This window comes from Schistocerca gregaria, chromosome 5 (assembly GCF_023897955.1).
Source record: "Schistocerca gregaria isolate iqSchGreg1 chromosome 5, iqSchGreg1.2, whole genome shotgun sequence".
Taxonomy (NCBI): Eukaryota; Metazoa; Arthropoda; class Insecta; order Orthoptera; family Acrididae; genus Schistocerca; species Schistocerca gregaria.
In genome coordinates, this window is record NC_064924.1 from 266,499,461 (window position 1) to 266,571,549 (window position 72,089).

Genomic DNA, 72,089 nt, shown 5'->3' on the forward strand with positions numbered 1-72,089 from the left:
TTCAGCTTCTCCTGGATGCTGAGTGGCAACAGAAGCTAGTAATCAATACTGCATTCAGTCTTCAGCAGTACAACATCTGCCATTTGGAGTGTCTGTCGCCCCAGCCATCTTCCAAAGATATCGTGATCATTTAATTCGTGAAGTGCTATATACAGAAAACTACCTAGATGACATACTCATAGCAGGCAAAACTGCTTAGGATTTGGCGAACAGTTTTCAGTATTCCAGAAAGCAAATCATAAGAGCAATAAGGATAAGCATGGCTACTTTGTAGCACTCGTTGAATAATTGGGACATGTCTTCAGTGCTACAGGCATTCGTTCCACACCTCTACAGTCTGGATGCAGTCCAGAAATGGCCCATACCAAAAGTAATTGGCCAATTCAAGTCAGTCATGGGACAACTGATGACTGTAAATTCATACCACAGGCAATAGAGATAGCAGTTACCGATCATCTTCATAACTTCTCAGAAAAACGTAAATTGGCACTGGACGACAGCATGTGGCAGGACTTTCAGAGAATTTAAGCAGGCACTTCTCCACCTCAATTTTCTTACCACCTGCGATCCATCGCAGCCGCTTTTCATAACAGTGGCTGCTTCTATGGAGTGGGAGCAGTCATCTTCCACATCTTCCGCATTATCAATGGGGTGTACCGAAGCACCGCATTCGCGGTGACCCACTCGACGAAACAATAGCTAAATTGAAGGCGCTGACTGAACATCATTGGCCTCAAAAAGTTCATGATTACGTTCGTGGAGGAAAATTCACATTGCTAACTGATTATAAGACTTTGTTACCCCTTTTTAAGGACTCCACATCCACATCCTCCATGATAGTTCGCTCTCTACGGCGTTGGGCACTATTTGTATCTGCATATAATTATAACAACCAAATCCGTTCGACCATAAATCATGCTTATGCCCATCTCCTGTCCTGGTTACCAGTTGTTCAAGACCCAGACTTTGGTGAGCACCCAGAAGTGTGTTTCCACTTAGACGCTGAGGCTGAAGAAACAGTACACAGTCTCCCGTCTTAGAATGAGACGAGCTGCTTAACTTACTACCTGAATTAACTAAGAAGTTCCTTTGTCACAGCTTGAGTTTTTTCGAGGCGATGATTAAAGTCTTAGACTTAGTCTCATGATCATTTTGTAAGCCAAAAGCAGGTGGGCTACATAATACACTACTGGCCATTAAAATTGCTACACCAAGAAGAAATGTAGATGATAAACGGATATTCAATGGACAAATATATTATACTAGAGCTGACATGTGATTACACTTTCATGCAATTTAGGGTGCATAGATCCTAAGAAATCAGTACCCAGAACAACCGCCTCTGACCATAATAGCGGCCTTGATACGCGTCATGGGCATTGAGTCAAGCAAAGCTTGGATGGCGTGTACAGGTACAGCTGCCCATGCAGCTTCAAAACGATACCATAGTTAATCAAGAGTAGCATTTTCTTCCTGACGGTTAAATTTCGCGTCTGTAGCGCGTCATCTTCGTGGTGTAGCAGTTGTAATGGCCAGTAGTGTATAGTACTGGATAACATCCAAATTGTTGTGGCTTTCATTTATAATTATGATTTTGTAGTACCAGGCAGCGACGGAAGAATCAATTTACATGAAAAGACTCGCCTTTGTTCATGGGGTATGATTAATTGATTATTTCATCAAAGTATTTCAGTAGTGATCCAACAATGATTAATTGATTACTTCTTGTGTTCCAAGGCTGGATTATTTTCCATAAAGCAGAATCTGTCGCTTTTTAACTGTATTGCCATAATAACGGTAATTACGCGGGATCAGTATCGGGTACGGGTGAAAATAATTGGAAAGTTAATGGGAAGTCAGGACTCAGCCTCGGGCGACGACAGCGCGGGTATCGGAAAGCCGTCGGCAGAACGCGTGGCGGCGAGCGGTGGGCGCGAGTCGTGCAGAGCGGTGCTGTGCGGTGCAGGCCGCTGTGGGCGCCGGGGCCTGGCTCACCCTGCCTCAAGAGTGCGGCCCGCCACAAAGGCCTTTCTGCCCGCGGCGAAATGTGGTTGCTACTGCATTAAGTGGAAATTAATTAGCAATTCCGAGCGGCTGCTATTGGCGGGTCTTTTAGCGCGCGCCGTTGTTTACGCTGCCGACGGAAACTCCCGGTTCCGGTTAGCCCGGTCGCCTCTCGCGCTGTTTCTCCCCGAAAACAGCTGGCTCTGCGCACCACGTCCTACAGCTTCAGCCCCGCGCGTTGTACAGAATGCGGCCGCGGACCTTCCCGATTTGAATTAGATTGACGTGAATGGAGACGTGGTTGGCCGATGGGCGGGGGGTGGAAGCAGAGTGTCGGGAAGTTTGTTTACCATTTGCAGATCTGCGACAATGTATTGGCCGAAAGGGCAAACCGTGTTTCTAGTAGAGCACCGTTTCTAGAACTGAGTTTCGCAGAACACTGGGGCACAGAGGCAATCACTGAAGGGTGACGCGAAAGCTACGCACCTTTTCTCGTTCATTAAAGGCAGTAACTTACGAAACCAATACTAGAAATTAGCTGCTTCATGAAATTAAAAAAAAGAATAACACACAACCCTGGATTAATATGGATAGTGTGCACGAATGTGACATCAGCAAAAAACAATAAGGCTTTATTCATCAGTAACCAGGCGGCTACCAGCAGACGGCAAACTCAACAAAGAAGGAACGACTGCACTAGGTGAAACTGCACCGGGCCAACCATCCCGCAAACATAGTCCGTCTCAGCGTGCACCCCAATCAACATCAGTCCGTATCACTCTGTCGCCCACCATCCCTATTTTCCAAATGAGCAGCACATTAAAAATTATTTCTCCAGCATTTATTGTCAGTTAACGACCATCGACCACTTTCGCCGTATAACGCGAAACTTGTATTCGTTTTGCATCTCATTCGTCATTGCAAAAACCTTGAAATTAATGCTTTTGCCGCAATTCTAATGCAGTTTCAAAGACGAAAATCCTCAGTTGTCGAATTATTCCGTGTTGAAAATTTTACCGTTTGCAACTGCACTGAAAAGCTAAAGAAACTGGTACAGCTTCCTAATACCATGTTGCCCCCCACCCACACCCCCGAGCACTCTGAAGTGCCGCAACACGACGTGGCATGGACTCGACTAATGCCGAGTGTATGAAAATGGTATCTGTTCTTTCGGACGAATGTGACATCAGCAAAAAAAAAGGGTGTATTCATCAGAAACCAGGCGGCTACCTGCAGACATGTCCGAAAGAACAGATACCATCTTCATATAGTTAAAGCTAACCCGCCATTGACCTTCTTCTTCTGTGCGGATGCACACTCATTGCCTGAACTCTTACGAGACTCGGTCAGATTGTCTGCCGCGAGTAACAGGTGTAGTGGGCAGGGGCACTACGAATGTAGTGTGTGGACATTAAGTTGGGAATGTGGGTCTCAGGGGGAGCGTGCAAGGGACACGTCCCTGTGCCCCCGTTGGCTCAGATGAATAGAGCGTCTACCATGCAAGTAGGAGATCCCGGGTTCGAGTCCCGGTCGAGGCACACAGTTTCAGCCATCCCTGTTTATGAATATCAACGCCTGTCGACAGCTTAAGGTAATGATTTTATTATCATTAATGTCTGAAGTGCTGCTGCAGGGAACTGATACCTTGAATCCTGCTGGGCTGTCCATAAATACGTAAGAGTACGCCAGATTAGAGATCTCTTCTAAACTGCACATTGAAGGGGATCCCAGACATGCTCGATAATGTTCATGTCTTGGCTGTTTGGTGACCAGATGAAATGTTTAAACTCAGAAGAGTGAACCTGGAGCCACTCTGTAGCAATTCTGGACGAGTGGGTGTCTCACTGTCCTGCTGGAATCAGTCGGAATAGACAATGAATGGATGCAGGTAATTAGAAAGGATGCTTACGTACGTGTCACCTGTCATAGTCGTATGTGGACGAATCAGAGGTCCAGGATCACTCAACTGCACACGCCCCACACCATTACAGGGCCTCCACCAGCTTGAACACTTCCCTGCATACAGGGTCCATGGATTCATGACGTTGTCCGCTTACCCGTACACGTCCCTCCGCTCGATACGATTTGAAACAAGACTCGTCCGAGCAAGCAACATGTTTCCTGTCATCAACAGTCCAATGTCAGTGTTGACGGGTCCAGACGCAGCGAAAAGCTTTGTGTCGTGCAGTCATGAAGGGTACACGATTGGGCCTTCGCCTCCGAAAGCCCGTATCAATGATGTTTCGTTGAATAGTTCGCACGCTGACACTTGTTGATGGCCCAGCATTTGCGGAAGGGGTGCACTTCTGTCACGTTGAACGAACCTTTTCAGTCTTCGTTGGTCCCGTTGTTGCAGGATCTTTTTACAGGCGAAACGATGTCGGAGATTTGGTGCTTTATCGGATTCCTGATATTCACGGCACACTCGTGAAATGGACGCACGGAAAAATCCCCATTTCATCGCTACCTCGGAGATGCTGTGTCCCATTGCTCGTGCGCCGTCTATAACACCACGCTCAAGCTGAGTTAAATCTTAATAACCTGCCATTTTAGCAGCAGTAACCGACCATCAGCTGCACCAGATGTTTGTTGTCTTATATAGGCCTAGCCAATCGGACTGAAGTATTCTGCCTGTTTACACATCTCTGTTTACGCATGCATGCCTGTACCAGTTTATTTGGCGTTTAGTGGATATAGACGTGTGTGTGTGTGTGTGTGTGTGTGTGTGTGTGTGTGTGTGTGTGTGTGTGTGTGCGTAAAATGGTTGTCATCTTAGGTGTTGACAAAACAGAAAACACTATCGAATCAAAAATATCTGGACACCTACTAGTGAATATTAATGTGGCGTGTGTCCATCCTTGGTCATTATGACACCTAAAATTGTGCTGGAAATACTTTCAAAGAGCAGTGCTTCTTACAAAACAAATCCTTGAGCACACAAGACGAGCGGGTGCAATGCTTGTCCTTTCCTATGCATTCTTAATGTAACCGTTGAGTTTGGTCATTTTGAATAACGATGACGTTGTCCCAGTGAAATAAGCTTAGGTATTGACTAATTTGTATTTATTATTACGGTATATTGAAAATTTTTACTTATGGACCGTCTGACAGCAACTGAATAAAACACAATTTTAGTGCCATACGCATTTTGCCTTTATTTTCTGCAAAGCATCGTCAGTGGCCGGGAATACGTACATATGTTTCCTATTTAAATTACATTTTTTTCACTGTACCTATATGTTATAAATGGTTCTGATGGTTGGTATTTCCTATTAAGTAGTAATGTTTTGAACTGTACTTACAGGTTGCGTGGAAAATTTCTTACATATTAAACTCCTGTTGCATTTTTGTTCTTCTTCTTCTTATGAATGCCAATTTGCGGTTTTTTTCGACATTCCACAGCACTATGTACTGAACGCTTGTTTCAGTGTAATGTTTTTGTTTCTGTTACCGACTGTCAAATGTTTTTGTCAAAGATCGAGTGTAATTATGGAAGTAGCTGTGATCTATATGTGTATGCATTTGTGTGTGTGTGTGTGTGTGTGTGTGTGTGTGTGTTTTGGTCTGATATAATTTTTTTGTGCTGTAAGTGTGTGTGTGTTATGGTGTGGTATATATTTTTTTGTGGGCTCTGCTTATGTGTGTGTGTGTGTGTGTGTGTGTGTGTGTGTGTGTGTGTGTGTGTGTGGTACTCTTCCCCCTTCACCATCTGGACACACACACACACAAACGCACGCGCACACACACACACACACACACACACACACACACACACACACACATAAATGCATACACGAGTAGATCACAGACACTTCAATAATTACACTCGAAAGTTTGGCAATAACATTCGATCTTTGGCAAAAACATTTGACACTCGGCAACAGAAACCAAAACATTTCACTGAAACAAGAGTTCTGTTCATTGTGCTGTGGAATGTGGAAAAAAACCGCAAATTGGCATTCTTAAAAAGAACAACACCAAAAATGCAACAGGAGCGTAATATGTAAGAAATTGTCCACACAACCTATAAGTGCAGTTCAAAACATTACTACTTAATAGGAAATACAAACCAGCAGAACTGTTTATAACCTATAGGTACAGTGACAAAAATGTAAATTAAATAGCAAACATATATACATATTCCGGGGCACTGATGATCCCTTGCCGAAAATAAAGGCGAAACGTATATGGCACTAAAATTGTGTTTTATTGAGTTGCTCTCAGACGGTCCATAAGTATAAGTTATCAGTATACCGTAATATTACATGCAACTGAGGAAGAGAGGACTACAAAAGTTGAAGATGTATTTCTTATTAGTGGATGGCCCAACGATGGAAGAGTTGTATGACAATGTACAGGAACTGGAAATGTAATTGAAGACTGTGATTAACATACATTTATTTGCTCTAATGACTGTCAAAAAGAGGTAAACCAATAAAAATTAACAGAGAAAAATGTTATCTAAAACTCAACGTAAGAAATCGCACTAACACTTCGGGAAAGAAAAAAACATCACAGAGGATTGTGTGGAAAAAGTGCAACAAGATATTCTCATAGGGGCTGCTCGCAAAATCAAATTGAAGGATACTATAAGATACCACAAACTTAAACAAATAAAGCAAACGTTGCATGGCAACGTAAGCAAGTAACAAGCTGACCAATATACGAATAGCGCTACTACAATTACAAAATGAGTATGTCCCCCCAAATCCGAAAATTATGTGCCATCAGCACTCAACAACGGCTACTAGACGAGTAATCCTCATGTTAGGTGGCGATCGATTGACCACGAAAAAAAGTCCCTGTATGGAATGGACGACACAATGTTGTTTGGAAAGTGTATACTGCTCTGCTTCCCGGCGACCGTCGCCCTTCATAATGAGATTCGGCTACTGCCTCCAGGAAACAAAGAGGACCCAGACACTAGACCAGAAGAACACCTTCCCAGTGTTAAAAACACATTCTCCCTATCAAATGCGCCCTGAACATACTAAATAAAGTTGACCTCTATATGGTTTCATTAATAAATTAATCGCGTAGTATGACAGTAACGTCACAAAGATAAATGAACCCATTCTACCTCATTACCCGAAACCAGAGAAGGTAATGATGGTGAATGCAGGGGTCCGTAGAGAAGGCGATCCCATCCCATACGTGTAAGTTTCAGAGGAGTTTCCGAAATGAATCTCTACTTTACACGGGACATAATGCTGTAAAATGTGTCCATCCGCTTTTTGCAATTTTTTTAAGTACGACTTGGGTACCGCATCCTAACCACGACAGAAGCCCTCATATCGTGACACCATCTCTACTTTACACGGGACATAATGCTGTAAAATGTGTCCATCCGCGTTTTGCAATTTTTTTAAGTACGACATGGGTACCGCATACTAACCACGACAGACACCCTCATATCGTAACACCATCTCTTCTGCACTTAACGGTTGGCACTGCACATGATGCCTGGTAATTTTTCCAGAATTCAACAAACCCAAACCCTTATTGTGGATTACCACAGGTATATCATGATTCGTCACTCAAAATCACTCCTTTCCATCCATCCACTCTCCGAAGGCGTTGCTCTTTATTTCATATCAAACGCCAGCTAGCTTAATTATATTGTGAGGCTTATGAGGAGCTCACTTTGCTTTTAATTTGACCGAAGGTTGTTTTGACTTTTCTGTACGCTGAGTCAGTCCTGCCCACAATGATTTCTTTTTCGATTTCTTCACATTTTACACTAGCCTCCACGTATTAGCTTTCCTACACTACCAATTTACTTGATATCTAAGTGACTTGTGTTACTATATTCCTGAGTTCCCCTGAACCTTTTTGTACTTCCTTCTGTCGTCTATCAACCGAAGCATTCCTTTTTTGTACCCAAGGTTTCCTCGCAGTTATCTTCCTTGTACTTACACTTCTCTCTCCATCTTCTGTGACGGCCCTTTTCAGAGGTGTCTATTCCTCTTCAACTGAATATCTTACTGAGCTATTCGTTGAAATCTCAGCAGACGCCTCAGGATGCAACAACTTAACGGGCGGGAGGAAGGAGCATGTTTAGTTTACTGAAGGCCATTTGTTGCTTTACAGTGGTTGGTAATCCTTTATTCGATCAGATATACTTAGAAGCTACATCATACTCGTATAAGTCACATAGATTTCAGGACGGTGAACCCAAAGGAGCAAACTTACAATATCTTTTTTCCTTTTCTTACGATAAGACATAAATCTTTTAAATAACTAGTTCAACATTCATAAAAATGTAGCTGGAAAGCCAGAGAGATCACCACAATGCCTCGAAGCAGCAAGACAACTATTTTTACGACCTTTTAGGCACTCGCTACGCAGACATGAGCTGCTCTTCGATTTTCTCAGGCGAATCCTTCGTGAAGAGCTCCGTTTCCACTCATACAAAGTGGCTATGTTGTATAAACACTGTGAAAGTGATTTTGTTGTATGTCTTGTCTTGGCGTCGCACGCTTCTCTGGGTGTGTGAATAAACGAAACACGAGCTGTAGTGCTGTTTATGAGGGAAAATGTAATCTTTGTGCGTTAAAGAGAGAAGGAATCACCAGTCCATAAGAAAGGATACCTACGTGATAACCTTTTTCGCTCACTTTTGAACCATTTCTAGTTGCGGATGTGTGGCTTTAGCTAGTCGACTCCCATCTTCAATGCAAGTTTTACGGGAAACGTTCTGCGGATGCATAATTTTATTGTGACCGGCGCACTAGGTAGATTGGCCCCTCTCTTAATAAGGGATATCTACAACTCGCTCTTTGCGCCAGGTGTTGAAGGAGCCTTGTACAATCAAAGAAGAATTCTCCAATCAATAGCCCACATATGCATCGGTTTACTCGAAAGAGTCGACTGGAACTTCTAAAATCGATTAAGAAAGTGCAGTGGCAGTATGTGGCACCAGATGCTGCGTATCTCATAAATGCCATTAATTCTTTTTTTCAAGTCACAAAAAAACGCAAGCTAAAGAAACTTCCATATACTGTTTGGAAAGGGCTGCTGTTTCCGAAGATGTTTGCTGGGAAAATGTATTTAAGTACACATATATTTGTGAACAAGGATATTTTTGGTAAAAGAACAACAAGATTAAATTTAGACCTCTTGGTGATCTCTGACTGACATTAACTTGCTTGCTGTGATGAGAATCTCAGTAAGCAATTTCAGTGTTTGTCTCGAAAATAATTGTAAAAATGGGCGATAGGATATACTCGTCGTATTAAATTGATTATAAAATTAAATTTACATTCAACTATAGATGCTATGGAACTAACACAATAAATAAATTATTTATGCTACCACTACTTTATAGAATTTAGAGATATTGATTTTATGGCAAAATTTGTAATCTTTCGCAAATACAATGTTGATAAATGAATGTTGTCATCTAAGAAGGTTCGACTAACCACTATCCTCTACTTTCTCAGTGTGGAAGTTGCCCGAATTGTAGGGATGGCTAATTATTTCCTCAGATTTGTTCCAAACTTTGCACAACTTGCAGCTGTTTTAAATTTGTTACGCATAAATAATGAGAAATTCGGTTGGGCTGAAATTCAGCAGGCACCTTTGAAGGACATAAAACTGTGATTGCTAAACCACCGGCTTTCGCCGTACCTGACTTCAAGAAAAGATTTGTGGTCCAGACTGATGCTTACAATACTGGTGTGGCGGCAGTTCTTTTGCAGGAAGATCAAGATATCAGGCGGCTGTTAGCATTTGCTTCCCGACGTCTGGTGGGGCCTGAGCTCAATTACTCTGTATATGAGTGCGAAGCGTTTGCTGTGCTATTTGCCTTGGAAAAAGTTCGGTTCTATCTTGAACATCGTAAATTTGGCCTGGAGACGGATAATGAGGCCCTTACTTCGGTCCTAGCTCTTCCTAGGAAGACAGGACGTATCGCGAGATAGGCGATCCGCATTTCGGCTTTTGTCTTAAAGTTTGGCACTTTAAGGGATCTGATAATCAGGTTGCTGGCGCTCTTAGCAGGATGTTTCAACAGCACGAGCTTGAATGTATGATCCTTACCGAGGTACCCCAACTGTTTAGAAAACTGAACAACAACAAGACCCATTTCGGGGGCGGGTGGGTGTGGGGGGGGGGGGGGGTGAGGGGGGCGGGGGCGGCCGGGCGGCTCATGAAGCAAACACTAGATGGACAAAAATCCAGTGACTATTTTCTGAAGAACGGCATTCTGTGTGGCCGAAGGGGTAGGCCTGGAGAAGGTAGAATTTGTCTCCCACGTACTTAGTTATATGACTCTCCAGGAGGAGGGCATTTAGGTCTTTATAAAACCTTAGAGAGGGTCAAGGAGCAGCTGACCTGGTCGACACTTAATAAAGATCAGAGGTTTAGTCAAAGAATGCCGAGATTGGAAGAAGGGAAAACCAAGTAACTCCCTGGCGAGGGCATTGCTGCAGTTGGAACGGGAAGAGCATCCGTTTGACAAATTGTTTGTTGATTATATGGGCCCATTTCACCGGACGAAAAAGGGCAATTCGTATCTTCTCGCAGTCACGGACGCCTTCCTGAGGTTCGTTTGTTTGATACCTAGCCGGGGTGTGACCGCTCATATCACAATCTCTTATCCAACTAATATATTTAGATTGTTCTGGCCATCACAGGCTTTGGTTGTGGATAACGCTCCTGGATTTCTGTCAAGGTCATTTAGGCAATTGTGTTTTGACAGTGGGGTGAAACATGTTACAACCACACCTTATTATCCTCAGGCTTCCTTTGTTGAAATAATTAACCGCAATTAGAAGTTAGCATTGATTATTTACCACCATAAATCGCCCAAGAAGTGGGATACCATCTTGCCCTTGTTTAACTTTGCGTTTAACTCCGGGCAGCATGTAGCATCTCAGGCTACCGCAGCAAGCCTAATGCTCGTATATCTCATGAATTCCAAGCTCTCCAATTTATGGGAGATAAATGATCTTTTACCTCCATCTATCACTTCAGAAGTTCTTAGGAAAAAATGGGGGCGAGCTCCGGTAAATATTAGGAAGACTAACTACCCTATAATAAAGTGTCCCTTTCAAGGGAAAATAGGGGATCTTGTCTAAATCAGGAGCGCTCCTGGCGGACTTCCCGGGATAAGCGCTTAGGGAAAATTACCCCACGTTTCCTAGGTCCATCAAAATTATAAGCCCGGTCAATCTTAGGCTCAGGGTCCCGGAAAAGGTGAGTCTCATACAGGATCATCTCAGTCAGATTAAACATTCCAGCAGAGTGAGGGGTTCTTAGCCCAGAGGAGGCCTGTTCCGGTTTGAGAGGGGGACGTTGAGCCGTGGCGCCGTTGAGTTAGTACAGTGTTCTCTCTGGCGCCACTGGTTCAGGTGTAGTTTCCCTCTTGCTGCCCCATTCCGAATACCTGTAAGGAAGAGTTTTTGGGTTGTGCTCTAAGTAGGTCTCTGCTTGCCGATATATATACGAGGTTCGCCGGCCCGAGAGGGAAGCACAAAGTTTGGGGATTGGCGGCAGCTTCGTGACATGAGGTGGTCACGAAGTGCGAACGGCCGAAACCATGAGCTACGCAAGGAGGGCCCGCGCAGAGCGAAGATAGCGGAGTCGGTCAGTGTCGACTTCAAGCAGCAGGCCAACATCCCTTCGGTTGGTTGGCAACATTCATGTCGGACGACCGCTCGTGGCCCGGCTGCCCTCTTCTACCTGGCTTTCATCGGCACCACTCAGTATCCGCTGCAACGCACGGTGGACCCATGGAACCGCTTGCCGATAAAGGGAAGTAACATTATGTAATACTCGTAGTGATTTGTTTCATTGTCTACCTGCCGTCCTTATTATTTACAGATTTGCACCCGCCCCTCAGAACTTTACTCAGTCGGCTCTTTGATCGTAAATATAGGCAGTAGTATGTGGTTGATGTTTGAAAATTTGTCCCTGTATTGCATTGCCTTTCCTTTCGGGTTCGTACCCGTTCATTAATGTTCTAATTAATCAGCTCTTGGTCGTAAATACAGCCGGAACAGTTGTACTAAGTCACAGATTGCCGTTCTCATATTGTTTGCTAATCTGTTTAATCTTTAAGCACAGGTGGCCATCTTAACCCCGAATGTTCTTACATACAGCTTTCACATTAAAAATTAAGTATCTGTTATGAGTAATTCAATCACTCTTGCCATCGGTGGTGCTTATATAGTTTTCATGTATTGCAGAAGGCCATTTAATACTACAGACTGTGTCCAGCGGGGTAGTAAACACCGCTGTGCCACCTCGTACCGGGAGGGTTTCAAGTCCAGCCGTCTTGTAACCATTGTCATATTGTTTGATGTTTGGCAATACAGCACTTCAGATTTCTTTTGCGAAGATAAAAAGCTTATTCTACTTATGGTTTAAGGTCAAAAGCATGTTGCAAATTTGTTCAGTTCGTCAAAGAAAATTTTATGGTTAAATGCTTCAACTATCTGTGAAACACAGTTTATATATTGTTAACTAAACAGGTTGTGTGACGAGAAAGTTATATTGGTTGATCTTCCCTTCCATATTTTCCTTAATTCCAGGAAGTACCACGTATCACTGAGGGCAGCTTACTTACTCACCGTCTCTAATCGTAACAAAATTACCGACATACAGGCACAGCCACAGTGAACAACTAGTAACGAATAAGACAATAGGATTGCAGGTAAGTTTTTACGAACAGCATGGTAAAGGCACTAATAGACCACAGTGGTTCAAGTTTATAAGCGTATTAGCTCTGCAGATGATTATGAGTTTGAAAGAATGTATGACGAGGTGAAACAAATTATTCAAGTACTTAAGGAAGACGAAAGTTAAAGTGTGATGAAGAACTGAGATTCGGTAGTAGGATAAGACAAGACGGAAAAATAGTAAAATAACACGAACTGCAGGAGAGGAATAAAAGCGATAGCCACCCAAACGAATTATATACCGCGCACAGTTTAATTGTTTCTAATACTTGGTTTGAAAATGACGATGGAAGCTGTATACGTGGAACCGTCCTGGAAGTACTGGGAAGATTTATGTTACATAACGATAACATAAATTCCGAAATGAGATTTTAAACTGCAAATTATTTTGCAGGTGCAAGTGTGGACTCTGACCATTATTTATTTGTTCTGAATAGGAGATTAAAAATAGCAGATTAAAACCATGGAAACAGCAAAAAGATAAGTATTTAGGGAAACGGATTCGAGATATGTAGACAGAACCAAAGGTTGAGAGTTTTAAGGGGACCTTTAGGCAACAATTGAAATACATGGGGTAAGAGAGAGAGAAAAAAGAAAAAAAAAACGAATGGGTAGTACTGAAAGATGAAATAGAAAAGGCAACAGATGATCAAATAGACAAAAAGACAAAGACAAATATAAATCCCTCGAGGTACTGAATCTAACTGAGGAAACGAGAAAATTTAAGAGTGCAGCAGCTGAAATATCCGGACTGATAGAGGGGAAGAGAAAGGCTGCAGAAGCATACATCACTACGTAGGAGACAGATACAACCTACAACAAAATTCAGGAGAGCTTTGGAGAAAAGTGAGGCAGGTGTATGAATATCAAGAGATTAGATGGCAAAGTACTACCAAGCAAAGAAGAGAAGGAGAAATCCCCAAGGATTATGTAGGCTGGCTATACAACGGAAGAGGCACAGTTACAGAATACTTTCGTTGCACTTTTCATTCTCTACTCCAAGGCGTAGAGCGGTCTGTTTGAGATCCAGCCATTAATCAAAGAATCGCTTTTCTTTTCAGAGATGTCCCAGAAGGCTCAGACTGCGACAGAGACAATCGCAACTGGGAACGGAGTAGAGTAATTAAATGAAATATGAACTCACCTGAAGAGTACGACAGAACACTGAAAGCAATTACTCGGAGCAAGTCCCCTGGTGTTTAGAACAATCCCTCAGAATTATTCAGGCATTTGAGAGAGTCAGGCACGAAAATACTGTTGCACTCGATATGCGAGATACAGAGAAATACACACTACAAGAGGAATGTTAGAATTACTGTTCCGAAGAAGGTCTGCGTTGTCTAGTGAATATATTAACGAAGCAATAGCTTAAGTCATGGTTGCAAAGTTGGGAGATAGAATTCAAAAACCGGCAGAAAATAACATCAGAGAATATGGGTTTGGGTTGCAGAGAAATGTCGGAACACGCTAGGCAATACGGACCCTATGACTTAAAATACATGTTCAAGAAAGACAAACCTACACTTATGTAATTTTTAGATTAAAGAACTTTTGACAATGTTGGCTCGAGAATATTTTTTGAAATTCTGAAGGTAGTAGAGAAAAGGCACTAAAGAGGAAATTCCGACGTTGCGATTGATAAAGGAAGCAAGAGCAAAGAAAACTCAACACCCGTTCACAGGATTTGTCGACCTAGAAAAAGCGTTCGACAATGTAAAATAGTGTAAGATATTCGACATTCTGAGAAAAATTGGGATACGCGATAGGGGGAGAAGGGTAATATACGATATGTACAAGAACCAAAAACGAAATAAGAGTGGACGACCAAGAACGAAATGCTCGCATTAAAAACGGTGTAAGACAGGGGTGTAGTCTTTCGTCCCTACTACTCAATCTGTACATCGAAGAAGCAATGATGGAAATAAAAGAAAGTTTCATGAGTGGAGTTAAAATTCAAGGCGAAAGGGTATCAATGATACAATTCGCTGATGTCATTTCTATCCTGAGTAAAGTGAAGAAGAATTATATGATCTGCTGAATAAAACGGATAGTCTAATGAGTAAAGAATATGGATTGATAGTAAATCAAACGAAGACAAAAGTAATGAGAAGTATTAGAAATGAGAACAGCGAGAAACTTATCAGGATTGGTGGTCACGAAGTAGACGAAGCCAAGAAATTCTGCTACCTAGGCAGCAAAGTAACCAATGACGGACGGAGCAAGGAGGACATCGAGAGCATACTAACACTGGTGAAAAGGGTTCTCATGGCGAAGAGAAGTCTACTAGTATCAAACATAGACCTTAATATGAAGAAGAAATTTCTGAGAATACTCGATTGGAGCACAGCATTCTATGGTAGTGAAACATGGACTGTGGGAAAACTAGAAGAGAATGTAAGCATTTGAGATGTGATGCTACAGACGAATGTTGAAAATTAGGTGGACTGATAAAGTAAGGATTGAGGATGTTCTGCGCAGAATCGGAGAGGAAAGGAATATGGAATAATCAAGCAAAATAGACAGAATGATAGGACATCTGTTAGGACATCAGGGACTGACTTCCATGCTACTAGAGGGAGTTGTAGAGGGCAAAACTATAGAGGAAGACAGAGATTGCAATACATCCAGCAGATAATTGAGGACGTAGACTCCAAGTGCTACTCTGCGATGAAGAGTTTGGCACAGGAGAGAAATTCGTGAAGGGCCGCATCAAGCCAGTCAGAAGACTGAAAATTCTAAAGAGTAAAAAAAAGGAAGGTAGACGGCAGTTATAAAGTGGAAAGGAACGTAAAGGAAGCAGTATTTGAGTAGGGAGCGAGACTAGGTTGTAGGTGATTCCCTTTGTTAAGGTTATCAACTGAGTAAACCGTAAAGAAAACCAAAGATATAATCGAAAAGGGTCTGAATTTCAGGGAGAAAAAATGGAAATTTAATGGTCTGGTAAAGTCACTGTAACTCTCTGATTTGATAGAGCAGTTTAAAGGAAGTGACAGTGTCCTGTAAAGAGGTCACATGATGACTATCAACAAAAATAAAACAAAGGTAATAGAATATAGTAGAATTAAAATGAGGCGACGATAATAGAATTAGATTAGGATATGAAATATCTGACAATTACCGACGTAAGCGGGTACAAGATGAAGACCGACAAGAGAAATAAAAGTGTCATGAACATGAAAAATTTGTAAGCACCAAAAATAAATTTAAGTGTTTTTTGGAAACATTTGTATGGAGAGTAACCTTTTACGGAAGTGAAATGTGGACGATCAGTAGATCAGACAGGTAGAGCTTTTGCTATAGATGAATGTTGAAAAGTAAATGGCTTCAGCTTATAACTAATGAGGAAGTACTGAATGTAGATAGTCAAAAATAAATTTGTGTCACAATGTAGCGATTTAAGGGGCACCAAATTTGTTACAAAAGTCAGTAAATTACTCAAGTAACAGTATTTTTCAGTACAGGTATTTCCTTTATTCCACGCAAGTGTCGATTCGTGACGTCATCGTCCAGACACGAGTTGACTGTAATCTGATTCCGTTTTCGCATACTAATAATTTCTCTTAGCGATAAAATTTTATTTGTTATGAAATACGAGTTCTTGAAGTTTATACAGAATCGGAAATGTTTAATTAGTAATTACATGCCATAATTTAATTGTTTAATATAAAGGTGTGAATTATCTGTGCGGCTCTGACTCTGAGACGAGTTATCACTTAGAGTGCTAAAGGTGCGCGTGTACAGTTCGCTGACCTATGTGGTGAATTTTATTTTGTGATCTTGACCCAAATGGAGAGTAAATCCAGTTTCATATAAACTTCACGTGAGATAGGCATCACGTTGTTAATAAGAGTCGTTTAGGCCATTAGGGGAAACAGACGTGCGCGCTCGATTTGAAATACGTTACACGCCAGTGCACGATCGAACTGTCCAGTAAATAGCGTACAACAGTTGCAAATGCGTTTGGACTTAATGCGCGAAGTTGGAAATTAATTTTGAGACAAGTGCTGATTTTGACGAAAGATGAACCGGAAGTTTATTCAAAATATCGAGGTCCTGTTTTAATTGAGACACGTATTACCTTGTTGATTACGTTGCCTAGCAACACTGTAAAGCAGCTTAATTAATTCATTAGAACGATTTGCGACGTAGTAAGGCCCATTACACATACAACATTTAATACGAAGTTTGTTAACTGCATGAGAGTATGAGAGTGTTTTTCTTTCCATAAATGTCAATAATGCGGCAGTTTCAAAAGTTAAATTATTAACGGTTGTGTAACTTCATTGATTGTCCTACACCACTAAGGAACTTGTTGCACCGTGTCTCTTCACAAGAGATCTCAAGAAGCCGGGATAAACAAGAAGAATAAAAAGAGTAAAGAAGAGGCATTGGTATAACAAGTTGCTTAAAAGAAGAGATGGGTTAGTGAACACATCCTGAGGAGTGAAGAAACCGTCGTTTCGTTATGGAAGGACGTATGATGGTTAAAACAGCAGAGTGAGACAGAGGCTTTGACACACACTGACGGAGAAAAATCACAGCTCAAAGAAGGAGTTGTGCGATATAACTAGTACATATACACTCCCGGAAATTGAAATAAAAACACCGTGAATTCATTGTCCCAGGAAGGGGAAACTTTATTGACACATTCCTGGGGTCAGATACATCACATGATCACACTGACAGAACCACAGGCACATAGACACAGGCAACAGAGCATGCACAATGTCGGCGCTAGTACAGTGTATATCCAACTTTCGCAGCAATGCAGGCTGCTATTCTCCCATGGAGACGATCGTAGAGATGCTGGATGTAGTCCTGTGAAACGGCTTGCCATGCCATTTCCACCTGGCGCCTCACTTGGACCAGCGTTCGTGCTGGACGTGCAGACCGCGTGAGACGACGCTTCATCCAGTCCCAAACATGCTCAATGAGGGACAGATCCGGAGATCTTGCTGGCCAGGGTAGTTGACTTACACCTTCTAGAGCACGTTGGGTGGCACGGGATACATGCGGACGTGCATTGTCCTGTTGGAACAGCAAGTTCCCTTGCCGGTCTAGGAATGGTAGAACAATGGGTTCGATGACGGTTTCGATGTACCGTGTCCCCTCGACGATCAGCAGAGGTTTACGGCCAGTGTAGGAGATCGCTCCCCACACCATGATGCCCGGTGTTGGCCCTGTGTGCCTCGGTCGTATGCAGTCCTGATTGTGGCGAAACACGCATACGACCATCATTGGCACCAAGGCAGAAGCGACTCTCATCGCTGAAGACGACACGTCTCCATTCGTCCCTCCATTCACGCCTGTCGCGACACCACTGGAGGCGGGCTGCACGATGTTGGGGCGTGAGCGGAAGACGGCGTAACGGTGTGCGGGACCGTAGCCCAGCTTCATGGAGACGGTTGCGAATGGTCCTCGCCGATACCTCAGGAGCAATAGTGTCCCTAATTTGCTGGGAAGTGGCGGTGCGGTCCCCTACGGCACTGCGTAGGATCCTACGGTCTTGGCGTGCATCCGTGCGTCGCTGCGGTCCGGTCCCAGGTCGACAGGCACGTGCACCTTCCGCCAACCACTGGCGACAACATCGATGTACTGTGGAGACCTCACGCCCCACGTGTTGAGCAATTCGGCGGTACGTCCACCCGGCCTCCCGCATGCCCACTATAAGCCCTCGCTCAAAGTCCGTCAACTGCACATACGGTTCACGTCCACGCTGTCGCGGCATGCTACCAGTGTTAAAGACTGCGATGGAGCTCCGTATGCCACGGCAAACTGGCTGACACTGACGGTGGCGTTGCACAAATACTGCGCAGCTAGCGCCATTCGACGGCCAACACCGCGGTTCCTGGCGTGTCCGCTGTGCAGTGCGTGTGATCATTTTCTTGTACAGCCCTCTCGCAGTGTCCGGAGCAAGTATGGTGGGTCTGACACACCGGTGTTAACGTGTTCTTTTTTCCATTTCCAGGAGTGTATTTCTATATCCGATATATGTTTAAATTTTGCTCCAGCCGCATAACAATGGTGCAACTAGCGCCACTATGAAGAAGCAAATAAGGTTTGCTTCAAATACACGCCGTAACGGTCATGAGCGTTGGCGTTAGTCAAGAATGTCTTTAAGTCGATAAAGACGGCATTATCACCACCTAACTAAGCTTGAATGAGGGCTAAGAGGGGCAGGACTTTCCCTTGCCGATGCTGTCATCGTGTTCGGCGTATGGCTCTGTAGAATCGTATGGCATCTGCTGCAGCAACTTGAAAAGCAATTGGCACCACAGTGACACAACGAACCGTTGCGGATCGGTTAAGGGTGGAGGACTGTTGTGTTTTCTGGTGAAAGCTGGTTCTGAACCGGTGCTAGTAATGGCCGTGTGTTGTTCACGTGAGGGCCAGTTGACGAACTGCTCCCAACGTGTCTGCGTGCTGCACACGCTGGAACTACACGTGGAGTTACGGTCAGGGGTGCGATTTCGCACGACAACATGAGCACGCCCACCGTTACCCTACATACGCTGAACGTAAAATTGTTCATTATTCTGATGATTTAACTTGTTGTGCTGGCATTCATGAACAGCATTCCAAATGGTGTTTTGCAACAGGATATCGCTCGGCCATATACCGCCACTGTAACCAACATGTTTTCCTGACTGTCGACATGTGGCCTTGGCTTGCTCGATCACCAGATCTGTCTCAAGTGTGACATTATCGTACGGAAACTCCAGCGTCATGCACAAACAGCATTAACTTTTTCTGTATTAACCAACGAAGTGCAACAGGCGTGGATCTCCTTCCTAGAAACTGGCATCCGGCCAGTGTACAACAGAATGCGTGAACGATTGCCTGCTTCCAATCAACATTCTGGTGGCTACAACCCTTATTAATGTACCAGTATTTCAAATTTGTAGTGGCATACATCGCGTTTACATTAACCTGCAATCTTACTATGTTAATCACTTAAACATGTTACATAGACAGATATAACCACAAAATTTCATTATTCCACATTACTTATTTTTTGGTGTTTTGGTTTTAGTTTCCATCAGCGAACATATTAATGAGGTTCAAATAAATGTGGGTTGCAATAGCTACGTAAAGGTGGAGAATCTTACGCTCAATAGAGTAACGTAGAGAGCTGCATCAGACACGACCTCGAATTGGGGACAACAAGAACAAACATGCCAGGTTCCATGTTCCTCAGTTAACTTTCAAAAAATCAACAAAAATTCTCGAAAATGACTACGCTTATAAACTTTCCTATTTGTGGCTTGATAGCTAGCCCACAAATACGGTCTCGCGGCCTAATCAACTATGGAAAACATTTCATTGAGTAATAGGATGACTGTACCTGATGTTGTTGTGGTTGGCAGGAGAGCCAACCGTGTTCCTAAAGGAGGCCGAAATGCACGCGTTTTAGCTCACACAGGCTGGCGGGATGTCTGGAACATGACAAGGGAATTAGAATTGAGGAAAACGGACGTAGCTGGTGGGATACTTAACTTTAATCCATTAATGATGAACGTCGCTCTTGACGATACATGGTTTACAATATCAATGGTACTGATAATGGCGCCTTGCTAGGTCGTAGCAAATAACGTAGCTGAAGGCTATGCTAACTATCGTCTCGGCAAATGAGAGCGTAGAAGTCAGTGAACCATCGCTAGCAAAGTCGGCTGTACAACTGGGGCGAGTGCTAGGAAGTCTCTCTAGACCTGCGTGTGGCGGCGCTGGGTCTGTAATCACTGATAGTGGCGACACGCGGGTCCGACGTATACTACCGGACCGCGGACGATTTAAAGCCTACCACCTAGTAAATGTGGTGTCTGGCGGCGACACCAGAGATGTGAACAACAAATTACAAATGGATCGTGATCCCACACACAGAAAAGCAAATCACGTGAAGTTCCGTAACTTGGGACAGAAAGAAAAAGAATATTTAAGAAAGCGGAGATAGCTCATGGCGTGTAGGTGAGGCTGTTTGTTATAGATCTCTCCATACTAAGTTTCAGTGCAAACCTACATAGCGACCGATGAACGGACGCTGTAAAAGTATTTGTACACTGTATCATGTCTGATCACATGTACATGTGAGTAGCTTTCGATAATTTTACTATGTGATATTCCAAATCATTTGCACCTCCTCTCTGATTTCTAATATGGTATTTAATCTTTGATTATCGTTTGACGAATTTCGTGTTTTAAAAGCTTATAAGTCCTTATGCATAGGTTCAAAATGACCATGCTGTCGAAACTGGTCGTAGTAGAAAATAAAATGCAGTCCACATTTGCAGCCTCTGCGACCGACGAATTCCTTTAATTTATTTTCATACTCCTTTCCAATTCAGCTTTGTTTCATGTTCATTTTATTTCCAATTGATTTCAGAGCCTTTTATGGTTTCATCCTCAGGCACTTAGTGACATTTATCAAAATGAAATGTACACATAGCTGCAACCTAATGTTGTACCGCAGCATCCTGTAATGAAGTAATATTTCCTGTATTAGACAATGCTGTAAAACAGCAGCAAATTATACTTATATCTGTATGTCATTAGTCCGCAGCTTGTGGTCGTGCGGTAGCGTTCTCGCTTCCCACGCCCGGGTTCCTGGGTTCGATTCCCGGTGGGGTCAGGGATTTCTCTGCCTCGTGATGACTGGGTGTTGTGTGATGTCCTTAGGTTAGTTAGGTTTAAGTAGTTCTAAGCTCTAGGGGACTGATGATCATAGATGTTTTGTCCCATAGTGCTCAGAGCCATTTGAACCATTTTTTGCATGCCATTTCGATAACTGTGACTAAATATATGAAGAAAACTCATAAAAGATTTCGAAACCGACAGTAACTACAAACAAAGATAAATGGAAAATAGTTACGAAAATAGTCTGTTTGCTGCAAAATAAAACACTGGATGGTTTGTAGCTCACGCTTCAAACACACTACATATAATACCAAGCTTTATCATGAAGGGAGCTCACGAAAATATGAGGTAGCTGCTACAAGGCGATTAAGAGTCTCAAAACAATAATTTTTGAAAGAAAAAAGCCCAGACCCGTCAGAAATACGTAACTGGTAGTGGAAAAAACATGAAATCACGGGAGACTACTGCTGCTCATTCAGCTGTGCTCACGAACGAGGATCTGATCAAAAAATACAAGCATTGAACGTATATCAATCAATGTTCTAGAAGAAAGCACCAAATGTAAAATCGTAAGATAGTAATTTTGCTTTTTGCAATCCATGGTGGTGTGATACAGCAGCTAGTGGTAACAATGTGAAATAACGCACAGTCTTAGTTGCAAACTAAATGATTTATTTTACTTATATTCCAATGACGTGTTTCGCCTTATACAAGTAATCTTCTGATCGACCTGCAAAAATATGATGTTAAACACGTACGAATGGTTCAAATGGTTCAAATGGCTCTGAGCACTATGGGACTTAACGTCGGAGGTCATCAGTCCCCTAGAACTGAGAACTACTTAAACCTAACTAACCTAAGGACATCACACACATCCATGTCCGAGGCAGGATTCGAACCTGCGTGTGATCGCGCGGTTCCAGACTGAAGCTCCTAGAACCGCTACATGCGAATGTCCCAGCAGGAAGCCGCCATGGTCAGAATTTTAAAAAGCATTGTGCAGCGTCTGACTTAGATGTTAAATTTACGCGAAACCACAGCTGAAACACATAGTGCCCCAGGTGGTGGTTGCTTATGTCAATTTCTTTTAGAGGCCTCGCGCGGTGTCCTTGTCAGATATGCGGCGCCGTGCACATCCCCCATCCACTAAAACGGAATCAAGCCTATAAAGATGCATCACACACAGGAGATGCAATTGCTCATACTCCAGTCTGTGCCATCATCATTTATGCTATGTGTAAAACACTACGAACTTTTTTATTGTGAATTGTAAATCGCTATGAAATACCATTATTGCTGTTTAATAATGAAGCCACGTGCACTTCTGACCTTAACAGTGATGGTAACACACAACACTTGTCTGACTATAACTTGCATGCCATTAAGGAGACAAATCTTCAAGAAAGTTTCTTTGTAAGTGTGTGGTGGGGTATGATGAACGATCAGTTGACTGTGCTATTTCCGGTCTTTACGGGATCCATGGATATTCTAGTCGTCCGATGACGACTAAACCAACATTCCTTGGAACATGGGGCAGCAGAAATGGTCATGCTGCTAGGTCACCAAGGTCTGTGGACATGACCACTTTAAATATTTGCCTTTGGGGTTGGTTGAAATACAAAGTCTACGAAGAAAATCGGAATAGAGGAATCTGTCATACATATTATTAACTGCTCACATAAAAGAAAGCCAAGACGACCTCAAAAGAGCTACACGTGGTATTGTCAAAATAATACGAACGTACATTAAAGTCGGAGGTGAAATTTATGAAAAACTAAATTGATGATTTCCCTTCGATTAACACCTTGTGCGAGCACTTGTTTGGGTTACGTTCTGACAGTTGCGTTTCTATAATAAATAAAAGTTGGTACATGTTTCACTGAAATGAGTGTATACTATCACCTCCTAAAACATTTATTATTGCTCTTAATATACCCAGTACTGCAATTACCTTTCCAAGCAGTTTTACTCATGATTTTTGGGGCACTTTCTTTGTAAGACCCGTAAGCAAAAGACAGTCGTAGCACATGAAAAATACCTCTGATGTTCACTATCTTTGACGAATTCTGTAGTATCCGTGTGGGCAATGTCGTAAGTTCTCCACGATGTTCCAGCAAATAGATTTGTTGCCATGTTCTGATGCTTCCTGATAGAGGCTCAGCTTTTGTCAATGTCTTATATAACTTGGCCGTTACGCTCTCCATCACTTCACTAGTGCCGCTGTCCATGCAGCTGCCATAGCAGTGGATGGTGCACGTTGGGGTGGCGGTGGGAACGTGTTTCTTTTTCTTTACTCAATGAAGGCTTCCGTGCCTCACTCAATCATAGGCCGCTATCCACTTTAATCACATAATAAGAGAAGGAGGAAGACATCCAGGATCGCAATTTAGTTGTAATCTGTTGTATCGCCAGTGGTCGGAGATCTCTCATTTGGTGATCTGGCGTAATTCAAATTGGCGTGTATGTTCAGGGCACCTCTATTTTAGCGTATGTACATATTAACCAATACATACGTTCCTGCATTGTCAGGGGGTTTTGTGGACCCATAGACGGACCTGACAGTGGAGACCACAGTTAGCAGACGGGCATCACCCCCACCCCCCCCACCCCCCCTCCTGCATACCCACCTGGCGGCTGCACGGCCAGCGTACATAAGACGCAAGGAAGAGCAGAGCAGTTGTGATCGGGAATCACCTACAGATGACAACGATACTGTTTGCCGAAAACGACGTGACCGAGCAGTCACCCGTGAATTCCTACAGTTGGAAGCATATCGGGATAAATCAGATCACATATAAATATACGCCTCATAAGCAACTACAAATGGGAGGAAAAGAGAACTTCATACCAGTATTAGTCACTCACTGAACTCTTACGTTTGATTCATTTCTGAGGGAAAATCTATTGTGTATGTGCCATCTTCTGAACCCTAATCTCTATTAACTTATTCCCAACACCGCTAAGCGAAGTGAAAGCGAGAGAGCTGTTGTGCCGTCTACCGCAAACATCAGTTCTATAAAACTACGTAAGAATGTTTCACAAGACCAAAGTTTACTCCCTTCCATAGATTTCCATTACTGTCCAAATATTTGAATCAGTGCTTCTCTGCATAGTAACTGGGAACGCCTCAGTAGGCAGTTCAGTTGAATGAACGTCAACATCTCTAAAATGTGTAATCACAGAAGGTGGAAACACCATTGTACACTCCTGGAAATGGAAAAAAGAACACATTGACACCGGTGTGTCAGACCCACCATAATTGCTCCCGACACTGCGAGAGGGCTGTACAAGCAATGATCACACGCACGGCACAGCAGACACACCAGGAACCGCGGTGTTGGCCGTCGAATGGCGCTAGCTGCGCAGCATTTGTGCACCGCCGCCGTCAGCGTCAGCCATTTTGCCGTGGCATACGGAGCTCCATCGCAGTCTTTAACACTGGTAGCATGCCGCGACAGCGTGGACGTGAACCGTATGTGCAGTTGACGGACTTTGAGCGAGGGCGTATAGTGGGCATGCGGGAGGCCAGGTGGATGTACCGCCGAATTCCTCAACACGTGAGGTCTCCACAGTACATCGATGTTGTCGCCAGTGGTCGGCGGAAGGTGCACGTGCCCGTCGACCTGGGACCGGACCGCAGCGACGCACGGATGCACGCCAAGACCGTAGGATCCTACGCAGTGCCGTAGGGGACCGCACCGCCACTTCCCAGCAAATTAGGGACACTGTTGCTCCTGAGGTATCGGCGAGGACCATTCGCAACCGTCTCCATGAAGCTGGGCTACGGTCCCGCACACCGTTAGGCCGTCTTCCGCTCACGCCCCAACATCGTGCAGCCCGCCTCCAGTGGTGTCGCGACAGGCGTGAATGGAGGGACGAATGGAGACGTGTCGTCTTCAGCGATGAGAGTCGCTTCTGCCTTGGTGCCAATGATGGTCGTATGCGTGTTTGGCGCCGTGCAGGTGAGCGCCACAATCAGGACTGCATACGACCGAGGCACACAGGGCCAACACCCGGCATCATGGTGTGGGGAGCGATCTCCTACACTGGCCGTACACCTCTGGTGATCGTCGAGGGGACACGGTACATCGAAACCGTCATCGAACCCATTGTTCTACCATTCCTAGACCGGCAAGGGAACTTGCTGTTCCAACAGGACAATGCACGTCCGCATGTATCCCGTGCCACCCAACGTGCTCTAGAAGGTGTAAGTCAACTACCCTGGCCAGCAAGATCTCCGGATCTGTCCCCCATTGAGCATGTTTGGGAGTGGATGAAGCGTCGTGTCACGCGGTCTGCACGTCCAGCACGAACGCTGGTCCAACTGAGGTGCCAGGTGGAAATGGCATGGCAAGCCGTTGCACAGGACTACATCCAGCATCTCTACGATCGTCTCCATGGGAGAATAGCAGCCTGCATTGCTGCGACAGGTGGATATACACTGTACTAGTGCCGACATTGTGCATGTTCTGTTGCCTGTGTCTATGTGCCTGTGGTTCTGTCAGTGTGATCATGTGAATGTGTCAATAAAGTTTCCCCTTCCTGGGACAATGAATTCACGGTGTTCTTATTTCAATTTCCAGGAGTGTTGGTAAAAAGAAGGTAATTGTGAAGAAACCATGGGTAACAGACGAAACACGTTTGTTGACAGAAGAAAGAAGTGTGGGAATTGGCATTCACGTTAGTGTGCAGGATGTTTGACTCTAGCAATATCCCATCAAACTTATGGAAAAACATCATCCACACAGTTCCGAAGCTTGCAAGAGCCGACAACCGTCAGAATTATCGCACAATCAGCTTAACGGCTCATGCATTAAAGTTGCTGACAATAATAAGGTACAGAGGAATTTAAAAGAAAATTTGCAGTGAGTTAGATGACGATCAGATGGACTCCGGAAGGGTAAAGGCATTGGCCAGGCAGTTCTGACTTTGTAGTTGGTAATGGAAGCATGACTAAAGAGAAAAAGAGACACGTTCATAGCATTTGTCATCCTAGGAAAAGCGTTCGACAATGTAGAATGGGACACAATCTTGGAATTCAGAGGAACATAGGGGTTAGCTATGGGGAAAGACCGGTACATACTATGTCTACAGCAACCAGGTAGGAACAATAAGAGTGAGAGATCAAGAACGAAGTAGTCGGATTAAAAAGGATGTAAGACATGGAAGTAGTATTTTGCCCCTACTGTTGACTATATACAACGCTCATCGAATGATGGAAATGAAAGTAATGTTCAAGAAAGGAATTAAAATTCAGTATAAAGCACCTCAATGATAAGATTAGCTAATGACATTGCTATCCTCAGTGAAACTGAAGCGCCGGCCGATGTGGCCGAGCGGTTCTAGACGCTGCAGTCTGGAACCTCGCGACCACTACGGTCGCAGTTTCGAATCCTGAATCGGGCATGGATGTGTGTGATGTCCTTAGGTTAGTTAGGTTTAAGTAGTTCTAAGTTCTAGGGGACTGATGACCTCAGATGTTAAGTCCCATAGTGCTTAGAGCCATTTGAACCATTTTTTGAAAGTGAAGAAGAATTACAGGATCTGGTGAATGGAATGAACAGTATCTTGAGTACAGAATGTGAATTGAGAGTAAATAGAAGAAAGACGAAAGTATGATAAGTAGCAGAAATGAGAACAGCGAGATACTTGACATTAGGATTAGTGACCACGAAGTAGTAAAATAATCCATGACGGACGGAGTAAGGTGGGCATAGAAAGGAGACTAGCACTGGTGAAATTAGCTTTGGTCGCCAAGAGAAGGCTATCAGTATCAATCATAAGCCTCAATTTGAAGAACTTATTGAGGGTTTACGTTGTGTGTACAGCATTGTATGAAAATGAATCATGGAGAACGGGAAGAGAACTGAACCGTTTGAGATGTAGCAAAAAAGAAGAATGTTCAAAATTAGATGGACTGGTCAGATAAGAAATGCGGTTGTTCTCCGCAGAGCTGGCGAGGTGAGGAACATGTGGAAAAGATTTTCGATTATGTTTTAAAAAGTAGGTGATAGGTTACTTAAAACGTAGTTTCTTTTGCCTGTGTTACCACTGTGCTTATCTTTACCAGTTTTTTTTTTTGTTCTCTACGTTCAGGCTTCTCCTGTCTTATATTTCTTGGTTATAGAGCGAAGAGGTATTGTGATTATTACGCTGGTTTTGTATTCCGGAGAAGATTGGATCAGATCACTGTTTAGTCATACGGATGTACTTAGCTTTCCAAAATTACTAACATCATAACTTTTTTTTTTAATTACAACATTTCCAATTTCCTTCCACATCATTGCACATCTTAGGACGTGATACTCCTACGAGAGCTTGCTGAATAGTAATGACTCTGAATTTTTAATGTGGAAAGTCATAGAGCTTTTTAAATAACATGGACTTTTCTAACATTCTGCACCTTAATTTTTTTATGTCTACATGAAAAAATCACAACCTCAAAAATCATTAATATACAGTAAAAAAGTTTTGGCATACTTTTGTCTAAGTCACATATTTAAGTGACTAACATTGCAAGATTACAAGTTAATGTAAGCCACTGTAAATGTGAAACAGTGGTACAATGATAATCGGTGCGACCACGAGACTGTTGACGGCAAGTAGGCAAACGTGTATGCATTGTGTTGCGCACCTGCCGGATATCGGTTTGTGGAATGGCGCTTCGTGCCTGTTGCACTTAGTCGGTCAGCTGCCCGATGACGACACTGGAGCTGTCGTCAGTTGTTGAACCATACGTGCTCGATTGGAGACAGATGTGGTAATGGAGACAGGCCAAGGCAACACGCCGGCAATCTGTAAGGCACGGGTTACAACAGCGGTTCGAGGGCGAGCGTAATCCGAAAGCACACCCTAGAATGTTGTCCGCAAGTGGCAGCAGTGAAGTTGCAAATGCTGGTGGTTTGGTGACGGCGGAGGACACTTTAAAGGACTTTTGGTTCGGGGCTGTCATCGAATTAACCGATTTGTAACAGTTTGTTGTCTCGCTGTGGTACCAACTGCAGCTTGAATTGCTGCTGCTGGTGCAGTTACAATGCAACACAGCCATATACCAAACAAGTTGGTCTTCCCTTTCGGTAGTGGCACATAGCTGTCCGGAGCCCGGACTTCTTGCGCCCGTATATTCTCGGACGACTGTGGCAGAACAATCATTTACAGTGGCTACATACCTGTCAAGTCCTTCTGCAGTACCGGAAAAGGAACAACCGGCTTCTCGCAGTCCTATTACACGATCTCGCTCAAGCTAAGTGAGACGCTGATAATGGCATCTTCGGTGCCTTAAAGGCATTCTTGAGTAACGTCAACTACCCAAGTGCAATCTCAAAGCAACGGACGCTCACGATCGTTACCATTTGTATTTACAACAAACTGATTTGCATCCTCATCGTGGCACTACTAGCACCACTGTTATGTGCCTGGCGCGAAATTTGAATAGACATCGTTCAGATGTACGGGTGCGTTAAAAAAGTCTCTCCGCAGTGCCGTATGATTGTTCGCCTGCCTCGGTTAGTCCCCTTCAAGTGGACTCTCCCAACATTCCACTGTTTCTTTTATCTCAGCCAGCGGCAGTAGTATCGTTGGTGTGTGTCGCTACGTGTTGGCGTAAACGTTTCAATTTAGTTCCTTTGTTCATTTGTTTCGTTTTCGTCACTGTTAAAATGCCAACCATTGAAGAACGTGTGTTTTTAGTCGAACATGTGTTCAAAGTTGGCGGTAAATATACAGTTTCAGTTAGTCAAACATTTAATACAGTTTTCCCGAAGACAATTCTCCCACATCGCGATAGTGTGCGAGATCTGATTAACAAATTTCAAAGTACGGGTTCAGTGACAGATGCACCGAGAAGTGGTCGTCCTAGCGAACATGTCAACAAGAAAACTCGCCCAGGAAGTCGATGGTAGGGTCGGAACGGTCCACACAGCTGTAAGGAAAAAATTAGAACTTTCTCCATAAAAAGTGACAGTCGTCCAAGAACTGAAAAATACTGATCATGGCAAGAGACTGCATTATTGTCAACTCTTCAAAAATTTCGTTCAACAAAATGGAAGGGATAGTCTTAATGAAAAGTTTTTCAACGATGTGGCGTGGTTTCATTTATATGGGTACATGAACTCGCATAATTCTCGCATGTGCAGCACTGCAAAACCATTGTGTATTCATGAGGAACCACTTCATTCTGTGTATTCAACAACATGGGGACACTTGCAACATTTAATGTGAAAATTTTTAAGTAAAAATGGATATTCAGTAAATTAATAACTTATATTTCACTGAGTTTCATTTCGGTATATTCACTGCGGCATACGGCACGAGCGGCTGTCATATGGCACTGAGGAGAGACTTTTTGAACACCTCGTAGAAAGACAACTACTAACTTCCGTTGTGTCGCACAGTTCTTTTTTGGTGTGACGACTTTCTTTCCCTCAGTACATCTGCTTCCATCTGTCGCTAGATGACTCCGAATTCTAGCGTGAAACATACTGGTGTGAAACGTAACTACGTCGCTGCTTGAACGAGTTTAGGATTCGAAGAGTTCTTCCACACATGGACCACCTTCTCCACCATGACAATATCAGAACACACTCCACTGCTGTCAACATCTGCAACTATCCGACGCGTTGGGTTCACTGTCATTGATCATCCTCAGAGTCGCGATTTGGTCCCATCGATTTGCATCCGTTTCCAGTACTTAAAGAACATCATCAAGAACTTCACTTTGTTAACGATTAAACGGCGCTAGCGGAGGTGAAGTTTTGGTTCCGTCAACAATGTCAAACAATCTACAGTAACGGTATGAACACACTTATTTGTCGCCAGGATGCCTATGTGGAGAAGAAAAAAAGTTATCGAATGTTAATATAGTCTGATTTATTAAAAAGCGTTTTCACACAAATATTCGGAGCCATCGCTTTTCATCACGTCCTCGTGTAACAACTGATCTATCAATTACGTACTCTAATATGTGGAAACGGTGCACAGGGGAAGGTTCTTCATCCGCAGAGTGTCTGCTGGAGACCATCTCAACGTCAGAAGTCAGATTAATAAGTCTAGAGCATCCTTTGTTTGCGAGCACGAGTTACTCTTCCAGGCAGAAGGCCTTTATTTTAAAGTAAAAGGGGTTCAGCTCACCCTTAACCTTTACACGTCACCTACCTTCCGGCGGTCTTTCAGGGGAACATTACTGTGCCAGAGGTGATTCGAAGGGAGAAGTCGCTATGCATTTCTGGTGTTACATGTTGCGGTTGACTGTTGAGAAATGTTTGTTCGTCGAAAGTGGGGAGTTGCCGCTGGCGTAAAACTAGATGCAGATAAAATTTGCTTTTATAAATTTTCCTCCGGCAAAACGCTTTTGATACCTAAGGAATGTTTCAGAAACTGTAGTATTACTATGAACTTATTTCAATAACTATTCCGTAAACAGCAGAGCTTCTAAAAGATTAATTATATCATGCGGTGGTAGATGTAGAAAAATATCTAGATGGCCTGAACAAAGAAAAACGCGTTCTGAAGAAACACGTTCATAAAACCAAAATTCATTTTCCTAACATGTATAGAAAAGAGCTTCAGCATTAATCTGGATAGTGTAATGATCATGAAGGATATGTTTCTCCTGTTACTTCATAATAACTAGATTAATGTATGTGATAACATATGTAAGAGTAAAAGGTTTCTCTGTAACTTCTTCGCGTTCGTCTAATAAAAGAGACTCGTTACATACTTTGGTACTTATAACTGTTACCTACTTTTGCCTGTACTACATTACGTATCTTTTATGTCTGTCACAGGTTGCCCTACGCAGTTCAGCTGAAGAAAGTCACCGACGAAAATCAGGAGACCATAAAATTTATTTGACAGGAGACATAAAATAATGATTGCCGTGGAAACAGTAGATGTGAAAAAATTATACACTGTAATTTGGAAATTAGTAAGAAAGATGTTTATGGAGACAGAAAGATACTTCAAATTGGAATCCAGGAATGCTGAGCAAAAGTAAAAGCCGATGAAGCTGTTGAGGAAATGTGGTCCTTCAAATTCTGAATATAAATATGTATATGAATTTAGTAATAACGTCATAGCAATAATAAAACCAACACAAAAAGACTGTGCTGTCGAATCAATGGTGCTGAACATGCTTCGACTGAAGCTGCGATTCATTTGCGTTAAGGTTAATATGCGTAACAAAGACTAATGATGGAATGTGGATTGATCATATACGTTCCGTTGAAAGTAAAGAAAATGTCATTCACTTGAAAGGGAGGGGAAAATATGTCTTCTGTAAGGAAATACTTTCCAAAACCTTATTTTGAGGATAACTTGTTTCCTGTGCATTTAGCTGACATATGACTTCGGTAATTCCAGATGACTGCGTATAATAATTTCAATTAGTGTCTCTCTACTTCTCAATGCATTTTTGACACACAGTCACAGACACCTGTTGCCGGTAGCGATGGATGCCTTTTTGTCACAACCTACCTGTCCTTTCAATATAGAGTCTTATTATATCTGAAACGGGGAGCATCCTAACCACAGCTGCGGTGTGTGGTGATCATGACAGGACATCATCTATCAGCAAATATATGTCTCTGCGGTATTCAACATCTACTAGACTCGTTTTGAATAATCAGGCAAAAGCAATAACTTCCATTCTTAAGCAACTGATTTACGTTCTACTCCAAACTGTCAAATAGCTAAATGTATCCTGGCGCAGTCTGAATTTAGTTATTAAATTTGAGAAATGCTAAACGTATGTAGTTAAGAATCCGAAAATTGTTTTCGCCCAGGACATACATTTAACATATAAATCATAGACAGATGTACTTAAAACTGACTGAAATTATTAAAATCGAGGACAGGAATTTATAGTTGGTATCAGATTCAGTTTGAAGGAACATGCCATAGAATTGCAGTAAAGCTTAAACAAATCCGTTGTTAGCAATGTGCAGATAGTCAGACATGGAAAAAAAGAAATTCTGCTTTCTTTCATTCTGTAATCTCGCATGATATGCTTAGAGATAACTTCCGCAACCTAGCCAAGGGTTTGCCTGTTCCAAAAACACGTACTATGATTCTTTGTCGCATAAATTCAAAACATTAATTCACAGTCCGCAGCTCGTGGTCGTGCGGTAGTGATCTCACTTCCCACGCCCGGGTTCCCGGGTTCGATTCTCGGCGGGGTCAGGGATTTTCTCTGCCTCGTGATGACTGGGTGTTGTTTGCTGTCCTTAGGTTAGTTAAGTTTAAGTAGTTCTACGTTAAAGGGATGTATCCATGGTCTAGGGGTGCCCTCTGTAATAAAAAAAAAACTGAGTGAATGGATCAGTAACGTACTTCAATGGGCGTCAGGTGACGTCCGCCACGAACAATTGAAACGAACAGTAACGAACAAAATGAGATTACAAAAAAAAGGTAGCGTCTTTGATTCATAATCAAAATGTCTTCGGTCCCGGGTTCGATCCCCGCCATTGCTTAAATTTTGATAAATAATCAGCATTGGCGGCCGAAGACTTCCGGCATAAGAAGTCAGCCTCATTCTGCCAACGGCCTTGTCAAAGAGAGCGGAGGAGCGGATAGAGTTTCAGGGCACTCTCTTGTCCTAGGGGTGGGAAATTGCCCCCAAAGCCGGAAGAATCAGCAATGATCAACGACACGAGGATGCAGAAGGCAATGGAAACCACTGCATTAAAAACACGTAACGTGTATCCACAGGAAATGTGGCCTGTAGTTGAAGAAGTGTCATGATGATCTCTCCATTGGCAAAAGATTCCGGAATAGTCCCCCATTCGGATCTCCGGGAGGGAACTGCCAAGGGGGAGGTTATCATGAGAAAAAGATTGAATAATCAACGAAAGGATAATGTTCTACGAGACGGGGCGTGGAATGTCAGACGCTTGAACGTGGTAGGGAAACTAGAAAATCTGAAAAGGGAAATGCAAAGGCTCAATCTAGATATAGTAGGGGTCAGTGAAGTGAAGTGGAAAGAAGACAAGGATTTCTGGTCAGATGAGTATCGGGTAATATCAACAGCAGCAGAAAATGGTATAACAGGTGTAGGATTCGTTATCAATAGGAAGGTAGGGCAGAGGGTGTGTTACTGTGAACAGTTCAGTGACCGGGTTGTTCTAAGCAGAATCGACAGCAGACCAACACCGACAACGATAGTTCAGGTATACATGACGACGTCGCAAGCTGAAGACGAACAGACAGAGAAAGTGTATGAGGATATTGAAAGGGTAATGCAGTATGTAAAGGGGGACGAAAATCTAATAGTCATGGGCGACTGGAATGCAGTTGTGGGGGAAGGAGTAGAGGAAAAGGTTACAGGAGAATATGGGCTTGGGACAAGGAATGAAAGAGGAGAAAGACTAATCGAGTTCTGTAACAAGTTTCAGCTAGTAATAGCGAATACCCTTTTCAAGAATCACAAGAGTGGAGGTATACTGAGAAAAGGCCGGGAGATACGGGAAGATTTCAATTAGATTACATCATGGTCAGACAGAGATTCCGAAATCAGATACCGGATTGCAAGGCGTACCCAGGAGCAGATATAGACTCAGATCACAATATAGTAGTGATGAAGAGTAGGCTGAAGTTCAAGACATTAGTCAGGAAGAATCAATACGCAAACAAGTGGGATACGGAAGTTCTAAGGAATGACGAGATACCTTTGAAGTCCTCTAACGCTATAGATACAGCAATAAGGAATAGCGCAGTAGGCAACACAGTTGAAGAGGAATGGACATCTCTAAAAAGGGCCATCACAGAAGTTGCGGGAGGAAAACATAGGTACAAAGAAGGTAGCTGCGAAGAAACCATGGGTAACAGAAGAAATACTTCAGTTGATTGATGAAAGGAGGAAGCACAAACATGTTCCGGGAAAATCAGGAATACAGAAATACAAGTCGCAGAGGAATGAAATAAATAGGAAGTGCTGGGAAGCTAAGACGAAATGGCTGCAGGAAAAATGTGAAGACATCGAAAAAGATATGATTGTCGGAAGGACAGACTCAGCATACAGGAAAGTCAAAACAACCTTTGGTGGCATTAAAAGCAACGGTGGTAACATTAAGAGTGCAGCGGGAATTCCACTGTTAAATGCAGAGGAGAGAGCAGATAGGTGGAAAGAATACATTGAAAGCCTCTATGAGGGTGAAGATTTGTCTGATGTGATAGAAGAAGAAACAGGAGTCGATTTAGAAGAGATAGGGGATCCAGTATTAGAATCGGAATTTAAAAGAGCTTTGGAGGACTTACAGTCAAATAAGGCGGAAGGGATAGATAACATTCCATCAGAATTTCTAAAATCATTAGGGGAAGTGGCAACAAAACGACTATTCACGTTGGTGTGTAGAATATATGAGTCTGGCGACATACCATCTGACTTTCGGAAAAGCATCATCCACACAATTCTGAAGACGGCAAGAGCTGACAAGTGCGAGAATTATCGCACAATCAGCTTAACATCTCATGCATCGAAGCTGCTTACAAGAATAATATACAGAAGAATGAAAAAGAAAATTGAGAATGCGCTAGGTGAATATCAGTTTGGCTATAGGAAAAGTAAAGGCACGAGAGAGGCAATTCTGAATGTTACGGCTAGTAATGGAAGCAAGGCTAAAGAAAAATCAAGACACGTTCATAGGATTTGTCGACCTGGAAAAAGCGTTCGACATTATAAAATGGTGCAAGCTGTTCGAGATTCTGAAAAAAGTAGGGGTAAGCTATAGGGAGAGACGGGTCATATACAATATGTACAACAACTAAGAGGGAATAATAAGAGTGGGGGATCAAGAACGAAGTGCTCGTATTAAGAAGGGTGTAAGACAAGGCTGTAGCCTTTCGCCCCTACTCTTCAATCTGTACATCGAGGAATCAATGATGGAAATAAAAGAAAGGTTCAGGAGTGGAATTAAAATACAAGGTGAAAGGATATCAATGATACGATTCGCTGATGACATTGCTATTCTGAGTGAAAGTGAAGAAGAATTAAGTGATCTGCTGAACGGAATGAACAGTCTAATGAATACACAGTATGGTTTGAGAGTAAATCGGAGAAAGGCGAAAGTAATGAAAAGTAGTAGAAATGAGAACAGCGAGAAAACATCAGGATTGATGGTCACGAAGTCAATGAAGCTAAGGAATTCTGCTACCTAGGCAGTAAAATAACCAATGACTGACCGAGCAAGGAGGACATCAAAAGCAGACTCGCTATGGCCAAAAAGGCATTTCTGGCCAAGAGAAGTCTACTACTATCAAATACCGGCCTTAATTTGAGGAAGAAATTTCTGAGGATGTACGTCTGGAGTATATCATTGTATGGTAGTGAAATATGGACTGTGGGAAAACCGGAACAGAAGAGAATCGAAGCATTTGAGATGTGGTGCTATAGACGAATGTTGAAAATTAGGTGGACTGATAAGGTAAGGAATGAGGAGATTCTACGCAGAATCGGCAAGGAAAGGAATATGTGGAAAACATTGATAAGGAGAAGGGATAGGATGATAGGACATCTGCTAAGACATGAGGGAATGACTTCCATGGTACTAGAGGGAGCTGTAGAGGGCAAAAGCTGTAGAGGAAGAGAGAGATTGGAATACGTCAAGCAAATAATAGAGGACGTAGGTTGCAAGTGCTACCCTGAGATGAAGAGGTTGGCACAGGAAAGGAATTCGTGGCGGGCCGCATCAAACCAGTCAGTAGACTGATGAGCAAAAAGTAAAGTCGCTGAGTTTGTTGGAGACCTCTTATTTTGAATAACTTGCATCAATCAAAAACAATTAAATAGCAGATAAAATAAAGTTTGCGCATAGCCTGAAGAGAACTGTTAGTAACCAGCGTCTCGCATTCTATCGACTATTGCTTTAGTAGAACTGATGTTCAGAATAAGTCAATAATAATATGATAAAATGTGTGATGCATGTAAAATTTCGCGTCTAAATGTCTAACATGGAGCGTATCATGCCTATAAGTTAAGTTTGATTACCCTTGGGAAAACATATCTACTATTTCACGTACTTAAACACGGTGAAGAAAGTGACATTGACTGGGACACAGACCCTAAATTTGCAGTGCTTTCACCGAATGAGCTATCCAAGCAAGACTCGCGACGCCCCTTGCAGCTTCAATTTTAACATTACTTATCTTCTATTTTCTCAGGATGCATTACCCGGGCGCAGTCTTCCACACAGAATATATCAGGAAGTTTCAAAAGCAGCTTCCAATTAATACAGAGTGAGAACGTTGATTGTGAATCGAAAATGGGCCTAACCTTTTTTTTTTTGTACTTATCCTAGTTAAATGAAAATGTCATCTAAACAAATAAATATTTTGTAAAATATGTTTGATTTTGATCCATATCCACGACTAAGTCCGCGCCATGAATCTACGGCACAAACCTTGTACCTAATGTATTGACATTTAATATACTCGGCTCCTCGGTCCACCTGTGCTGGCTACAGAATTGGTGATTGCTAGTATCAACTGCAGGGTAAATCGTGTGTTGACGTATAGTTCGCCACAGTGTATTTTAACATTCAAGACACCTTCAAGCGGCCCATGTATATTTCATTTTTCCTCATTTATTTTGGTTACCGTTTGTGTATCTTCACGTTCCGCTTACTTTGTGGACGTCAGTTAACTGCAGCGGACATGCACAACTGATGTTACGTCCTGGAAGCGTCCCATGTTTATTTCATTTCTATTTATTTATTTATTTAGCTTTTAGTGTTTGTTTCTTTATGTTTTGCGTATGCAGCGCACGTCAGTGGGCTTTGCCGAGAGTACTTGCGAATTTAAACAACAACCTCTCTGTTATAGATGTTCGGGCAGACAAATCTTCTGAACAGCGTTTGTCGATGTTGTAGGGGCTATAATCACAGAGTAGGAAAAATTTAAAAAGTAACGTTTTCTCGAAATTACTGTAGCGAGTGTAAATGAATTTAAGCGCACTATCCAGTTGGGTAAAATCACTGAAGCTGGATTACGAAATCAGATACAGGAGCAGAACGTATTAAATTCTATATTTCGAGGAACGTCGTCCAAATCCGGCATTGCACGAAAACAGGGAAAACCAGTACAACGTTTAGACGTTATGATAGAGTTAAATTTCGAGCACCTACGCTAACTAACTTGTTTGAACTAAATTGAACTCCATTGCATACCGGTGGCGCATACTGACAGTTGCATATTCAAAAGTAAACAAGGACGGCGGTAAGTTGCAGAATCCGTAATTTATTGCAGATCTAGATTTCGACTATAACACAGTTATCAACGGTGAGTTACCAGAAGAGTCACACAGGCACAACCATGTAAGAGCTTTAACATGAGACAATGGCACTTTGACATGAGGACGTGTAATTATGGGCACTGTGGCACTGATAAACGTATTTGAACGTCAGACAGTTCACGTAACAAATGACATTTTATCTTGCTCTTCGACAATTTCTGGCATTTCACATATTGCAGCTGAAAACTGTTTGGGTAGCTATTCCCTTTTCGAATTAAGCTTTTTAGTGACAACCATCACTTACGTACAACACGTTATTATCTTCGTTCTCTACATTTCAACGACATAAAGTCAGTTTTTAAACCTGAGATGGAATTATCGAAATTAAAAAAAAACTAAAAATTCCATATAAATACACTCCTGGAAATGGAAAAAGGAACACATTGACACCGGTGTGTCAGACCCACCATACTTGCTCCGGACACTGCGAGAGGGCTGTACAAGCAATGATCACACGCACGGCACAGCAGACACACCAGGAACCGCGGTGTTGGCCGTCGAATGGCGCTAGCTGCGCAGCATTTGTGCACCGCCGCCGTCAGTGTCAGCCAGTTTGATGTGGCATACGGAGCTCCATCGCAGTCTTTAACACTGGTAGCATGCCGCGACAGCGTGGACGTGAACCGTATGTGCAGTTGACGGACTTTGAGCGAGGGCGTATAGTGGGCATGCGGGAGGCCGGGTGGACGTACCGCCGAATTACTCAACACGTAGGGCGTGAGGTCTCCACAGTACATCGATGTTGTCGCCAGTGGTTGGCGGAAGGTGCACGTGCCCGTCGACCTGGGACCGGACCGCAGCGACGCACGGATGCACGCCACGACTGTAGGATCCTACGCAGTGCCGTAGGGGACCGCACCGCCACTTCCCAGCAATTTAGGGACACTGTTGCTTCTGGGTTATTGGCGAGGACCAGTCGCAACCGTCTCCATGAAGCTGGGCTACGGTCCCGCACACCGTTAGGCCGTCTTCCGCTCACGCCCCAACATCGTGCAGCCCGCCTCCAGTGGTGTCGCGACAGGCGTGAATGGAGGGACGAATGGAGACGTGTCGTCTTCAGCGATGAGAGTCGCTTCTGCCTTGGTGCCAATGATGGTCGTATGCGTGTTTGGCGCCGTGCAGGTGAGCGCCACGATCAGGACTGCATACGACCGAGGCACACAGGGCCAACACCCGGCATCATGGTGTGGAGAGCGATCTCCTACACTGGCCGTACACCTCTGGTGATCGTCGAGGGGACACTGAATAGTGAACGGTACATCTAAACCGTCATCGAACCCATCGTTCTACCATTCTTAGACCGGCAAGGGAACTTGCTGTTCCAACAGGACAATGCACGTCCGCATGTATCCCGTGCCACCCAACGTGCTCTAGAAGGTGTAAGTCAATTACCCTGGCCAGCAAGATCTCCGGATCTGTCACCCATTGAGCATGTTTGGGACTGGATGAAGCGTCGTCTCACGCGGTCTGCACGTCCAACACGAACGCTGGTCCAACTGAGACGCCATGTGGAAATGGCATGGCAAGCCGTTCCACAGGACTACATCCAGCATCTCTACGATCGTCTCCACGGGAGAATAGCAGCCTGCATTGCTGCGAAAGGTGGATATACACTGTACTAGTGCCGACATTGTGCATGCTCTGTTGCCTATGTCTATGTGCCTGTGGTTCTGTCAGTGTGATCATGTGATGTATCTGACCCCAGGAATGTGTCAATAAAGTTTCCCCTTCCTGGGACAATGAATTCACGGTGTTTTTGTTTCAATTGCCAGGAGTGTATAATAAATTCATTTCTTGTGGACATATGATTCTCTTGTTGATCGAAACTGATCTCGCAGTAAAGACATTTACATCAAAAATGTGGTAATTTGCAGCTATACTTTTGTAAAACATAATTATTACCATTGAAAATATTTTTGTTTCTCGAATTGTTTATAGTGTACAGTCTCTCGAAAGTTAAAAAAAAGAAAATACAAGAAATAATAGCGTGACTGCGATTTCGAGGCAATTATAAGTCAACAGCACATAAATAGCTTCGTGAATATGGAAAGAGAAGTCGTAAGACATAGTGCCTGGAGCGGTTTTCACACAGTACACGTCATAAGGTGATAGACAATATATTAGCAACCATTTCCAAACTGAAAGTCGTTAATATCTTTAAAGCCTGAAAATGTCCCAATTGTGGTAGTTTTAATTAGAAGTAAATTCACTTATTATGTATTGGTTATAAACCAGGATTACACGACAGATAAAACCGCAGTAATTAAGCACACTGTCGAAAACAGCAAAAGGGCACGGTTTCTGTCTGCACTGAAAAATTTCAGTGTGCTCTGAACTTACATAAACATTCACCAACTGTGTCCTGCAACAGTGCACCTGCACCTTACCTGCAAGTGCTGTTAGAAGAGCCTAACAGAGTACGTATTGCAAGAAATAAACTCATCCGCATTACTTACATTTTTCCACATTTAGAGCTAATAGCCATTCACTGCGATACTAGAAATATTGTCTGAGTTGTCTTTATCTACTTAGGGTCACTCATATTCGACACCACCGTACACCACAGCATGATCAACAAAAAACCACAGACTGCTGCTCACGCTGTCCGACTAATCTTTTATGACACAGAGAGCAACAGAGGTCCTGTCACACTTCCCTGGGGCACTCCTGGCGATAGCCTTGTCTGTGATGAACATTTGCCGCTTAGAACAGACTGGGTTCTGTAACTTACGAAGTCTTCGAGCCACTCACATACCTGACAAACTATTCCATATTCTCGTACTTTCGTTAACATCGTGCAATTGTGCTTTCGGGAAATCTAAAAATATGGAATCTGACTGTGACTCTTTCTTCATAATTCGCAGTATGTCATGTGAGAAAAGGAAAAGCTGAGTTACACGCGAGCGATGCTTTCTAAAAACCATGCTGATTCATGGACGTAAGCTTCTCGGTCTCAAGACAGTTTATCATATTGTAACTGGGAATATGTTCAAGGATTCTGTAGCGAACAGAAGTTAGGGTCATTCGTCTGTAACTTTGTAGGTCAGTTCTTTTACCCTTCTTAAGTACTGGAGTCACCTGTGCTTTCTTCCAGTCGCTTGGGACTTTGTGCCGGGCAAAAGATTCACGATAAATGCAAATGTATAAGGGGCCACTGCTGTAGAATACTCTTTGTAAAATAGGGTTGGGATTGCATCCGGACCTGGTGATTCATCTACTATCAGATCTTTCAGTTATCCCTGTACGCGAAGAATGCTTATTACTCTGTCGTCCAACAGCATTTGATAAGTCCAAAGGACAACGATGTGACTCAGTTCGATGAGACAGAAAGTTCTTGATGAAATTCCGGCATCTCAAAACTCAGAAAATATAAATGAATTTTTATGGGAGACAGTGACAGGTGTGACAGTCCTCTTTTCGAGGTCATCAAATCAATTCTATTACGAAATAGTAACTGGAGCACTGAACATTCTGTCCCCTCTGAGAGTACTTCCGAAAGTTGTACCTTCAGCCACAAGTATCAGACACGTGAGGGGGGGAGGGAGCTAGTGAGGATCAAGCGCGGACCCTTGACCCCTTTGGAATCTGCGTGCAAGATACCACTAATGTCTAGCAATAACGCTCTGCTCTCTGTAATTCAACTAACAGTAGCTGAAAATTTCCAAGAATCAAGTGAATTACTGTGGGTTTAGCAGTCTAGTTCAATCTCTGATATTTTCACGGCAAATTATGAAAATACACGCTGCAGAAAATTTCCAAGAATCAGGTGAATTAATGTGGGTTTAGCCGTCTACTTCAATCTCTGATATTATCACGGCAAATTATGAAAATACATGCTGCAGCGAGGGTTTTGGCGATGTCGTGGAGTCAATGTCAATGCGAGTCTATGCAGAACAGTGCTGAAGCACTGTATGCCCTCGTAATGCCCTTATCGAGGTGCTGAAATCGACTAATCCAACCCCGTGACGTGCAGATTCCCATCATAATTTAATGGTAACCGTATCCGTGCCCATCTCCCGTCCTCTTTGCGCTTAAGTTGGAAACAAGGTAAAAAAGTAATTCAATAAATGCAACAACATGATTACATTAAGTTCTGTAAGCTAAAAATGAGTTGTAGATGCCATTAAAGTTGCATAACTCTTTTCTGAAGATTATTTTCTGTGTCTCAAAATACGACCACACCATAACACCACCGCTTCCAGATTTTGCTCTTGGCACTACACATGCTGGCAGATGACGTTCCCCGGGCATTCGCCATCGGATCGTCACACTGTGAACTGTGATTCGTTAATCAACACAACGTTTTTCAACTGTTCAATCGTGCAATTTTTACGCTATTTACACCAAGCGAGGCGTTGTTTGCCATTTACCGGCGTGATGGGTGGCTTATGAGTAGCCGCTCGACCATGAAATCCAAATTTTCTCACCTCCCGCCTAACTGTTATAATGCTTGCAGTAGATCCTAATGCACTTTAGAATTCCTGTGTAATGGCTTGGATAGATGTCTGCCTATTACCTATTTTGATCCACTTCAATTGTCGACGGTGCCTATCAGTCAAGAGACGAGATCGGCCTGTACGCTTTTGTGCTGTATGTCCCTCTTCACGTTTCCACTTCACTATCACATCGGAAACAGTGGACCTAAGGATGTTTAGGAGTGTTGAAATCTCTCGTACTGACGTAAGAAACAAGTGACATACAATTACCCGACCACGTTCGAAGTCCATGAGTTCCGTGGAGCGTCCCATTCTGCTCTCTCACGACGCCTAATGACTGCTTAGGTCGCTGACATGGAGTACCTGGCAGTATGTGGGAGCACAATACACCTAACAATAAAAACGTATGTTTTTGGGGGTGTCCGGATAGTTTTGACCTCATAGTGTATTTTTGATAAACAATCCACAAACAGTTATAAACCCTCGCTGATGTTGTGTGGAAAATACGTTTAGTATTGACTTATCTGACGATGGCCTAGGAAGCCGAAAAACGAGGTTCTCGGCAGGACGTGAAGGTCCAAGAGATGCCCACCGGCGGCCGTGTCATCCTCTGCCTTGCGGTGCATTGCGGATGCGGTATGGAGCGGCATGTGGTCCCTCTCCCTGCCGTTTTTCAGACTTTCCAGACCTTGGCGACATTACTCCTTGGCCAAGTAGTTCCTCAGTTCGCATCCTGGTCTGAGTGAACTCCGTATCAGTCCTACCAGGATGGAAATATACTTGGCAGTACCGGGAATCGAACCTGGGTCCTCAGCATGCAGCAGTTACGCTGGCCTTTGCGTTGGAGGGGATCTACGTAGACGAGAGCCGGTGCATAATGTGAAACATTAATATTGTGTATTCAGGTTTTTAATATATCTATGTTACTTGAAGTACCGACTGAATGTTCCATAAATATTTTCTCTTTGCATGACGCTCATTCCCGAAATTGAGCACTGATTTAATGTGCCTTCTGAGTTGTTGTGTAGATTCCTTGACAACATCCAATCTTCAAAGAGGTGATTTCCTTCTCATATCGAGAGTTTCCGTTCGTAAAACGAATACTGGGCTCCGAGATCTCCTTTGGCCGTTGTGGAGGTCATCAGGGCTCCAGTTACTGCATTGTTAAAGCAGAATGTGCAGAATGTATTCTTGAAGTTGAAGCAGACTTTAAGCAACACCACCCACTATCTGTGACTACTGTAGTTTATTACCAAGTGTCATTTGCTACTATTCATGGACAGTGTTGTGCTTTCGTATACTTCTCATTATTAACGTGTCAGCTTGTTGAGGTATATACAACTTTTTTATTTTCTTCACTTAGTCCTATTACTACTATGGTAGATACATGGTTCGCTTAAAGCGGCCTTGGACTTCATAAATGGTGATGTGATTCTTATCAGTAGGTGCTGAAATCTTTCGGCTTTTTCACTGAGTTTAGTTGTATCTCTCTAGAAGCAGTCGAGGAGATCTTCATGTAGATATTTCACCGAAAAATTTGCTGAGGCATGAAACATTCTTCGCAGGGCTTTATTCGGGACTATTTTCTATCTGTACAGAGGAATCTTGTCCATAGTACCAAACTCTGAGCTCCATAAGTTCTTAATATGAGGAATGAACTAGTGAATTGCAATTCTCGGCATTAAACCACATTTCTCTCTAGCTAAAGGAAACAAGACATCTAGACTTTGATTAACTTCCTTACTTCTGCTGCATGTCCTTATGTGACACCTAAGTTCCTGGCAGACCTTTTCCACGTAACTGACACGTTGAACATGGTTACCTGGGGGGGGGGGGGGCGTCCGATGTAGGCTTTATAGTGGAGATAACGGCCTGAATTTTCGAAGCGTTGAACGTTATTCGCTGTTTTTGTGAATACCAGTTCTCTGGACAGTGGCATGTATCTAGCAAACGGTTGTTCTATACATGATACCAAAGGCTCCGAATAAAAATGGCACGGATGCCGCATTGCGCACGTGGAGACCTGATAGTTCGGGCGTGTGTCTGAAGTACAGAGTGAGGGCGAGGAGCGAGCCATGCTGTATCCCACCTTCAATCCTGTGAACAGCTAAGAGCTCCTTTCCATCGGTAACCGTGGCTGATCATGTATGAAGCCACTAAGTTGACTCAAGTTCTTAGGAACTCCATGGGTTTGATGATGATGTTAGGTTTGTGGGGCGAATCCTAAGGTGTGAAGTTTCCAAATCGACACCGATGCCACACTCTTTCTATTGCTCTAATATGCTATGGAATATCACCTCACAGCATTTTCGGTCGTTGAATGCTAGGGTGACTTTATCGAGCACCCTTGTAATTTGCAAGATGTTTGAGTGTAACTCCCTAAGGCCAAATCGCTCCCTGCGGAATATTCCTCGACGCACCATTATTGCATTCATTCTTCTGAGAAACTGTCTTTCCAAAACTTTGCTGAGCTGCGACAGGAGACGGATAAGCCTGTTAGAATACACATACCTTAGGAGCTTTCCAGGTCTGGGAACACCCACCAATTTGGCCTGCTTCCTTATTCAGAGTTACGCTTTCCACCGTACCAAGCTGTTGAAAAAATCAGAGAGGTAGGCGTAAACATCTCGTGGGAGTTCATTTAATGCCTTTCCTTATAATTCATCTAGTCCTGGTGCCTTGTTGTAGGGTAGTTTTCTGATGAACGTAGGAATTTCATCTGTATATGGTATATTATTTCTTCCTTTCATCTTTTCTTTGACGAAGTTAGTAACACTTCCATGTATCATTAGTGTGCCATGGATCGTGAAGTTCTTCAACAGGTTTGAAGCTTACTTGCAAGATATTAGTTAGAACATTCTCATTATCAGGAAGCTTATATACTGCACCTGGGGCGTGGTCAGCTCTAGAACCCTAGATCTCGACTTAGAGACGATGCAGACGACATCCACCGTTGCGGCATCTTTTTGAAGTCAGGTGACGTTTTCGGCTCAACGCTGGTTTCTCAAACTGATGGTCATTGATCTGATTTGCCTCCTGAATTAGTTGATCTTGCTATGTTCACGTCTAGTTAACCCCCAATCCTCAAAGCGCCATTTCATTTCCATATCGAGAGTCTCCGTTTGAAGAGTGAGTACTGACGCTCATTTGGAGGCTGTGTGGAGATCATCAGTGGTCCGCCACATGATTGTTATAATCTTGCACAGTGTCATCGATGTTGACTACAGCGTAATCTTGGATTTGTGCCAGCGAGCGTGAGATGTGATCGCTTTATCTGATCCAGTTATGCTGGAGCCTCTTGGTTCGACTACCAGTTTGAATGGTACGGGAAGGCAATCAGGTGTACATTGTGTACCAAAATTAACTGATGAATTTCTTTGGTGATAACAATGTAGAGCTCATCAGGTGGTCCACATTGGAGATATCGTATCGTTTCAGTGGAGACACGTACTTGAACATGAACTTGCTCAGCTGCTTGCAGGAGCTGTTGTCCACTGCGCTTGCGTTCATATCACAGATTATGAATATCTTTCCTCTATGCTGCACGAATTGAGCTGCGTCGTCGATATCAAGATGTGTCCGTGGCAGTCGGCTGACTGAGATGCTGATGGCAACTGCCATCGTCTTCACTGCCGCTGATTAGTAAGTTTAAAGGTGGTGCTGCATACCGTCGGCCAGCTGATGTTAGCCTAGCACTGGTAATTTACTGTGTTTAACCGCAGACGTGGCTCCAGGTGAATCACTGTGACAAGTCGGAGATCTATGTTTTGTTACTTTAAGTACTACTGAAACTTCAGCAGATGCGAAAATATACATTGCCGCTATACGTTTCTACATTTAGTTCCTTATGTCTTTAAAATTTTTCGATGTTGCGCTGAAACGTTTTCACTTTCAATATATACGATGCCGCCGATGGTTGCACTAAATGCTGCAGTGGTCTTTGGACGACTTACAGTAGACCTGTTGACCTGAGCCAGGGCTGTCGTTACTGAATTCAGGTCAGCTGTGTCCATTCGTTCGGAGAAAGTCGATTGTGATGGGTGACATTCTTTCCTTGCCGTTGTTTTATGGTTTGCTGTTACTGAGGTATTAATGCAGCAAACTACCTTTCTGAAGTCTGTTGTTTGAAGTCCCTTTACTGAATCAGACGAGAGAAAGTTGCTCTGAACTCGAGTTGTTTGTTGCTTGGTTAGTATCCATGTGGTGGTGCCTTGTTACTACAATTCATGAAGGTCTGCACCTTGATCATCCTAACATCGACGGATGGAGAGCCACATTGGTATTTATAATCTCCCTGCTGCGTGCTTCTTTACTCACAATGCTCATTTGAATGGACCTCCCTCGAGTATAGGGTACTGACTGCTATCATGTAGTCTGTGGCACTCAACGAAATGGGGCGTCGCTGTTCTAGGCGCGCAGTCCGGAACCGAGAGACTGCTACGGTCGCAGGTTCGAATCCTGCCTCGGGCATGGATGTGTGTGTGATGTCCTTAGGTTGGTTAGGTTTAAGTAGTTCTGAGTTCTAGGGGACTGATGACCACAGCTGTTAAGTCCCATAGTGCTCAGAGCCTCAGAGAGCAAAGGGGCGATGTAGTGCAGTACCATCACACTACGAGTGTCTTCCGCGTAAACACTGAGTGGGTATTCGCTTTACTCGAAGCTTCTTGACTCTGATGAATAATGGCAGAATCTCTTCATGTTGAAGGTTTCTTGATGCTGTGTGGTGTTCTAAAGAACGAATTTTATACAACATTGTTGGTAAACAGCTATCTTTATTGTCAGAAAAATATTTAAACACAGTCTTGATCACAGCCGATGTTAACTTCTGATGGGTTTCGGCCTTTTAATTACAGGCCATCTTCAGATTTAGCACCAACTGGATGACGGCGATGGTGCCTGACCCGCTGTGGAGACCTCAATCACTGTGACAGTGTTGGTCATCACAAAAATGAGCAATTTTGGCTTCACAATTTTTAAAGTACATTTAAGGTGGCACCATGTCAATTACTCAGAGAAATTTAGTTTACGTCAGCATGAACTTTAACTTGTCCTCACGAGATTGTTTTGAGGTCAATGGCCGGCCGCTGTGGCCGAACGGTTCTAGGCGCTTCAGTCAGGAACCGTGCGGCTGCTACGGTCGCAGTTCCGAATCCTGCTTCCTGCATGGATGTGTGTGATGTCCTTAGGTTAGTTAGGTTTAAGTAGTTCTATGTCTAGGTGATTGATGACCTCAGTTGTTAAGTTCCATAGTGCTCAGAGCCATTTGAGGTCAATGGTTGCTTGAAATTGCTATTGAGCTAGACGTAAATATCCTTGTACGTCTCCGGATATTTAAAAAGAATTGGTACTATCGTATGCTATGTTGGTTGTTGTTGCCGTTGTGTTGCTGCGTCTTGCCGCTATCTTGCTTCACTTCGTAGGTGGATTGATTGAACCTTTCCTGCTAACCACTGTAGGCCGTTGATCGTCCCAGTAGTTTTTCCTTGATCTCTTAATTTAATCTGTATCCTGCTGCAGATGTAAGTTCCATCTCCATGGCTAATCTGTCACAATCTGTGTTCTCGCTGCCACAAGCACATGTGACTCCATCAGCGAATCCGTAACTCGGCTTCTGGTCGTTACGCATTTGATATTTTTACAGTATCACTTGATACGTAGCAGATCGAAGTTAGGAAGAAATTCTTTCAATAACAGTCGAGGGAGAAGAACTATACTTTCTAAGAGAGTGGAGTACCTGTCCTCACTTGTTCTTCTAGCTTCCTGCGTACTCGGAACTTCAAGGGAATTCTCAGTGTGACGATCAACGACATCCTTATAGCGGCTGCTACTGGAATTTGTTGATGGTCTAAACGAAGTTAAGCATTTTATGCAAAAATCTGTCAAGACAATCGCTGGTGTTCCTAGGATCAGTCTTTCTACTTTTAAGGTCGCGTACTGACGTGAGTTGGTCGAATGGTTGTTTCGCAAGCTAAGTAAATTCCATTTTCTTAGCATTCTTCCGGGAGTTTATAAATTTGGCGTTTGCCTTTGCCTTTCTTTTAGCGGACGTTCCACAAGTTGATCTAGAGGCTTACATTTTGATATTTCACACTTGTTGCTGTTACATGTAACTGATCGCCCTCAAAATAATGGAATATTTATTGCTGTTCCTGATTATTCGTGCTCAGTACGTCGTACGCTAACTGAAAAAAGTCTCAGCACCAAAAAATAAAGGAGGTTAATGATCTTTCGGGAATACACTTGTCTAGGTAGCATATTTATAATTGATTAATGAGGCAAGATTTCAGGTTAATGAAAGCGTGCGGTAAGTCATTGCAAATGTGAAATTCGGGTACATTAATAACCGGTGTTGCTTCCAGAATGTTGAATTCAAGCATGCAAACGTGTGTGCATTGCGTTGTACAGTTTCTGGACGTTGGTTTGTGGGATGGAGAGCCATGTCGTACATAGTCGGTCAATACAGGGACGGTTGTTGCTGTTTGTGGATGACGCTGGATTTGTTCAATGATGTACCATACGTGCTTGACTGAAGACAGATCTAGTGATCGAGACGCCAAGGAAACATGTCAACACATTGTAGAGCATATTCGGCTACAAAAGTGGTGTATGGGTGAGCGTAATGCTGGAATCCAATATGGTGTTGGCCAGCTATACGCGTTGCTGACAGTTTCTACTCTAGCAGACATACGTTCAATCAGGTGCTGGAAGGTTTCTTGGGAACAACAGCCCATTATTCACGTAGTACTGTACTGAGGAGAGGTATCAATGTCGGTCGGTGAGGCCTGATACGAAGTCGGCATACCAAAACATCCCAAAAGTGTCCCATAGGATTCAGGTTAGTTAATTGCAAGTATGTTATTGTCGTGTAACCGCTCCACCACAGGTCGTGCATTATTAACAGGTGCTCGATCGTGTTGAAAGATGCAATAGCCATCCCAGAATTGCTCTTCAACAGTGGGAAGCATAAAGGTGCTTAAAACATCAATTTAGGCCTGTGCTGTGATAGTGCCACGCAAAAAACAAGGGGTGCAAGCCCTCTCCATGAAAACACGACCAGACCATAACACCAACGACACCGAATTTGACTGTTGGCACTACACACGCTGGCAGATGACGTTCACTGGTCATTCGCCATACTTTCACTCTGCCATCGGATAGCCACATTGTGTACCGTGATTCGTCACTCCTCACAACGTTTTTCCACTATTCAATCGTCCAATGTTTACGCTCCTTACACCAAGCGAAGCGTCGTTTGGCATTTACTGGCGAGATGTGTGGCCTATGAGCAGCCTCTCGACCATGAAATCCAAGGTTTTATCACCTCTCGCCTAACTGTCATAGTATTTGCAGTGGATCCTTATGCACTTTAGAATACCTACGTGATGGTCTGGATACATGTCCACCTATTACACATTCCGACCCTCTTCAACTGTTGGCAGTCTCTGTCAGTCAACAGACGAGGTTGGCCTGTACGCTTTTGTGCTGTACGAGTCCCTTTACGTTTCTACTTCACCACCACATAGGAAAGAGTGGCCTTAGTGAATTTTAGGAGTGGAAATCTCGCTTAAGACGTATAACACAAGTGACACGCAGCCCCCTGATCACGTTCGTATTCCGTGAGTTCCTCAGAGCGCCCCATTCTGCTCTCTCACGATGTATACTGACAACGGAGGTCACTGATATGAAGTACCAGGTAGTAGGTGGCAACACAATGCACCTAATATGAAAAACGTATATTTTTGGGGGTATCCGGATACTTTTAATGACATCTGGTAATTCGGTTCATAAATATGTAAATGACACTCCTTGTTTATACTATGAAAACCTATGAAGATGTAAGATACAAAGTGCGTTACCTGCTGACAGACAATGAATCAATGTGCCATTCGGCAGAGTAAGAACGCACAAGTACTGACCATGAAATCCTTTGTTCCATTATAACTGTGCTTCACTTATCGAGACATCCTTCTGCAGTTTCGAGCATTATGCTGGCCACGTGCTGCCAACCATCTTTCATTCATTATTTACCACTTACAGTGCCGGTAGAGTACCTTTGCCATACGACCGCGGTGCCCGTACAAATTTATCTTGATGGAAAGCGGAGTGGTACATAAATGCCTACCGTCTGAACACTATGCAATCGCACACCACACAATAGTTCCTTTCATCAACCATTGTGGAAGAAGAGCAAGCGTCGCCCGGTATATTGCGTCTGTCAACGTTAATGTGCTGTGTGCTGTTGTATAGGTAGTGGTGCAGTCCAGCAGGGGCACTTTCGTACTTTCGTCACTCAAACTGCGCCCTCTCTTCGCGCTCAGGCTGTATGCAGGATGCTCTGCAAGGAGAAGGCGCACTGGGCTGCGAATAAAACATGAGACAAGCTACACGCCAACACACTCTGTCTGAAGCTCCATGGGCTGCTGTGAGGAGAGTTCCGTTGGACAGAGAGACAGAAGAGAGAGAGACAGAGAGAGAGAGAGAGAGAGAGAGAGAGAGAGAGAGAGAAAGGAGAGAACCCTATGAGACATATGTCACACTTTGCTTGGTGTCTTCCTTTGGTAGAGTCGCGAGCGTCTGCACATCATAGCCAGACTTTAGTTAGAGTCGCTTTTTCAGATTGCAGTTCAAAAGAGGAAAAAAAGGAGTAAAACGTGTGTGACAGTTAGTACTCTGCGGTATTTATGAAACCAAAACCTCTATGATGCTTACATGAACGCAGAGAAAGCAATGCCTCACAAATTAGTCGCCTTGCGTTAAGTCATTAAAAGTATGAAAATCGTCTATGTGCCATTCTGGATCCATAACGGAAAAAAATCAGAGAAGTAAGAGGTACGAAGTGCATCCATACACAATTATTTCATCGTAAAAGATTGTGATATGTCTAGTAACTTCAATTATTATTCGATGACAAAAATATCAAATACTCAGATAAGTGATCGCAGAATGGAAAGAAAAGGAAGATACCTCAGTCGAGGGGAGGAAACACTACCTGATGTGATTACCGTTCGACTTAGATTACTCGACTTTGCTCTCCTTTTGTAAACTGTTTCTCGTAGATCACTGTGGAAAGTAAGGGTTGCGATTAGAAAGCGCAGGTCGCTCCTGGTTTCGAGAAGTGTCGTCGTAGAGATTCACACAACTGTAGGTTGACATCAGTCTACTCGGTTACTGATTCAGTTTTGGAGCATGAGATCCTTCTCAGCAGGAACCAACATGGATACTACGAACAGTGATCTTATGAATTCAATTCGCTCTATTCGCCCGTAAGATTCAGAGTGCAGATGAGAACATTGCTTTGGTTGGTGCCGTCTTCTTTGTCTTTCAAGATGCTTCGACACTGTTTCACACTGTCACCTGATGAACAAAAGACAGACTCACAAAATGTTGGAGCAGCTTTGTGGGTGGACTCAGGGCTCTGTAGAAGAGAGAAATCATCACGCCATTCTGAACGAGGAGAAATTGTTATCCGTAAAAGCACCTTCAGGAGCACTCGAAGCGAAGCCGTTCCCAGGGTCTCTACAGCAACAGCGTAAGTTCATAGTATCGGATTTCATGGGCTTCCCTCCTTTTTTGGTCTGCGATACGTGCTGCACAGTCATTCATGTAAGTCTAATAAGGCAGTTACGCCTTAAAACTGCAATTGGTACAAACCTGCCAAATCCCTCCGTGTAGCTGAAAGTAGGGTCGCACTACACATAAGTCAAGAGGGAAGACCTTTAAATTGATAAGTAGTTCTCCTTCGCATGCTGATTACTTCATCTGTTCCGTGATTATGATCTCTGTGTCAGAAAAACCTCTGCAGATCCCTGTTGTCTAAACGCAAAAAGACGTTGACAGTATATCCGATGAGCAAAGTGTTGCATCCGAAGACAACGGATGATCGCTGCAGTGTCTTCAGGGTAAAGGTTACACCCCGTTCCAAGACAGTTTTAAGTGAGGGAGAACCCTTTCGTACGAAGTTGTGTCGAATATGAGTCGCCACTTGGTGCTTCCATGTTTATTTCATGAGACAAAAGTTGACGGTAGGTTCACTTGTATCTCATGGACGGCGTGGAGAACGTCATTCTTCTCCAAACACCAGTGCAAAGTGGAGAATCGTTTTTTAGCATTTCACAGCTGCCAATTTTGGTGGTAAACGGACTCCTCTCCTCTGATCAACGATTTACACGTAAGACCCAGAGACCTGCCTAATATTGTGTAGGGCCCCGCGAGCATGCAGTAGTGCCGCAACACGGCGTGGCGTGAACTCGACTAATGTCTGGAGTAGGGCTGGAGGGAATTGACAGCATGAATCCAGCACCGCTGTCCATCAATTCGTAACTGGACGAGGGGCTGGAGATCTCTTCTGAACAGCACATTCCAAGGCATCCCAGATGTGCTCAATAATGTTCGTGCCTGCGGAGTTTGGCGGCCATCGAAAGTGTTTACACCCACAATAGTGTCCCCCAGGACACTCTGTAGCATTTATGAACGTGTGGGGTGTCACATTGCCCTTCTGGAATTGTCCAAGTCCATCTGAATGCACAATGGAAATGAATGGATGCAGGTAATCGGAGAGGATGCTTACATACCTGTCACTTGTCAGAATCGTATCTAGACGCATCAGGGGTTCCAGTCACTCCAACTGCACGCACCCCACACCCTTACACAGCCTCCACCAGCTTTAACAGTCCCCTGCCGACATGTAGGGTCCGTGGATTCATGAGGTTGTCTCCGTATCCGTACACATCCAAATGCTTCATATAGTTTGGAACAAGACTCTTCCGACCAGACAACATGTTTTCAGTCGTCAACAACCCAATGCCGGTGTTGACGGACCCCAGGCGAGGCATAAAGCTTTGAGTCGTGCAGTCATCAAGGGTACACGAGTGGGTCTTCGGCTCCAAAAGCCCATATTGATGATGTTTTGTTGAATGGTTCGCACGCTGACATTTGATGATGGCCCAGCATTAAAATCTGCAGCAATTTGCGGGGGTTTGAACTTTTGTCATGTTGAACGATTCTCTTCAGCCGTCGTCGGTCCCGTCCTTGCAGGATCTTTTTCCGGCCGCAGTGATATTGGAGATTTGATGTTTTACCGGATTCATGATATTCACTGTACGCTAGTGAAAAGGTCATATGGGAAAATCCTCACTTCATCATTACCTCGGAGATGCCGTGTCTATTGCTCGTGTGCTGACTATACTACCACGTTCGAATTCACTTAAATCTTGATAAACTGCAATTGTAGCAGCAGTAACCGATCTAACAACTGAGCCAGATACTTTTTGCCTTATATTGAAGTTGCCGATCGCAGAGACGTATTTGACTCTTAATATAATCTCTGCAATTGATTACGCATGCCTTTATCAGTTTCTTTGGAGCCTCAATGCAAATAACCCATCAGAATCATCATACAACCAAGCATGTTTCCATTTCTTTTTAAGAGAGATAGTTTCTACTCCAGTGTATATAATCCCGTTTTGAAGTTGTTTTGAACATGTAGGTCTTCGTTTATCCAGCTGCATATCATAACTATAATCACTAGGTAACTTCTGTATGTCAAACTTTCTGTTTGTTAAATATTGGTCTGACTCTGAATTTTATGGCAAACGGGCAGTTGTCTGAATCTAAGCCGTCGCTCTTTTACTTCGAAACATTCATTGCAGAGTGTCTGGTTATAGAAACTTGATCGAGATGTTTTTCACCATAAATAGGGTTTGGTCATACCTTTGGTAATTTTTTTTATGAGATGTTTTCTGAAGAATGTAGATTTTAATAGTAGGCTGCCTACTTAGGATTAAGACTCTTTCGCCGTTGGCGTTGTCTCTTATGTGCAGGGAATTGTCGTACTATTTAATTGTTCTTTGCTAGTCCTGGCAGTAATGTCTGCAAGCAGTACTACTGTGTTTTTCGATGAAATGTGATATAGGGCGTTTGACACAGTTCGACAAAAATTTTCAATCTGCTGTCGCGGTGCCCTGTTTTTATTATTAATGGAGCATGTATGCTGAAAATAGTTTAATCTTTGGCTCAAATGGCTCTGAGAACTATGCGACTGAACTTCTGAGATCATCAGTCGCCTAGAACTTGGAACTAATTAAACCTAACTAACCTAAGGACATCACACACATCCATGCCCGAGGCAGGATTCGAACCTGCGACCGTAGTGGTCGCTCGGTTCCAGACTGTAGCGCCTAGAACCACACGGCCACTCCGGCCATCAGTTTAATCTTTGTTTCAGGATTTAAATGTAAATGTAGAAAGTCTTCCATAAACTGATATAACTGAGTTAAATACGTTTCGTTTTCTATGAAACCTGTTACGAATCAGGGGGTAAGTTTTTCATGACCCTTTTCCTGGTTAATCGAAGGAGTGTTCATCAGAAAATATTGTTTCTTGCAGTACTGTTATCATTATGTTTCTTTCCCTTTACAAACATTTTACAGTTTAAAGTTTTGCTATTTTTAAAATGGATTTCTCTTAAAAGTGGCTAGGTGTGTTTCTGTGTTTAATTTTGTGGGTTTGTTGTCTGAAGCATTTTTTTAGAATGCTCTTACTCATTCTTTACACGATGTCGTAGGTCCCCCTGAATCCTAATGTCTACTTTTCATTTTCTTGGTAATGCGTGACTGGATGCCCCATGGAGTACACTCTCCATTGTAGCTTTCTTGTTGAGTTACGGAAGCAAGTCACCTAAAGATACTACTCAGGGTTGTTAGCTCTGACGAATATGTTACCAACTGTACGTCTGGTGAACAGACGCTGATCACTTAGCAGCTTGTAGCAAGTCAGACGTATTGTGGATTTTTTTTCCTCTCTTGTTTCTTCCACCAGTTCCACCGCTCCAAGACCTATTCCTTCCGCCTTTAGTACCGTTGAAGTCTTCACTGTAAACCGAGTGCTATCACTCAGCCCAATTCAGCCCTGGTTTTTTAGTAGGTTGTTACTCCTTCCCTTCTCTTTCCTTATCACTTGCACGTGGGGCCACGGCCTTGGGGCCGGCATGGCGGAGTTTTCGTCTTACTTTGAGGTTTTATACCACATTATGAATGCTACAATGATCTTGTGTGGTTTGTACGATTGTTTTCTGTAGATTAACATGTCTTTCATTGCTGTTTGGATGAATGCTGATTCGTCTTGCGTTACTGGTACAGCCGTTGGGGATTTTGTACATTATTCAGAATCTGAACATTAATTTACTTACTTATACTCCTCATTATAGTTATTTTCCTACCTGATAATTACATCTTATGTTACCAGGGAGCTCATGTTAGTTTATACGCTGTCTGTAACTAATTCTATGCCACCTGTCTTCGTATCTATCCAAACTGCACTTCAGCATGTTCTACATTTACTTACTTTTCCTCCTTGGTTTGTAATTCTTTTTAAAAGGTCGTAGTTTCTATCGTTGATCTCTGTTTTTTAACTGTTCATTATATTTTCAAAGCTGTAGTTTCTGTATAGCGTCTATCTGCGCAAAGCCTAGTTTTCCCACACTAACCTTCACTCAGCATATAGTTTTTCTCCAGATCGACGTACACGTTTATATATCTGTTTCGAGGAACCTACTGCTGTGTACACAGATGATGCCGCATATGTGCAGAGTTGTAAGCGCGGTACTGTTTCTGCGCTACTACGTCTGTGGATACTGGCGTGTTTAGGGTAAAGTTTGCGTTTGCAACACTGGTTTCTGTGCACGTTTTTGTCCCTCTTAACTATTACTTTCAAAGTTTCTTACTGCTGCCTTTTCCTTATTGGTCCAAACCCTAACTCAAATGATTTTTGACAAATGTTTATTTGCAGAATACTGCGTAAGTTTTCCCTTATGCAGTTTTTAAAATTGTTTCTTTACTCGTTGTTGAGGTGCATGATCGAACATTGCCCCTTTTGTTATTAATATATCTCTTTCTTTGAAGGTGAATGATGATGACCGAAGAGGCTGAAACGCTTTATTAAATATTATTTTGCAACTGAGACAGTTTTCGTTTTGAAATGAGTTGTGACAGTTGTTGTACCAGCCAGTCATAGAAATGGGAAAGATTTTCAGAACTGTGTTTGAAATTCCGTCAACGCCTCAGAAGCTTTTGATTTTTAGAGTTTTTAAAATTCTGTTAATTCAATAGTAAGATGTTGGTGATACTTCTAGTTGTTTGAAATTGAGTAGAATGCCATTTTTAAGAAATTCTCTTGCTTCTTTAATTGAACGCTTTAGCCTTCTTTTTGATGCTACATTGAGAAACTAATTGTCGAAAGTACTCGTAGCTTGTGAACTACCAGTCACAACATTGCTATTTAGTCTAATTGTTACATTTTCTTGTAAACTAAGTGGCGTTCCCTTCCCACATTTCACAATATCCCATATAGTTTTAATCTTATTATGTTCATTATTAAAATTTGTCACGATGTGCATACTTCTATACGTTTTAATGACTCCCCTTAAAATACTACTGTATTTTTTGTAGTACTCAAGTAATGTTGGATCTTATTTAAATTTCTTTCGTCCTCTTACATGAGATTTTAATTCATTTGTTATCCACTACTTATTTTTTATCGGATCTTCAGAATAAATTTTTAGGAAAAGAACTTTCAAAGCTGACACTAATTTAGGATGGAGTAAATGGAATCTGTCATTGGTATCTATTCGTATACTCATATATAGCTCATACCATGCAACATCTTTAATTACTCTTAAAACATTCCATACTGTTCAAACAAATACGCTCGAGTTTCTTGTATGGGCACAACCCATGGCTGCAGTGTGCCATTGCATCATAATCGGATACATTAATTGTTACAGTATGAGTAATGCTCTTGAAATATTGGACTCTATGTCCTACTATCTTGTTGCAAACGAACTGAAAAATTGTCTACTGAAATTAGATTGAAACACCCAATACTGTTTACAGTTTATTATCTCTCTCTGTAAATATAAGACAATTGAAATCTACACAAAGTACTAACTGTTTCTTATTGTCTGACATATCTCAGTAATGCGTCCAGATTTATTATAAGTAGCTGAAAGTTTCCTAGATGGATACTGTGTACTGTTACAGTTATCAGAGAAGTATTATGCAGTAACATCTCATAAGCACATGCATCTAGGTCCTGACCAACCTAAAAACGATTTGTTTTACTTTGTGTCCAAGTTTTTAACACGTTGTAACTCCTCCTCTTTCGAATTTAACTCTGCAATAGACTGAGGCTAATCTATGATCCCTGGTATTTAAGTTCGTCATCTCTGTTCAAAAATGATTCAAATGGCTCTGAGCACTATGGGACTTAACATCTGACGTCATCAGTCCCATAGAACTACTTAAACCTAACTAACCTAAGGACCTCACACGCATCCATGCCCAAGGCAAGATTCGAACCTGCTGGCGTAGCAGCTGCTCGGTTCCGGGCTGAAGCGCCTAGAACCGCTCGGCCACAACAGCCGGCTTCATTTTCAAGTTAAGTGGTGTTCAGAGAGGCAGAGATGATTTATTACTTCACAGTTTTTCACATGTTCTACGCTTACAGGAAACTTATCTATTTCTAAGTTAGAATGAACATTCATGATCGCAATAATATTCCATTATTAACAGGTTTGAGCTTATGTGATAGCCATCTTCAGAATTTTTGGCCCCCTGTGGTTGGTACTGGCGGCTCCTCCGTTTTCTCGTGATACCACGATGTGGCCAAAATTTCAGAAGATGGCTTCCGAAACTGGTTAATAAAAAGATGTTATCGCCATCTTGGTTGTTCATTCTGACTTAAATATAGCAGCCGGTCGCTGTTTCCGCAGACAATGTTGTCTAAATTAATTATCTATTTCTTTTTAAGCTCCTCATGGTCTGATGAAACAATTTTATTTTTGTAGGAACTGTTACATACAATATGGCCCTTTTTTTCTCCAATTTCTTATAATATTGTCCGTCAGTAACCTTATTGTAAACTATAAACTGTGTCCATTTCACTCATTAACAACAGATATTTCGTCCTGTGCTTGTGCCCCTCTTACATTTTCGGAAAGGTCTTCAGCTAATCTTAACCTCCCCTCCTACTCAGGTGGAGGCCATGATATGTGCATCTATACCTCCCAGCTGCAGCTACAGGTACCGCACAGCCACGAGATTTTGTTTCAGCGAACAGTATGAGCTCAGTTCACAGCAGTGAACCCACGGCCTATTACGGCGCTGTAAATTTTCACCAACACAACATGAGAGTGTGGTTTTGCTACTTCTCTTTCCTTCTTTAATGATGTACTCTAAGTTACCAGCCAGGACGTCCATTGCTCCTCCTGCTACATATACTTGGTACTCTAAATCAGGATCTCTGCCCAAGGCCCCTACGTATTCCGTCATCTGGCTAAGCTTGCCACTAGATTTCACGGTGCTTATGATTTGGTATTCCACACAACATTTTTCCTGCAACATTTTGCCTTCTCCACTCCCATGACTGCTGTCTAGTTGAAAGACTTTTTTTGTGTGTGACTTTTCTACCGACCTAGCCTTAAAGTCGTTCACAGGAGTCTGTTGCACTCAACATTGCCCAAATACTGGTTGACACTCTTCTCCTGTTTCAGAGGACGACAGCTGCAAAGGCACTCCAGAACCAAATATCGCAATCGAGAACCCTGTCAAACCAAAACAACACGGAGGGATCTCCAGAAGCAGGGAATTGGAGAACGATCTGAGATTCTAAAATCACTCAAGAGATGTAGTCTCACGTAATGGTACAGTATGGTGTCGACGTGTAGAAAGTGGAAAATGAAACAATGACAAAGTTATTTGGTCGGATGTGTCTTGTTTTCACATTGTTTTCAATTTCTGGCCGAATATACATCCCAAGAGTGAAGCAAGGCGTATTTTCAATGATGATCCAGTCAACCATAACGTGATATTCCAAGAGCCCCATGGATACTCTGCAAGGTTTATTGAGAGAATTTGAGGAAAATGTCGTTCATCTGTAAAGGAGATGGCATATAGGACACTAGTGCGATTTATTGTAGAGTGTTATTCGAGTGATTGGGATCCGCAACAGGTCAGAGTAAAGGAAGACATCGAAACAATTCAGAGGCAGGCTGACAGATTTGTTACCGATGGGTTTGAACAACATGCCAAGTACCGCGCAGATGCTTCGGAGCTCAAGTAGGAATCACTGTAGGGAAGGCGACGTTCTTTTAGAGGAATATCATTGAGAAAATTTTGGAAACCGGCATTTGAGGCTGACTGTGAAACGATTCTACTGCCATCTACGTACATTCCGCGTGAGTTCGACGAAGATGAGGGATATTAGGGTTCGCAAGGAGGCATATAACCAGTCTTTCTCCCGCTCTATTCCAAGCGAAACAGGAAAGCAAATAAATAGTTGTGGTACGGGATATCATCCCCCACGCACCTTATGATGGCTTGCGGAGTATGTGTGTAGATGTAGATCGGGTTACAGCCAAGGATTTCGTGATCGTTACAAGTGGTCAAGTATATTAGATCGCCAATAACGATGCTGTAACCCAAAATGATAGGGCCCTGTCCACTTAGCTTGCATCATCTAGGACTGTTTTTGTCAGCACCGGGATGAATTTTCCCTGCCCACCATAGTCAACTGGTCTAAGTACTGACAAGCCCTTGCGATCTGCTTTTGCAGAGGAGTGCACTATTCACCCTCATCATCGTTATCTGAATTTGCCGCAATTTGGCAAGATGAACGGTATAGGGCTACTAGCTGTTTTTTTTTTTTAAATCACAATGATCTTCCTACACTGCTCTTGGCATGGTAATGTGTTGTGGTTGTGATTTTTGCATATTTTGGCCATCCTCTGTAGACACAACCACAACGACATACACACATTCCAGAAAATACATTGTTAAGCTTTTGCACGCCTTCAAGCGGAATGGGCTTGTCGACCATCGTGCTGCGTCCGCATATGGCCTCGAACGTCAAGCGAAACATTTGAAAGTAGAAGATCTAAACTGTCGACGCTAGAAGCTCGGTAAATCTTACATGTCAAAAATCTGCGAAATAGTGTAAACCTATGATTTCATCTCCAAGGATTCCCTACCACACGTTAATGGTCCACTTTCTTTGACAATCAACGTGATGTACCCATTAAATGTTTTCTGTGGCCAAGTAATGCATATTATGATGGTTCACTCCACCATAACTTGTGAACACAGTTTCAACAACAAAATAATTTGTAAGGCATCCGGAGTTAGGTTACTTCCGGCATACTCGCAGAAACTCTCAGATCGAAATTGTTCCCATGCAGCTATTGTGAGAGTGATAGCTGGGGTGAGTGAAATTCATGGCTATATACTATCCGTCACCCAGATTTAAGGATGCTATTAGTGGCTGCAGAGACCTTGAAATCCTTCTACTTACATTTCAAATCTCGACTTTTATAATAGAATGGGAAGGTACTGTTTATTAGAACTCACGGGGATGTTGGGATCTAAATGAGAATAGATTTATTCATCCTTAACATCACAAGACAACAAAAATGACTAAAGAAACATCTCACCAACATTTTTATTTGACAAAATCTTTCACTAACTTGGGATCCATGGTGATCAGCTGGGGATGGACACACGACACTAATTGCAACACTAATCGCTTTATCTGACATCATGCACATGAATCCGGGTTATGGCACAAAAACTACGCCACCATCAAGCATCTACATTCTACCATTCCAAAAAGAAAAACTGGTTCGAAAGAACAGGGTGCTGAGAAACATATATTGGAACTCTACGCAGTAGCAGCGAATAGCTTATCCTCCTGCCGGTGAGGATGCCACACTACGATGCGTTTGGCGACTTAAGTCATGGACATCCTCATTCTGTTATCAACGGAGTGCCCCGAAAAATGCAAGGACGTGGTCTCACGTTCGGTTAATTCAAAATGCAGTTACTTTTCTATGAGCCTCTGAAACCCCGGTGGATTCGTTTGTTGGTCTGCCAAACCATAACTGTGCGTGAAGAATATGTCAAACGTTAAGACGCCTGACTCAAGACAAATAAGTACACCCATGCATCACTCGTGTGCATGATGCTAGAAACGGTACCTCTGATGGGTCAGAAAGTGGCTGTCACAGGCTCTAAGAGGCACACTGGCAAAGAACTCAAGTCTCACCGTTTAGGTAGAGACCTGCAGCTCTTTACTAGCGAAGTGCCAGTATAAGAGTGACCTCTCTTCTCTTTCTGTCTGCTTCCTCCTCAGCTCGGTAGCAAAGCACATTTCCATCTAAGACTTCCACCACTTTAGCACGAGCCAGTCACTAGCTGGAGCCCAGCAGTCAAAGTCGGGAGAGCGGCCTTTGCTCTGTATACATCGATTTGACCAGTCAGAGACTTTAAAATTAATTGCGAGAAAAGGAAAAAAGATTCATCTTCGCAGCCTCTTTGCCAAGCGTTTGCCAACAAAATGACCAGGATGGAACTACATCTCTCCATGAAAGCTTGTTATCTCCCCTGTTGCGTCCATTTCAAAGTCTCCAGAAAACGGCCACAATCTCGCTAAAAGCCTCGTACTTTCACCAATATGTTTTGTCACAGAGTCTGGACGTATGGGCGCCAGTGACCTGTCCCACGGAAATTGGCAGAACGTCCACAGTTGTTTTGTCGACTTCCTGCCTAATAAGGGCCCATCCTCAGCCTTATTTCCGGTCTACAATGTGCTGGCCATTGCAGCGGCAACTTCTCAGTGGTAGTCACCATACCTGGATACGGCTGCCTCCAGACCGGCGCCAACCAACGTGGCTGCACAGTGGGACTGTGGGACTCAGTATCCGGAAATGTTTCGTCCCAGGCTCCACAGAAAGAACGCGCTTCCCTCAGCCCACCGTCGCCATACTCTTTTACTGCAGTCGTTTAAATCGGCACCCTATTCCTTTGAAAGCAGGTGAAGCTTACCGTTATTCCTTCCCTAGAGCACGCAAGCAAGAGCATTAACTACTGCCCACAATCATCATGATGTATGTAGTCAAAATTACAATAAAGATCATATTCCCTAACAACATGAAGCGGCAGAACACCGACTCAGATGTGAGAGTGCCCTGCAACCTCTGAACTAACATGACGATCGTTGTGTCTTACAGCTAAAAGAAAAATATTCATATCTTCCCTTCTTGTTGGTCATCATCTATTTCTGCAGAGCTTTATCAAACTACTTGTTTCTTGAAGTCCTTGTACAGCATGCAAACGTACGAAGGCTTCTGGAGCTCTTCGCACAGCGTACCTCACGTCATAAGCCATGTTGCTTCAGAGGCATCGTGTCGCTATTGACCGAGTACCAGCAACACGTGAACGTATTTGTACGATATACGTGTCATATTTATTCCACGTCAATATTTGTGGCAGACCAAACCTCATTTGTTTGTCAATTCCGACCTGCCTTGTATGCTGCAATGTGATGATACATTCTACAATCTAATCGAAAATTACTTTAAGCAGCCCATTGAGGAGACTCGTCGCTGCGTGACAGGAGAAACTTTACAGGAAGTCCGTAGGTTGTTTACCAACGAAAGCGGCGAGGGAACTATTTCAATTGGGGAGTCCAATTCTGTGAATGGGCCCGGGGGTAGTTCCACTCTGTACGTCTTACGGAATGTTACGTTCTCTGATGAATACGTCGTAACAAATTATGATGCAGAGAACCGTCATAATACACGTTGCTACGCCACAGAAAATCGTAGATGGGTACATCATGGAGACGAAACTATCGGTCCACACCGCTTCACAGGTCCTCTGACAGGTGAGACTGGTCGAACATTTATCGTCGACAGTATCGGTGCTCTCCTTAAAAATGTTAGCCTTGGCATTAAAGAACCTGTGTTGAAACTCATTCTCGCATGACGTTGTGCAAGAATTGAAGAACAGACTTCCTGCTTGTCGGAAATGGCCCTCACTGTCTCTCGATTTCACACCCGATATCTTTTCGTGTTGGTATCGAAATAATCGGGTTTATATCACCGAATCCATAACCTGAGGTGCCTCCAAACAGTGCACAGGGGAAGCTACATCTCGCATCCATGTCGTTTAGAAGGCGCACTGATTTCTGAGTTTAGGAATGTGGGTGCTTGTTTTAACATCTAACTTAAAGAGAAATTGTGCCACCAGGATATCCAAAGCTAATTTGCACCCAAACTTAGAACTAGGTTTATAGATATGCAACTAAAATAGGCAGATATTTAAATTAAATTAAATTAAATTTAAATTAAACTGATTTGTACAGAGCTGGTATAAAAACATCAGCAGCAAGAATAAGCAGGAAAATCAGCGGAACACCAGTCCTTGAAGCGTCAACTAGTAGCTCAATCTCGATGTAAAAAAAAAAAAAATAGTCATACGACGTACTGTTTTATTACACGATAAACACCAGCAGTAACAGTAACAATGGCAAAATATATGTTTAGTAACCATCTAGAACGATTTAAAGTCGTAGGAAAGCCCGATGAAAGGATGAGATTCTTGTAGGATTTCCGGAAAATATTATTTACTCCAATACATTACTCCCATGTGGCCGATTCCTAAGTACCGCTCAGTAGTCTTGGAGCTATAACTTTTATTATTAAATATGATTATATGTGGAGAAGCCAAGTATTCAAATATGATACGATCATTTTTTCACGCGTCCGCTCGTCGAATCCCGCTGCCAAAAGTTTCTAGAGAGGAGTTCTGCAATTTGGGGACGTTTGCTGCCAAAATTCAGAGCTTGATCGTTTCAGCACGAGTCAGGTAACAGCGCTTTCTGCCACATGGACACGGCGCGAAACTTCCACCACTGGAAAGTGAGAGAAATCTGACCTCATGCCGAGGCTTGGTGACGATTTGCCGCTTGGGCAGGCAAAAGGGATAAATAATGGTTAGTAGTACTTGTCGTGCCATCCGTCATATACCAAAACCTAGCTTTCCGTTTGTGGTTTTTACGGCCGCGGTACTGTACATTTTCTGATTTATTGCTACTGGGATGTAACGAAGTGTACACATTCTTACTGCCAACACAAGGGACCAACCGATGCCTCAGCAGTGCCACAAGAGCTGCACGCTGTCAACATAGCGTATCAAGTTCCTATTATAATAAACGGGCTAGTCGTATTGCGCTGTTACACTTAGCCACTCCCATTACGCGGTGGAGGAAGGCACCGTCATCCTTCATTAGCCAGTTCGTTTATATAGGGTAGCTACAAAACTTTCGCTACTTGAACTAATGGAGACGGAAAACTATTTACCTTACGGGTACCAAACTTTATAGGAGGGATGTACAAATTGCGCGCTGCAGGATTTGCGTTGGTAGTGGTGTCTGTGTCATGACTCGCCATTAGGCGCCGGTGCTGGTGCGGCGACGTAGGGCTGAAACAAGGGTCAGTACGCATTACAGTTGCATACAGTCAATATGGATCCAGACAAGGTGAACAGAGCTTTACTCGTGAAGCTATTTTATCAAAACAGCAATAGTGTTGATGCTTTTCGCGATTATCGATGACTTAAGAGAATACGCAGGAGACCTCTTCCTGCACGGGGGCTGAAAGTCAGAAGTTTGAATTAACTGGCAATATGGGAATTGCTCCTGGGAGAAGTCGACGACCAATTGCGCCATTAATTGTTGAAAAAGTAACTACTCCAATGGTTGAAACGCTGCACTCAGTGAGCGATCTTCAAGCAGTGCACAAGCTGTGTCACTCCATCTGAACATTCCGTGGTCTGCCGCCCGAAAAGCGTTGCAAATGATTGTGAAATGGTATCTAGTGGGGCTTCAGGCTGTCGCGGATGAAGATAGTCGTCAGTCTGAACAACATATGTAACCTGGGACGTATATGGTAGGCAGTTAACATTTTGACCTGAATAATTAATTTTCTATTTGATTAATCTAAATATCGGCAAGGTTTCCTGTCAAACTGCTGCCCATTGTAAACCCAAAAGATTGCATGTAAATTTTGTTGTTAAAAAGTAAATAATTATGACGGGGTTAGTTCTAGTAGTTCAGCATGTTCATATATCTGAGACTGGTTGTCCGCTCCAGAACCACCAAAGGTGAGCGAGAGCTGAAGTTTATCACACCCTGGACCACACGGCATGTGTTGGAGCCAGTGTGTCTTGGACAAATTCACTCTACGAGAAAATGGTTCAAATGGCTCTGCCGGCCGGTGTGGTCGTGCGGTTCTAATAAGCGCTTCAGTTTGGAACCGCGTGACCGCTACGGTGGCAGGTTCGAATCCTGCCTCGGGCATGGATGTGTGTGATGTCCTTAGGTTAGTTAGGTTTAAGTAGTTCTAAGTTCTAGGGGACTGATGACCTCAGCAGTTAAGTCCCATAGTGCTCAGAGCCATTTGAACCATCTGAGGTCATCAGTCCCATAGACTTACAATTACTTAAAGCTAACTAACCTAAGGACAACACACACATCCATGCCCGAAGAAAAATTCTAACCTGCGACCGTAGCAGCAGCGCTGTTCCGGACTGAAGTGCCTAGAACCGCTTGGCCACAGCGGACGGTTAACTCTACTAGAAAGCGCTTAGCAGAGCCACGTGGCACTTGCAGACGAACATTACTTGCGTGCAGGTGGAACCTGTTTTCATCGCCGAAGACCATGAGTCGCGGATTCATCTTCTAAGTGCCTACAACCGCTTGGCCACAGCTGACGGTTAACTCTACCAGAAAGCGCTCAGCAGAGCTACGTCGCACTTGCAGACGAACATTACTTGCGTGCAGGTGGAACCTGGTTTCATCGCCGAAGACCATGAGTCGCGGTTTCATCTTCTAAGTGACCCTTAGACGGCACAAGTCCAGCTGTGCACGTCAGTCCTGTGATGTGAGTGGAAGACAGGCAAGGGGTGTGCATCCCCGTACTATCACCGCTGATGACCTTTTTGTAACAGTCTGAAAGTCGATACATTCATTGTAAGGAAGGACCAAGTATTCTAGTGAAACAGAGAGAATTGTTAGGAGAGTTTAAAAATTTTTGTGACAGTTTATGATCATATCGTGATAAGCTCCGCGAATGAAAGTGAATGGGTCACATTTGATTACGTTTTGAAAAAGATCAACTGTATCGCCAGAGGAAAAACTTACAGTTACCTTAATGTAAGTAAAAGTCAACTTCCTGGTTCTTGAAATTTTATTTCAAGCGTGAAAAGTAATTAATATTTACTTGTTGTCAATATTAAGCTTCACTGCTATTCGTTTGCATTTCCTCCTCCCCATCGACCTACTTTTATACTGAGAGTGACTAAACTGCCAAATTCAGGCGTTTCTTGTGCCACCGTGATTATTTATTTTTGTTGCCCGCGCACGCCCCGCTACACGCTGTTGGCCGTCAACTGCACGAGACTCCCGATCCGTTTGCCGCCAGGACACTTACGCGTCGTCAGATACGCGAATCCTTCTCCTGACCATGACGAAATCTAGCCGAACTCTTCCCGTATCTTCCGTTTATTTCCAAGTATATCTTTTGTTTTGGGTCGGCCGGGTGGCCGAGTGGTTCTAGGCACTACAGTCTGGAACCGCGCGACTGCTACGGTCGCAGGTTCGAATCGTGCCTCGCGCATGGATGTGTGTGATGTCCTTAGATTAATTAGGTTTGAGTAGTTCTAAGCTCTAGTGGACTGATGACCTCAGATGTTAAGTCCCATAGTGCTCAGAGCCATTTGAACTACTTTTTTTTTTGTTCTTGACAGAGTTTAGCTGTTACTAACCGAAAATTATTACAGAACAATATTAATATTTAAGCTCTATTTTCTAGAACCAAGCTCATATTATACCGTAACCCTTCCTTCTACTCCTTCCTCTACAATTGCATTTCTGTCCCCCATGACTATTAGATTTTCCTCTCCATTTATGTACTGGATTAGCCGTTCAAATGCCTCGTATACTTTATCTCTTCAACTTGCGATGTCTGCATATATACGTGAACTATAGTTCTCGCCGTTAGTTTGCTGTCTACACTGATAAGAATATCCCTATCGCTGAAGTGTTCGCATTAATTCACCCCTTGCCTTACCATCCTATTCATAATGGACCCTACTCCCGTTGTACCATTGTCTGCTGCTGTTGATATTACCCTCTACTCATCTGACCACAAGTCTTTGTCTTCTTTCCATTTCAGTGCACTGACCCCCCTACTACTTTTAAGCTGAACCTTTGCATTTCCCTCTTCAGATTTTCTAGATTCCCTGCCACGTTCAAACTTCTGACAATCCACGCCCCGTCTTGTACAACTTTATTCTTCCGTCGGTTATTCAGTTTTTTTCTCGTGATCACTTCCCATAGAGATCCGAATGGGGAACTATTACGGAATCTTTTTCCACTGAAGAGATTGTCATGACACTTTTTCAGTTACATTCCACATATGCTGTGGATACACATTGTGTGTCTTTAGTGCTGTGGTTTCATTACCTTATGAGTCCTTTAGCTGCAGTTTTGGGCCCCAAGCTCAAGAAGTGCCCTGAACCTCTGTCCGCTCCTCTCGCACAAGGCCGTTGACAGAATAAGGGCGACTTCTTATGCCGGAAGGCTTCGGCCGCCAATGCTGATAATTTTTATTCAGAATTTGAGTGGTGACGTGTTTCTCAAAGGGGATTCAGAAAATTTTGATTACTAACAGAAAACTCTGTCCCTAGGCCACTCGACCTAGAACTCATAAAATTGGAAAAGAATCAAGATTTTGCGGAACACGTAAAAAAGTCCGAAACTTGTTAAATTGTCATTATATTAAAGAAAAAACTTTTTTGTCATTACATTCTGACATTGCATTCGTAATATGTCCTAAATCTCAGAAACCATTGTAAAGATTTTGCTCTGGTTGTCAATAAAACGTAGAGCGATTCAGAAGCTAGGTTGTGTGTAGCATTTACAAATATTACTTGCTAACTGGCTTAGCTACAATGAAATGAAGACCCCTGACACCGTGAAAACGATGCCTTGACATCTAGCGATGATATGCGTACGGCCACCCGATACTCGATGACTACGACGTGTAAATTTTCTGATACGTTTCAGAGGAAAGTAATACTGGTAATTGATGCAAAATTGCGCTTCTGTTATTTCGGATGAGGTTCCGATACCCCATGAAATATCCACTGAAGCGTCCGATTATAGTCTTATTAGCTGGCTGAAACGTTTTCTTCTCTGAAGACGTTCGTACAATCTGTGCAGTAATCGCAACAGGGACGCGAACAGACGAACAACGCATCTGAAATTGCCAGTTACGAGGTCGTGTAAATATAACTTCTGACGGAATAAAATTTATGAAAAATTATAATAGAGAATGCGAAACAACACAACATCAAATGGTTCAAATGGCTCTAAGCACTATGGGACTTAACATCTGAGGTCATCAGTCCCTTAGACTTAGAACTACTTAAACTTAGGACATCACACACTACCATTCCCGAGGCAGGATTCGAACCTGTTACCGTAGCAGCTGCGTGGTTACGAACTGAAGCGCCTAGAACCGCTCGGCCACTGCGGTCGGCAAACAACACAAAAACTTAAACTTAAAAATTAACATTAAAACTTCCTCGAAAGTTTTGGAATTCTCAGTACTGATATCATGCCAGTGTCGATATCGGTAACAGGCAAAAACTATCGAGATTCTCCATTCCTGGTGAGGGTGAACTACCGAATTTTCTAGTGAATGCTCAGCTCGCGAGTCTTAGTCACATTTATCTGGACATGTTATAAGTCATTCATGTTCATTAATTCCGTATATTCATTTTATTTTTTGTATTATAGGCAACTCAGATGAGAGAGAAACAAGCAACGTGGAATCGCATAACCGATTAAATGAAGGTAGTGATAAAAAAAAATGTTGTGTGACAAGGGCCTCCCGTCGGGTAGACCTGTCGCCGTGTGCAAGTCTTTCAATTTGACGCCACTTCGGCAACTTGCGCGTCGATAGGGATGAAATGATGACGATTAGGACAACACAACACTCAGTCCCCGAGCGGAGAAAAATCTCCGACTCAGTCGGGAATCGAACTCGGGCCCTTAGGATTTACATTCTGTCGCGCTGACCACTTTTTTTTGTTAATTCTTTGTTAATCTAATTTTGTTCTGTTTTGTTCGTTGTATATGATCAGGGCGGACGTCTCATGACACCCGTTCAGGTTGTTCGTTGAACCGGTCACTCAGTTTATTACAGAGAGTAGCTAAACCCTCTGACCGAACACGCTGAGCTACCGTGCCGGCACCACTCAGCTAGGGGGGGGGGGGGGGGGACAAAGTTGTGATTATCATATCAGAAAATAGAGTACGCAAGAGTGTTTTACCTAGAAGCACTTACGAAGACACTATGTTTCTTGGTCAGTACTTCAGTCCGGTGTCTAAATTTAGAATGAAATGCTGGAATGCGAACTAGAGACTACCGTAAGCAGTTTCTGCCATTTTCTACAATTTTGGTTGTTAGACGTACGACTGTGTTTTGCACCGCATTTGTATTCGAGTTTCGAATTCTACACAGCAGAATAATATATTAAAGCTATTTGGAATACATTACTTATTCTGAGGGTACAATATTTTATTGTGAGTACAATTCTGTATGTTCTGAGAAGTACGTAAATAACATGTGGATAGTGAAGTCGTATTTCGTTGGTCGTGCACCATCTTGTACCTTGAAACGAAAAAGGTGTTTTACCATCGAACAAGAGACGCTTGCAAGTTAACTGAGCTTCATTAATATGTTACAAATTTTATCTCTCTTGAAAATGGAATTTCGTGTTAGTTTCCAACGTATGTTATTACAAACTGTGTTTAACTTTAACTGGTTTTTATTGATACTTCTACTTGATTTGATTTTACTTGCTGTAGGTGTGTGGCAGAATAACAACATAACAGACTGCCTATTAAATACAGCACCGACAAATACTTTCTCCAGAATTAAATTTTCACTTTGCAGCGGCGTGTACGCCGATATGAAACTTCCTGGCGCATTAAACTATGTGCCGGAACGAGACTCGAACTCGAGACCTTTGCAGGAGGGCTTCTTTTAAATTTGGAAGGTAGGAGACGAGGTACTGGCGGAAGTAGACCTGTGAGGACAGATCGAGAGTTGTGCGTGGGTAGCTGGAACGGTAGAGCACTTGCCCGTGAAAGGCAAACGTCCCGACTTAGAATCTCGGTTCGGCACACAGTTTTAATCAGCTAGGAAGTTTCAAAGATTTTCTCCATTGCAACGTTTTTAAATTTCAGTCGAATTTTGTTCCTAGTCGTATGACCATATGGTACCTTGAAAGTTATAGCCGGCCGAAGTGGCCGCGCGGTTCTAGGCGCTACAGTCTGGAACCGAGGGACCGCTACTGTCACAGGTTCGAATCCTGCTTCGGGCATGGATGTGTGTGATGCCCTTAGGTTAGTTAGGTTTACTTAGTTCTAAGTTCGAGGGGACTGATGACATCAGCAGTTAAGTCTCATAGTGCTCAGAGCCATTAGAACCATTTGAAAGCTCTAATTTTTGTGGTATCATTTCAAACTGGAATAAGAAAATTCATTAAACTTCTGATACAGGGCTGGCTAGAAACGGAAGTCTGAAAATTGTACCAAAGAACAGCACTTCCCCTCCTATAGAAGAAATCCGTCTGAACTGGAGGGGCTGCCGTCAGCCAGTGGCAGCGCCGCGGCGGCCCCTGCCTGCGGCAGAGCTGTGCTATGCTGTGCTGTGCTGTGTCTGCTGGCAGAGGGTCCCGGCGCCACGGCGTTCGCTCAATACCTTGGCGAGCCGGCGACGCCACACCACGGCGGACCGTCACCTCACAGCCCCACGGCGGGGCGCGCGTTGCTGCCGAAGGTGGGCACCGGCAATGCTGACGTTGCTTACAATTGCAAAGGGCAGCCAAACCAACCTCGGGTACGGGACAGTGTGAGTTGCCTGCTCTGTATACTTGTCATCTATGAGACCACATGGTACGTAAGGAAAGTACCGGGTGATCAAAAAGTCAGTATAAATTTGAAAACTGAATAAATCACGGAATAATATAGATAGAGGGGTACAAATTGGCACACATGCTTGTAATGACGTGGGGTTTTATTGTTGTTCTTGTTGTGGTCTTCAGTCCTGAAACTGGTCTGGTGCAACTCTCCATGCTACTCTATCCTGTGCAAGCTTCTTCATCACCCAGTACCTACTGCAGCCTACATCCTTCTGAATCTGCTTAGTGTATTCATCTCTTGGTCTCCCTCTACGATTTTTACCCTCCACGCTGCCCTTCAATGCTAAATTAGTGATCCCTTGATGCCTCAGAACATGTCCTACCAACCGATCCCTTCTTCTAGTCAAGTTGTGCCACAAGCTCCTCTTCTCCCCAATTCTATTCAATACCTCCTCATTAGTTACGTGATCTACCTATCTAATCTTCAGTATTCTTCTGCAACACCACATTTCGAAAGCTTCTATTCTCTTCATGTCCAAACTATTTATCGTCCACGTTTCACTTCCATACATGGCTACACTCCATACAAATACTTTCATAAACGACTTCCTGACATTTAAATCTATACTCGATGTTAACAAATTTTTCTTCTTGAGAAACGCTTTCCTTGCCATTGCTAGTCTACATTTTATATCCTCTCTACTTCGACCATCATAAGTTATTTTCCTCCCCAAAGAGCAAAACTCCTTTACTACTTTAAGTGTCTAATTTCCTAATCTAATTCCCTCAGCATCACCCGACTTAATTCGACTACATTCCATTATCCTCGTTTTGCTTTTGTTGATGTTCATCTTACACCCTCCTTTCAAGACACTGTCCATTCCGTTCAGCTGCTCTTCCAAGTTCTTAGACGCCTCTGACAGAATTACAATGTCATCGGTGAACCTCAAAGTTTTTATTTCTTCTCCATGGATTTTAATACCTACTCCGAACTTTTCTTTTTATTAGAACTAAAAAAATACATTAATTCATAAAATGTCCGACAGATGGCGCTTCATCTGATCAGTCTACCATCATTCCTCAACAATAGCTGTAGTCGATGAATAATGTTGTGAACAGCACTGTAAAGCATATCCGGAATTATGGTGAGGCATTGGCGTCGGATGTTGTCTTTCAGCATCCCTAGAGCTGTCAGTCGATCACGATACAATTGCGACTTCAGGTAACTCCA